General features: G+C 39.2%; 1 protein-coding gene across 2 annotated transcripts; it reads left to right on the top strand.

Annotated features, from left to right (window-relative positions):
* The first annotated feature begins 25,962 nt into the window (after positions 1–25,962).
* LOC124796345 (zinc finger protein on ecdysone puffs-like) lies at positions 25,963–66,218 on the top strand. 2 transcript variants are annotated; one of them, XM_047260488.1, is made up of 16 exons: positions 25,963–26,075; positions 44,057–44,344; positions 46,422–46,574; positions 47,675–47,883; positions 49,684–49,819; positions 49,897–49,977; positions 50,287–50,388; positions 51,054–51,200; positions 55,854–55,955; positions 56,109–56,196; positions 56,275–56,499; positions 56,586–56,722; positions 56,819–56,905; positions 59,024–59,203; positions 65,274–65,373; positions 65,455–66,218. In XM_047260488.1, the coding sequence occupies exons 2-16, from the start codon at positions 44,057–44,059 to the stop codon at positions 65,685–65,687; spliced, it is 2,268 nt and encodes a 755-aa protein (XP_047116444.1). In that variant the 5' UTR covers positions 25,963–26,075; the 3' UTR covers positions 65,688–66,218. The 2 variants fall into 2 exon arrangements, with proteins under 2 accessions (XP_047116444.1, XP_047116443.1); XM_047260487.1 differs by having other exon boundaries at positions 65,274–66,218.
* Positions 66,219–72,089: the final 5,871 nt, after the last annotated feature.

Raw genomic sequence — 72,089 nt, 5'->3', positions numbered from 1 at the left:
ACTGTTGCTCCTGGGGTATCGGCGAGGACCATTCGCAACCGTCTCCATGAAGCTGGGCTACGGTCCCGCACACCGTTAGGCCGTCTTCCGCTCACGCCCCAACATCGTGCAGCCCGCCTCCAGTGGTGTCGCGACAGGCGTGAATGGAGGGACGAATGGAGACGCGTCGTCTTCAGCGATGAGAGTCGCTTCTGCCTTGGTGCCAATGATGGTCGTATGCGTGTTTGGCGCCGTGCAGGTGAGCGCCACAATCAGGACTGCATACGACCGAGGCACACAGGGCCAACACCCGGCATCATGGTGTGGGGAGCGATCCTGGCCGTACACCACTGGTGATCGTCGAGGGGACACTGAATAGTGCACGGTACATCCAAACCGTCATCGAACCCATCGTTCTACCATTCCTAGACCGGCAAGGGAACTTGCTGTTCCAACAGGACAATGCACGTCCGCATGTATCCCGTGCCACCCAACGTGCTCTAGAAGGTGTAAGTCAACTACCCTGGCCAGCAAGATCTCCGGATCTGTCCCCCATTGAGCATGTTTGGGACTGGATGAAGCGTCGTCTCACGCGGTCTGCACGTCCAGCACGAACGCTGGTCCAACTGAGGCGCCAGGTGGAAATGGCATGGCAAGCCGTTCCACAGGACCACATCCAGCATCTCTACAATCGTCTCCATGGGAGAATAGCAGCCTGCATTGCTGCGAAAGGTGGATATACACAGTACTAGTGCCGACATTGTGCATGCTCTGTTGCCTGTGTCTATGTGCCTGTGGTTCTGTCAGTGTGATCATGTGATGTATCTGACCCCAGGAATGTGTCAATAAAGTTTCCCCTTCCTGGGACAATGAATTCACGGTGTTCTTATTTCAATTTCCAGGAGTGTAGTATGCTGGGTAAGTTTGGCACATTTTGACAAAGAGAGTTTGATACATTGGTAATTATTCCTCACATAATAATTTTCATAGTTTAAAAAATCAAAACTATTTTCTCGTTAACTTCTGCTGATACTGATCTTTTATTTTTTGGCATGTTCTCAAAAGGCTATGATAAAATGTGTAAACTGATAAGTCATATAAACACTCCAAGAATTTAGTTCTTTGTCATTAACTGTAAACTTCAAGAAGTTTCTTATATGGTAAACAGCACATTTGCCAGAAATGATGTTTATAGTTTCAACAACAGTTTAATGAATATCCAGATTGTAGAAGGAATGTGCTGAGTGACTAGAGGACTTTTCACGTACACCTCTTGTGGCTGCTTTCGTCCTGTGTCTAGCTTGACTCTCCAGATTTTGCTTTCAGCATTCCACATTATCTTTTGGTCAATGATTGACATACTGCAGATTGTCTATTTTTTCAAAACACACGACACTTGGTAATAATTCCTTTATTGTATGTGGCAAAAGCTTCATATACTCCAAAGAGTAAAGTAGAATATACTCTGTCTACAGGATGGGCAGTCAAATAGTTTCTGGAATTTCGAAGTAATTGTTTTATTACACCTCATATTACTTTGAATTAATTGCTCTGATTTAATTGATTATTCTTGATTACTGTGAAATTATTTGCATGACTTTTTGTTTATTTTGTTCATTTACAGGTCAGAATCTGTGGTGATCTGTTGGCACAATGTCACAATTTGGGTAAAGGGCAAACATCGAGTACATGCACAGTTTGGGGAAATCTGCTGCAGTCTTTGTTAGTCTTAAAAACAGTTTATGGGGACTCTGCTTTAAAGAAAACAGCTGTTCACTAGAATTGTAGGATGGGCAGGAATAGTTGGAAGACGAGTATCTCTGAGGAAGACCATCAACCTCCAGAAACACAGAAATGGTCGAGCAAGTGAAACAGTCAATTATATCAGACCGATGATTGAGCTGGAACCAGAATTGCAGATATCTCATGGACCCATTCACGCAATCCTGACAGATGATTTGAAGATCGAACTTATCAGAGAAAAGTTTGTCCCACAGATGCTGACACTGGATCAAATGGAAACTCGTTACTTGACTTTTTCCAAACGGTCTGAAAAAAGCACAGTAGACCCTAACATTTCTTAAGACAATCGTTACTGGAGATCAGATCTGGGTATCTGCATACAACCTGGAGCAAAAAACGCAATCAAAAGAATGGAATTCAACGTCCTCTACTTTACCAACAATACACATCATGTCAAATCCAAAACAAAAGTTATGTTCATTGTCTTTTCGACAATGAAGGTGTGGTTCACCATGAATTTATACAAGCAGGGCAAACTGTTAAAGGCTGTTGCTACATGCAGGTTTTGAAGCGACGGAGGGAGGCAATGTGAAGAAAATGTCCTCCAAAATGGCAAGGGGGATGGATATACATGATGACAATTCTCTCTCCCACACATCACTTGTTGTGGGGACATGGCTCGCAGAAACGAACTTTCCAGTCCTCTACTAGTCTCTCTACTTATCGGATTTAGCACCAGCGGATTTCTGGCTCTTCCACAAGATCAAAAAGCGTCTTAAACGTAAATGTTTTCACACCATAATAGACATCAAAATCAAAGAGACAGTAGTGGCATAAAGCGTCTTCTGGCATATTTTGCTTGTGCAGATTGTATACATTCAGGGGCAAGCACACATTCAGGGGTAAATTAACCTCCTCCCCCATCCATTAATATATTGTTCTGTTAAGTAGTTTTGTCCCTCTGATAGTTGATTTATGACCCCCCTGGGAATAATGTGTTCTGAGAAATCCCCACCACTGCTCCTCCTACTTCTCCTCCCTGCACCCCTCTGTTAAAAGGGGCACTTTTTGTCACCCCCTCTTCGGTTCTGAGCCACTTTTCCTCCTCCTGGGAAATACCCAACCCTCCTCACCCCTCTCCAACACCCCTCCTTCCCTATCTGGAAATTGGCGGGAAAAAGGCCCAGTCTGTGCTGAGCTGCTGGAGAGGAAATGTCAGTTGACATAATAATGTACTGTTCTATGATTGCATATTCTTTATTTAATCAATTTGCGGGAGACAGAGCTCCCACACTTAACTACAGCTCACATTTGCACCCCTAACCCCCACTTCCCATGATGTAATAACTGTAAGCACTGAGGGGTTGAATGAAGTGCGGTATATTAGCTGCTATTTTAGTGGCCTGTGCATATGTCTTTTGGCTGGGTCATAGAGTGCCGAGCAAGTACCTTGGAGGTTGGGGTGGGTGGGCTCCACTGGGTACCAGGCAAAGAGTCGAGTATGTGCATCTCGTGTGGTGAATACTTTTCAATAAATAATGGCGATGCAGCAGAATGAATTTTGCAAGTCATAGAGACTACTGGTCATGCTGGAGCTGTTTGCGAGTTTGAAATGGCCAGTCAATCCAAAATGCAAGAAACATCTTTATCCTATTCCACTAACTCAGGCAGAATGAACCATTGGTGCTCGCCCTTGAGTATGGGACAGAACTAAGGACGTTTGAAACGGGTTTTACTCCCCTTTCCTATTGCATATGTGTAGGTGTTTAGTTGGATGAAGGCCAATCAACCAGCACACTGGCTAGTTCACTATTCACCTATCCAGAGGGCGCCACGAGCGCCATCTCTGTGACTTGCCCCAGCAGCTGCAGGCAATAGCCGAATAGCCTGCACCTTTCTTTATACCTGCTGGCTGTGCAAGGCTAAGCTTGTGGCTTCTGGTCCCCAGAAGCCTTGTGTCCACTACTACCATTGGTCATGGCACACTGTGATACAAGCATGCATGGCATGGACATATTGTTCTAACTGCAATTCCAGCCCCAACTTAGACTCTCTAGGCGATGTTCTTTTCAAGGAATTATATTGAGAACCGACATTTGAAGCTGACTGCAGAAGGATTCCACTGGCGCCAATATACATTTTGCGTAAGGACCACGAAGGTAAGATACAATAAATTAACACTCATATGGTGGCATATAGATAGCCTTTTTTCCCTCATTCTACTTGCGAGTGAAACAGGAAAGGAACTGGCAAGTAGTGGTACAGGATACCCTCCACCACGCACTGTACGACGATTTGCGAAGTATGTATACAGATTTAGTCTACCTATTAAAATGTCAGTCTATCCATTTACAGGCACACAAACTCACAGAAGAATGTTGTCTCAACATTTATCAAGAAAATAAAAAACGAAACAGCTGCTTATCGTCCCCCAGTAAAAACTTTTGTATTAATCCTTAATTTGCTCACTGCAGTCATTTTTCGAGACGTATGTGAGAGGTTGTAACATGTTTACCTACAACACTTAGAAGAAGCGGTGTAGAGCTCACCTCTCAACTCACCTTCTGTCGGAGTATCGCTTACCTGCCATATTCTCACGAATCTTCCAGTCTTCGATATTTGAATTCACGAAATTTCGACGAGTAAGAGATATGCCCCGCCAAGTCACAGACCCCTTCTAGTTCTCTCGCAATCGCATCATGTTCCAACAGCACTGTTCCGTTAGCTAGAAGACTGTCTAGTCCTCTACCTGTCACTAACTAGGTAGAGAGCTACCTCGATGAGAAAAATATCATATTCACATTCAGGATAAAATTCACAAAAACGAAAGGATATTTGCAGAGCACACAGAAATTTAAAAGTGTAGCACTTACAAATCGTCGATATCGAATGATTGTCTGTAAATATTCCTCTGCACATGTCCTAATCTCCTTTGTCGGATTCCTATGATTAATGCGCTAGAAATACGACAGTGTAATGGTAGCAGAATCCTTGTTGACAGCATAGTGTTTCGTGAGAATTACATCACCTTTTTTCAAATTGAGCACACCTCCTTAATACGAATCTAACACTATCACAGAGCTTCCAATACGCTATCCTTTGAACCATTTACATTGGCTCAACAGCCTTACAGCTACACACATAATTCAGAGCTACTGCAAGAATAAGGGGATATTAAGGACTTAATCACAACATTGGTCATTTTTTATCCCCACATGCTTGCCTGCCCAAGGAACCTCCCTTTGTTCTTGTATAATGCAAGTTATTTATTTAGAAGCAACTATCACACATCGAGAGCCAATTAACCAACAAGTACGAGCCAGAGCAAATCAATGTCAATGTTTTCTCCATCAACAGCAGTCACCACATTACCTGTTACAGGTCAACCTGTAGCGCAACAGTCTCAAGGTGATATACCGACGGTATCTGCAGCCACTTGCCTCCTGCACTGTCTCATCTTAGTGGGCAGATCATACCCCCCTTAAAAATTCATGCAGATGAATTTGAGCCTGAGATATTCTTCTACGTTAGCTCATTGTTTTTTGTCAGTTCTTAGTGTTTGTGTTGCGTCCCTTAAGATTCCGGAAAATGAATCCGAATGCACTCTACTTCAGCTTGCTCTACAAGCTTACTGCTAGGCATTGTTTTTTTACGGCAGTTAACGCTTCCGATGACAGTGTATGGGATTTCTAGTCCCATTTATGTGTAACAGATTTAGTTATGTTCAGGTCGACTATCAACTCCACCATAGGACTTCCCACATGCTTGAAGACAGCTCCATTACCAACGAACATCCCACATTTTAAAACAAATCCGCTGCAAGAGACTGTACATGGTGGAGAGCACATCGCATCAGTATGATCCATTACTCACCTACCCTTATCTAACAAGTTGATCGAGTAAAAAATTGCCTATATATTTCCGTGTGTAGCCTAATCCACTCCTATGTTTCAGAGAGAAATAAGTCGTCTTTCCCAGAGATATTTTTCCTTCTTGTATTCAAGTGGATTATGGCAACCTGTACGATCCTAGCAGCATCCACACAATGCTTTGCAGATCAGTCACATACCACGAACAGATGTAGGCTCGCAGGATTGGTAGACAGTGACTATGTAGTATTATGGTGTCAAATCGATGTTATTGTTCACTGGTACGTATCTCTATCACAGAACATCGAAGTGTAGTATTAGATTCCGAGCCACAGAAATATTCAAACATAGCCAAATGTTGGGAAATTTACAGAATTAAGTTCCCAGTTAGACTGCGACCATGAAGCACTGTCGATCCAATCCCAATAAAAAGCTGACATTTTTGAAGCAGTCATTAAATGAGCTGAAAGAATTCCTTGGAAACTAAATCTAACGGTCGACAGACGTAATGGATCCTTTCATGAACAAGAGTTAGGATAGTGCATTGCTTGATGCGAATGGCCGCAGACGATTTAATACGATGCATAACTTTGGCGAAAGTTGGAACAATATTTTGATCATGATACCTCAGCAAAAACGACAATGCACGTTGCAGTCTTACACTACTGCTGTGAAGTTTATCCAGCGTCCAGACGTAACCATATATTTTCTCCCCATAGAAGTAAACAGTGTGAGCCCTGAGTTTCTCATCACATGTACAGTGTTCAAATAAATTACAGGAATTCCAGCGGGCGTCATAGTAGACAACTGCCGATATTTCAGCTCTTATACCTAGAAATGGTGGTTTTCGTTTAAATTCTGGAAAGAATCCTGCTCTCTCCAATGTCTTATCGATAACTTCTGACTTTGATCATCTCTGGTCTGTGTGATGGCACTTGTGTTTATAGTGTATGTGTGTTTGTGTGTGTGTTTGTTTGTGTGTGTGTGTGTGTGTGTGTGTGTGTGTGTGTGTGTTCTTTCTCGAGTTTTCCGCAAACCGAGATTTTAAATTCTCTTGCACAGCGTTTACTTGCTGCAGGTTTGCCTTGAAAGAGGCAGAATATGATTCTGTCAAAATGTCAGGCGTTGTTGACGTCACTCAACTGCATTCCTGTAAGTTGTTTGAACAATTTATTTTCAGCCACTGTATGTGCATTTTCATTGTATTTATCACTTCAACAGCAGAGTTTCGAGATTGTTCTTATTGAAGGAGAGCAGAATATAGCTACCGTCACACCAGAAAGTTTACCTGAAGGTCCTGAGAACCGCCTTGACATAGTGGAGCAAGTGCTGATACAAAGAATTTTCTGATGGTGGGTGGAATATACTACAAATACTATTTAGACAAATAGAAGATGAAAATCCCATTTGGTTTCAGATAAGGGACTGGTAAAAAACGAGCCAAACAACAAGTGCATAGCTCATTATATTCTCAACCAATACCGATATGTATTATTTTATGGGAGAAGAACTGATACAGAGGAATGGTTAGTGTGCATTGCTAAGCAAGCTGAAAATAAGTTGACTTGACATATGAACAGAAGGCTTGAGATAAAGAAGGCTCTATGTGCCAAAATCATAAATTTGAGGAAAATGAGTTTTAAGTATACTAGGTAATTAACAGTCATAAGTGCACTATTAATGTGTTTTATTTGAAATTTAAGCACAGTATGTACTTAGTTTCAAAACGAAGTTACAAACATTGTAATACAATAATACGAAAAACTGACTGAAATTGGAAATGCAATGAAAAGCTCTAAGTGCCATAGCTCAGTATTCAGCAAAAAGATAGTAAAAGTTCAGTCTGCTCTTGTAAAACTGTATGTGGTCACTATTTGTCAGGTACTGCATCATTTGAATCATACTTTTATGATTTTCTTCACAGATGTGACTCGTAACGTCGTTAAAAACCTTTTCTCAGAACAGGGATACCTTTCCAGGCCACAATTACATTTAAGCTTCTCCTGGTCTTAGTGAGGCTCGTGTTTGTCCAACCACAGCTGCTGCACGTTGGATATCTTCAGATTTGCTGAGTTTATATTACTATTTGCTGCTTTCTTGAAATATAAGGATTCAGATACGATAAATGACTTTGTCTTGAATGTTGTATCATCTCCTTCACTCCTTCTGGAGCAATACATTTGGTAATTCAAGAAGAAACATTCTGTCCAGCTACTGTGTAGGTTAGAGATCAAAAATAAGACTTATGTTCTGTGCTTGATGAGCTTTTTCAGGAACTTATGTATTCATTCCCTCCATTTTTCAGCTTTCGCCTTCTTCCTGCAACATTACTTTTTCCTTTAGTTTGTAGCTTCTTTCGACTCAGATTGTTGCAAAAATCAGCTGCCTCCGCCATTTTATCTAATGCTGAGGAGTAAACGCATGGAACACAGAGCCTTTCATATGTTAACAGTAATCGCTGTTAAACTGCGTACTGTCTCTTGATTGTATTTGGTGTTACTTTTCGTTTGTGGCCATTTTAGCCTTTTACATGTTATTGGACTTGGCATATAGATCCCATTTCACACAAAACATCAAAATTGCTTATTATGGTACTTAGAGCCTTTGTTATTACAAGTCTTCAATTATGCACAGGGACTCTTTAGTATAGGATGACAATTATTGAGCTATATGAAATCGTCATAACGGTTTGTGTTAGGACGTTCAAACTGCATGGTTAATCGAGGGGCATGATGGGAATTAGTATGCTCTGTATGGTTTGGGTTAGCAACGAAATCAGTAAGCAAAACTGGCGGATTTGGCTGACTGAGAGTCCGCATTTCGCGATCGAGAAGTCTCTTCATCCTCAACGGGTGACTGCATGGTGTGCAAAATCTCGCACAGAATAATTGGTGTGATATCCCTTGATGGCAAGGAGACTACCGAATGGTATGTGAAGGTTTTGGAAGATGATTTGATCATCATTATCCAAAGTGATCCTGATTTGGTTCATGCAAGACAGAGCTCAGGCCCATTGAAGCAGGAGAGTGATATCCTGAAGAAACACTTAGACCGTATTCTAATACTGCAATAACCCCAAAAGCATTGCTGAGCTGAAAACAGGAGGTCATCGACAACAATGATGTTCCAACACTTAAGCGAGTCATGCAGAATTTCGCTATTCGACTTTGCCACATCATCACCAATGACGGCAGGTGTATCAAATATATCAGAACCTCAATCCGAATATCTGTAGTGACGTTTACATATTGAATAAAGTGTGTGCATGCTGTAATTTGTAACTAAGTTACGTTTTTCTTCATATAGTTCAATAATTGTCACCCTGTATTGTTAAATGCACTATAACACTTAACAATAACTGCTACTTCCATAATGTGCTTACAAAGTGCAGAATGTCTTAAAATCTTGTTTACTGTGACAAAGAACAAGACAAGCAATAAATGTAGGAAAGGGGACTAAATTCTTATATCCCTACCCAACTACACTCATAAAAAAAAAGTTCTGCATCACCCCAGTTCCCAAATCTCCTCAAGATAGACGTTGACTGTGGATATTGTATCACAGACACAATCCCTTTGTCTGTTCAGAGATGTCACTCAACCCGCCTAAAGATGTAAACAACCATGCGTGAGCAGCGCCTATTAGATGGACGGGGTCCGACAGCCGATCAGTTCCAGTCATTCCACCAGGAAGGAGGTACACTGCTCGTGTTGTCTATAGTTCATCCATGCCTAGACGGTCAGTACCGCTGTTCGATCGCGTCCGCATTGTTACTTTGTGCCAGGAAGGGCTTTCAACAAGGGAAGTGTGCAGGTGTCGCGGAGTGAACAAGAACGATGTTGTTCGGACATGGAGAAAAGACAGAGAGACAGGAACTGTCGATGACATACCTCACTCAGGCCGCCAAAGGGCTACTACTGCAAAGGATGACAGCAACCTATGCATTATGGTTCGGAGGAACCCTGACAGCAACGCGACCATGTAGAATAATGCTTTTCATGCAGCCACAGGACGTCGTGTTACGACTGCAATAGACTGCATGATGCGCAGTTTCACTCCCGACGTCCATGGCGAGGTCCATCTTTGCAACCACGACACCATGCAGAGCGGTACAGATGGGCCCAGCAACATGGCGAATGGACCGCTCAGGATTGGTTCACATTCTCTTTACCGATGAGTGTCACATTTGCCTTCAACCAGACAATAGTTGGAGATGTGTTTGGAGGCAACTCGGTCAGTCTGAACGCCTTAGACACATTGTCCAGCGAGTGCAGCAAGGTGGAGGTTCCCTGCTGGTATGGGGTGGCATTATCTGGGTCCAATATACGCCGCTGGTGGTCATGGAAGGCGGCATAATGGCTGTTCGATACGTGAATGCCATCCTCCGACCAATAGGACATCCATATTGGCAGCATATTGGCGAGGCATTCGTCTTCATGGAATGCAATTCGTGCCCATACCGTGCACATCTTCTGAATGACTTCCTTCAGGATAATGACATCGCTCGACTAGAGTGGCCAGCATTGTCCCTATCGAATATGCCTGGGATACGTTGAAAATGGCTGTTTATGCACGACGTGACCCACCAACCACTCTGAGGGATTTACGCCGAATCGCTGTTGAGGAATGGGACAATCTGGACCAATAGTGCCTTGATGAAATTGTGGACAGTACGCTACGACAAAGACATGCATGCATCAATGCAAGACGACATGCTACTGGGTATTAGACGTACCAGTGTGTACACCAATCTGGACCACCACCTCTGAAGGTCTCGCTGTATGGTGGTACAACATGCAATGTGTGGTTTTCATGAGCAATAAAATGGGCAGAAATGATGTTTATGTTGATCTCTATTTCGATTTTCTATACTGGTTCTGGAACTCTTGGAACCAAGGTGATGCAAAACTTTTTTTGATGTGTGTATATAATTGCTCTGGACATCTATGATGCTTTAGCAAAAGAATAAGGAGGAGAGAAATATGTTTCTATGCGTCTGAAATTATGCACTACAATGAATGCAGTCAGTATTGTGATAATAAAACAGGGCAGAAGTGACCATTTCATGGATGTTGGGTAACCAGATGCTACTTTATTAGGAAATGAGGGTCAATATACCTTTGGTCGAAGGCGAATTTTCAGTCAGATTCAAATGTTAGAAAAAACCTTATTTCTAACTTTCATCTGAAACCAAATGCAGTGAAGACACTCTTAGGGAGATCTCATTACGTTAATGAGATTATACTGTTCTAAAAGGCAAGGAAGGTGATTTGGCTAATTGTGCCACTTTGAGAAAGTTACTACTCATTTGTTTCATTGATATATGGGCTAAAACACCACACAAATTAATGTTATGGCATGAGGAGTAGAAAGCATAAAAATGCCCTTTCTAAAATATACCTGTGATTAACTAGCACTCAAATAAAAAGTGAGAAATCCTGTCTTCACACTGATTAACGAGCATAGGAGATGAGAAGTATTTTGACAGAAATGATGTACGCAAGAATGACTATAAAGTTGGAGATCAAATTCTTCTATCGGATCACAGAAAGTCATCACTCATAGCGATGTATATAAGACAATGCGAAGTGTTGTATACAGGACCATATAACTGTTCACAAAGCGCATGCAGTAGCATATTTACTAAGTTATTTAACTTTGGAATGTATTACAAATACATATGTACTCTGCAAGCCACCTACAGAGCATGGCAGCGGTACTTTGTACTACTGCTAGCCATTGTCTTTCCTGTTACAGTGTTACAGACAATGTTCACAAAAAACCTTAGTATACACTGCTACATTCCACTAAGCGGTGCCAGACAAGTATAAATAGGTGTTATAACTTTCTATTATAGATGTTACTGAATTGCTTTACTAAGAAAATCCCATACTTGCCATTATTCCAGGCTCTGTGATCGAGTCAAGACAAGATGTTTCAGTGCTGTCCAGAAATGTATATACTGGGCTCTGCTGGAGTCCAGCTGATGGCTAGTGGGCAGTGCACTAACAGGGAGGCAATTTTGAGGCTGATTTTGATTATTAAAACGTGCTTTTAAATAAATGAAATGATGAAATTGCATTGTCTAACAGGAATATTAAAAAGTGGCATTCTTCTAGACATGTGCCTGTTGGTGTTTCAATGTACATAAGAATTCCTCAAAAGAAGTATAGTGGTATCTCTAGCAACAGAGATGCAAAATAGATAAGAGAAGATAATCTTCTTAGTAAAAATCTCTAACAGTGATCTTTATCTTCGATTACTGGCTTCTACAATCAATGTTAGCATCTCCATATCTCGACAGACAGGTAACTGTATATTTCTTAAAATAGCAGTAATAGTACTTTTTCTCATGAAGTGGCAGGTATGTGTCAGATTAGAAGACACATCAGCATGTCAGAATTAAAACAAGGATATATACAGTTATCGCCACTCACAATGAGCACATCATTGCAGCCAGGTCATCGCTAGAGAGCAAAATGATTCAAATCTCATCTGTCTATTAGAAAACAAAGGATGTCAGTGGGAAAGAGTTCTGTATTAATCTATTAGGCACCATCCATCTGTGTACTGAGTACAATTGGTATCCAAGAAGTTTCCATCTTAGGGCACTTACTCTTTCTTTTCTGTATCAATTATCTTTCATCAAAAACTTAAACAGATGCCAAATTTGTTTTGTTGACAGATGATACAAATATTGTAATAAATAGAAAGTAAAGTATATTTTGGTAAGACTGGTTAATGAAATTTACATAGACATTAATAATAGGTTCCTAGACAATTATTTCTCCCTAAACTTAGAAAAAGTGAGCTATATGCAATTCAGAAATATAAGAGTTCCCTCCCCCCTGCCTCCCAGTGTGCACCTAAAATATGATGATAGGCAGATAGAAGAGGCTGACAGTATTAAATTCTTCGGTTCAAAAATAAATTCAGCTAGGAGGAGTATACCATAGAACTGTTGAAGGGTCTAAACAAATCTTTATTTGTAATGTCGATGTTGTCAGACATAGGTGATACAAAAATTTTAAAAAAGCTAGCGCACTTCACTTACTTTCATTACTTAATGTCATACAGCACGATTTTTTGGGGTAACTCATCAAGCCACACTAAGGTTTTCTGACTCAAATATGTGTAATGTGAATTATGTGCATATGCTTGACATTACCAAGTTGCAGACGAACTAGATTAATGTATAAACAAAAGTATTGTTATTGTACAGCATTTTATATGCTGACCAGTTTCAGCAAACCACATTGTCATTATCTGATCTTTTGCAGGACAGTTCACTGAATCTTGATCAAATGCATATTATACCATGTCATATCATAGAATGATACTTTATGAACATGAGAACAATAGTATATCAGCAAGTTAAGCATAAAATAACTGTTACATTAAAGAGTCTACATATTGCACTGACTACACAAGCTCACATTCATACATTAGCAAAACGCTTGACTTGCTGATATACTATTATTTTCATCTTCATGAGGTATTGTAATACGATTTGACATCTTATAATAAGCATTTGATCAAGATTCAGTTAAGTGAACTGCATAAGATTTTATGATGGCAACTTAGTTTGCTGAAACCAGTCATCACAATAAATGCTGTGCAATAACAATCTTGGCTGTTTGAAGTTGTTCTTCTATTTATACATTATTTGTGGTGTGAACTCAAGAAAATTCTTCAGAGACCTGTTCAAGGAACTGGGGCCACTAACAACTTCTTCACAATATATTTATTTCTTAATGAGTTATGTCATAAATAATACACTTCTTTTTTCAAACTAACAGTTCAGTGCATGGAATCAATACTAGAAGTAACAATAATCTTCACAAAGATTTAAAATTATTTACTTTGATCCAGAAAGATACCATTAGTCAGGAACATATATTTTCAGAAACTTTCCAATAGCTATAAAAAGTTTAACTACACTATTAGTGCAGTTCAGTATAAGGGGAGCCTAAAGCGTCTATTGGCACTCAACTCATTCTACGGTTCTGACGAATTTCTTAGTAATACTGACTAATGTTTGTGTGTTATTAACAATATTAAACAATGTAAGTATATGTACATCTTTCATGCAATGGTGCAACAGCATAAGAATTACCATATGCATCTCAGTGTACTGAATATTTACATATTTTGTGATAGAGTTGTTTTCACCTTTTAAATAAAAATATGTTTAAGATTTATTCGCTTACTCCACATCCATGAGGAACATTTCAGCTGGGATCTATAGAAGGTACATCATCATTTTTTCTTGTAAATGTGTATCATGTATTCCTCATTTTCTGAAATATTCTATGTCGTTGAGGATCTCCTCACTGTGGATCTACGGGTTGAAATGTATATCTTATCTAATCTAATACAGGATATCCGTAAAATATATTTACAACTTAAGACTTTAAATTTTAAAACTGTACTAAATATTGACTAGTGGTTTTCAACATGTGATAAGATAACTCATAAATTTTTTTACCTTGAAGGTGACGCAATTTTAACGCAAAATTGAACTTCAAAACCTGATAAAATATGGACACCATAATACAAAGCTCAGTTTGTTGTCTGGCTCACACAGATAACGTCTGATAGCCAAGTACAACGAAATTTTCAAAGAGGGTATGGAAGGCAACCACAATTCTGACCAGCTATTTGGTTTTGGCTTAGGTCGTTTATGGAAACAGGTTATGTTCTCCACAAAAAGGTAGGAGGTCGCCCATCTATTTCATACGGCAATGTGGACAAGGTGAGGCAGACACTTGCAAGGAGTCCAACAAAATCGATATGTACAGTGGCCAGAGAGTTAGAAATGAGACAACAACAGTGCACACTGTCATGCATAAGAGGTTATGACTGTATCCCTACAATGTGTAGCTGCTTCAGGCATTAAAGTATATGGAAAAACCTCAGTGCAAACAGTTTGCAGTGGATATGCTTGGCAAGACTGATGAAAACAATGAATTTGTGGAAAAGATTTGCTTCTCTGGTAAGGCAACGCTTTACGTATCTGGCAAACTGAATCGTCATAACGTTCGTGTATAGTGTTCACAGCATCCTCATGATACCTGTGAAAGGGAAAGAGGCAGTCCAACAATAGTGGTATTTAGCTGGACATGTTACAAGAGTTTCCGGTGTCACAATTAGAAGGCCTGCAGCATGATGTCCTATTCCAGCAGGCTGGGGCACCAACCCACTGGTCCCTAAATGTCCATCCCTTTCTAAATGAAAAATATCCAGATAGGTGGATTGGACGAGATGATCCAGTTCGGTGGCCGCCATGATTCCTTGACCTCAGACCACTAGACTTCTGCCTATGAGGTTTAGTAAAGAGTATGTTTACTGAACCAGGGTTAGTGACCTACAGGACTTGAAATTATGCGTTCTATGTCATTGTGGAGATCATGAATCATATGTGGAGACAAATGGGATTCCGACTAGACATTGTCCATGCCACCAAGGGCGCTTACATTGATGTGTATGAATGAGGAAACAAAATTTGATGAGTTGTCTTATCCAACGTTAAAAACCATTTGTTAATATCCAGTATATTTTTAAAGGTGTCATTGCTTATGAATGAAGGTGTGGTCCCTATAAGAGCGATGAGACAACGAAATCGCGTGTAGACCGACATGGGCGGACATCCACAAGAAGGCATAGTGAGCATGTGCATAAGTCAACCAGTCAATCTTCACTGCATTCACTCATGCTGAAAACAGAGAAATAGCGGCTTCGAAAGAAGAACAACCAGTTTTGGTGGGTGTCGTGATGTTATCAGAAGTATACGAACAGCACTGCATGTCCATTGCAAGAGTCAAGGCATGGCACAAGCGATTCAAGGTAGGACGACTGTCGTTGGCCGATGATGCACGATTTGGAATATCACACGTTGTTACTGACACCACGAGCGTCGGAACTACAATGGACATGCAGCACTCTCCGAACACATGTGCCATTTTTCGATGAATTTCCGTTCCCTACACTTCTTCCGACATCAGGAAACACACTACGCGCCTTTGCTCTTTTCCTGACGTCCATTTCTCTGTTTTCAGCACTGCTGAGTGCAGTGGTCGAGAGACACAAGCACATACTCTCTGTCGCCGCTCAAGTGTGTCCCTCTAGAGGCGAGTTTGGGGCTGAGCGCTCTTAGAGGGACAACATCTTCTTCCGTAGGCAATAGTATTACGTTCCCTTCAGCAGTTTTCATTTTACAGCCTCCTGTTTGTGTCTTTTTGAATGGCTCGAATAATATCAGGAAAAAGGAAACTAGCGCTGAGGAAGATTGTTTGTAATAAATCAAGTGTTATAACGCATGTCCTTGGCAAAGTTTATACGATAAAGTATTTAGAAGGAAACAATAGGTAAAGTGCTGTCCAAACACCTTCAAAACACCAACATACAATTGACAGAAAAAATGTACATGCAAACAATTGTGACCGTCGTGTTACGAGATGAATGAACAGTTGGGGACACATTAAATACTGTACAGAAGAACCATTACAACATAAATGTATTTATTTACAATATATTCATATAATCATGTGTAACTTTCTATCCTTGAGTCTCTCTGCTTCCTCTTTCTCTATTCCAGTAGTCCTGGTTATCAATATTCATTATCACTCGGAGTAGCAAAGTCGTCGAACTAGGTTCGTAAAGTCTCACTGGCATCGTCTTGCGTTGGTAAGATCCCACTGCACTATTGTCTGTACGCTTAGTGTACTTGGAGAGTAGTCCGATGACAATCTGAAGATAAACTGAGGAAGTCTGACTCGGAGTTCTGAGTGCAGTGGCTTAAAAAGACGTGTGGACCAGTCGGAGTTGAAGCAGTGAATTGGTGTGAATACGGCGTCCTCTGGCGGCGTAGGTAGGGCGACCGTGCACCAGCTGATGAATCCTCTCTAACAGCAGCTCTTGGTGGCCGATTCAAATCTGTTTTCTGCAGAGAGGAGAGTGGCGCAGGACGCACCAAATTTGATCCACCAAGAAACCATCAATGACACATTCCTCCTTCTCCTCCCTCCCCCCCATCCCCCCCATAACTGCACACCATAGTGTGAGTGCAAGCGAAGACATGAGGCGGCGTCAGTGGCGTGTTGCGGCCAATGGAGTTCAATGTGATGAGAGAGCAAAAGGTGTCAATGACCCCATGTTCCGACATTTGCTTTGGAAAGAACCGATAACATCTGCCAACAAACCTGAAGTAGGACGTCCACACAACAGAAGAGAAGAGTGCAGCATTGACGCTGCTGTGGACGCCGAAGACTGTACAGCTGATGCAGTCTCGATGCCTGTGACTGACGTCGCTGTGAACAGCAGCAGACGCTGTGGTTCAGGAGGTAGCAGTGGCTGCGTATGTGGGCAAGGATCAACCTTCATGGCATGACGTTCCTTGCTCTCAAATGGCAAGGGCTGCTCAGGGGCAGCAGTCTAGGACGCAGGCAGCGTTTCTAAATCATGGAACTCTACGGTAGGTTCACAATAATCACGAAAACGTAGATGATGTTGGTGCTGTCAATAGTTGTCCTATTTGCCACGAATGGACAGTCATCTGCGTGATTCTCAATTGTGGCGCTTGTTAAAGACATGGTGGAAAATTTTGTCCTTTGTGCGGAACTTCATTATGAAGTTGGCACCTGAAGCAGGCTGTTGAGGGTGAAATAGATGCAGCAGAGTGGGATAGTGACGAACATGTAATAATTCCGCCGATGAAGCGACATGAAAAGGCAAAATGTGACAGATGCTGACAAACAACGGATAAACATTTTCCCACGAGTATGGGGCGCGAAGTTTGGGCATCTGAGCCTTGAAAATGCTGATGAAACATTCGGCTTCACCGATCGAGCGAGGAGAGAACGGTGCTTTTTAGATATGATAAATCCCATTTTGTCGCAGACTGTTGAAAATCCATTGAAGATAACTGTGATCCACTGGCCAAACTGATGGTTTATGGCAAGCCTTCTAAACAAGAGACAGAATTAAGTGCTTTTATAGTGGTAGCGCTAGTTGTCGAATTCATTGGAAAGACAAATGGATATCTACTGTATGCATCGAAAATAATTAGCCCCCATGTGTTCCATAAAGGACAGCAAATCGATGTAAATGCGTTGCCAAGGCCTATCAGGTCGACGTCTATTGAAACATTCCTGACACAGCACTGCCTGACATCTCAGCATGTGTGACAGTGGGCAGTCACCTGTTCAATCTACTTGTCAAGCCCGAGATGTGTACAATGCTACAGCACTAGCTACTTATTTCTAATGATTCCCCAATGTCCTCTACGTAATAATTTAAAAACATATTCGTGGAATGATGCAAGAAATGACTCACATTTGTTGATTAGAAGTATGCAATAAAATTACACCATTTTAAGAGAAAGGCTGCTGTGTTTCCCACAGTATTTGCAGATTAATATATCTGAAACTGATTTCGGATTATGAGGTCAAACTATCTGAATGAAACTCTTTAGGAATCGTAGTGACTGATCCTGTTCAGTAGCGTGTGCGAACCGCTGATAATAAACGGGAATGGGTTGCAGCATATGCAAATCAGATTGATCAATCTGAAGTCAAGGAAGTTCTGATGCGTCGAATTCTGGATCATTTCCCATAGGTAAGCGAGACTGAGTGTCTGCGTTTGCATGTTATGCTTTAGAGCGAGAGAGCATTTCGTACATATAATTTGAAAGTAGTAGCGACCATCGTTACAGCTTCTGTGCTGTATGATAAGGCACATCTTTTGTGAGATGGAAAAGAGCAGTCTACAGCTTGTGATCTGTCATGAGAAAAAATTTTCTACCATGCAGATATTGATTTCGTGACACCACAGACAATGGTTAAGACTTTCTTTTCTGGCAGACTGCTGTTGGCTTGGACCTTTTTAAATATCTAAGATGTGAAAGCTAATGGGGCTTTCAATGTTGTCAACTTTGTGAGATAAAACATCCCCTGTTCAATATGATGACACGTCAACTAAAAGCAGTACTGGTTTTTGGAGATCAAAATGAATAAGCCATGGATGACCAAGCAATGCATTTTTCAGCTTTTGTAATGATTGCTTGTACTATCCAGCCCTTTGAAATGGAACATCTTTACATTGGAGGCGAAGCATAAGAGCAACAACTTGCGCTGCATTCAGAGTAAATATGATATACACTGATAAGCCAAAACATTATGACCACTGCCCACTGCGATACTTGATGCTGCCTGGAGGTGTTGTGATCATGTCACATGGTGACAAAAGTATGTAAGCAGCGCAGATGTGGATGGAGGATCACCCTAGTGAAGATATAGGCTGCAAGTGAGGAAATCCATGGAGATAAGTGACTTTGACAAAGGGCAGATTATTATTATGCAGAACCTGGGACCACGAAAGCAGTGAAGATGGTCGAATATTAACATGTTGCTGTTGTGAGCATCTATGGAAAGAGGCAGAAGGAGAATGAAACTACCATTAGGCTCTAAATGGTAGGATGTCCACGACTCTTCGCAGAATGTGAGGTTCGGGGGCTTGTCTGCTCTTAAAATAGGATAGATGGTGATCTGTGAAGTATCTGCTCAAAGAGCTCAATGCTGGTGCATGCACAAGTGTTTTGGATCACACCATTCGTGATACATTGTTGAACAAGGAGCTCCACAGCAGATCATCCCTATTTGTTCACATGTTGGCCCAACGACGTCGTCAGTTTCGATTGCAGTGTGCAAGAGACCATCGGGATTCAACTGTCGACCAGTGGAAATGTGTCGGCTCTTCAGGTGAAACATGTTTCTGCTTCACTAGGTCGATGTTTGTCTCCAGAAACGCCGTCATCGAGGTGGATGGCGCCTCGAAACGCGCAGTGCGCCACGGACGCAGGTTGGTGGGAGCAGTATTGTGCTGTGAGAGACATTACCCTGCGCTTGCATGGGACTTACAGTAGTAATCAAAGAAACGCTGACAGTTGTGAACATTTGCATCCCTTTGTATTGAATGTCTTTCCCAACAGCGATGTCATTTTCCAGCAGTGTAGCTACAGTGGTTTGAGGAGCAGTATAGTGAACTCACATTGATGCTTGGTGACCAGATTCGCCTCATGTAAATCCTATGGAACCCATCTGGGTCGTTGTCGGGCTCCATCACTGAGAACGTAAATCAGTGTCCTGTTATATATGTGAATTACCTGCACGTAGATGTCTAATGCCACATACCTCCACAAACCTACCAAGAAATTGTTGGATCCCTGATACACATAATCAGTCATATATTCTGTTCCAAAGACGAACAAACAAGCAATTACGCAGGTGGCGACACTGTTGTGGCTGATCAGTGTAGTAGGTCAGTTTACCCAGAACTGCCTGTAGTTCTTATGTATTTTGAGGAGGAGGTAATCTCCAGATGGCCTCAAAGTGCTTAGTCGATGGACAGGTGCCTTGGGCTCAATGAGATATCCCAAATACTCAGTTTCAGTACTGGAAATTGAACACTTCCGCAAATTACCCTTAAGCCTGCGTCATTTACAGCTTTGAAAAGAGATTCTCAATTTCTGAGATGGTGTTTGTGTGTTTGTCTGGACATAATGATGTCATCCAAAAAATCTGAAGATTACCAAACTTTCGCCATCACTTGTTCAAGAAACCATTGAAATAACACAGGAGCAGATGCGCTTCCATTTGAACGCACCGGTACTGACACAAGCTGACACTTGTACTGATCACCACAAAATTTTTAATGCCTTCATCCACAGGAAGTTGAAGGTAGGCATGAGATAAATCAGTTTTAGAAAAGAATTGTCCACCTGCTAGGTGATCCATAGGCTCCTTTATTTGTTGAATAATCATTTGACTCTTACCTATTGTCTTACTGTAAATGTAAACTCTGTCCACAGGCCTTAGCAGACCCAGCAGTACGGACCATCCGCGGTGTCATCCTCAGCCCATAGGCGTCACCAGATGCGGATATGGAGGGGCATGTGGTCAGCACACTGCTCTCTCAGCTGTATGTCAGGTTCCGAGACCAGAGCCGCTATTCCTCAATCAAGTAGCTCCTCAGTTTGCCTCACAAGGGCTGAGTGGATACCACTTGCCAACAGCGCTCGACAGACTGGATGGTCATCCATGCAAGTGATAGCTGAGCCCAACAGTGCTTAACTTCGGTGATCTGGTGGGAACCAGTGTTACCACTTCAGCAGGGACGTTGACAACTATTGTTTTAAAGGTGGCCAAAAATCTAATATTCCCGTTGGTCATTTTTTTATGATGACTGAAGGAGATGTCCATTGACTATCAGAAATAGGTTTCAAGACACCAATTTGTTCTAAGCTGTTGAGTTCAGAGGCAACTTCATTGCGAATGGCTTGAGGCACTGGACGTGCATAGTAAAACTGTAGTTACGCATTCTCATTAAGTATAATGTGAGCGTGAAAATTCTTTGCTACCCCAATGTACCATCGAACCAGTGTCCATATTTTTCACTCAGTTGGTGTATGCTAGCAAGAGAAACTTGCATATGAATAACATGCACATTGTTCTGAATATCTAATCCAAAGAAATCAAATGCATCCATACCAAATATATTAAGATTTGTGTAAGGTTGAACAACTGTGAATGGCAAAGATACAGTCCAATTTTGATATTTTGATTTCAGAGTGCACATCCTGGCAGAGATGATTTCACCATTGTAGTCTGTGAGACACAGATGTGTCCCAGTTGCCCATAGTAGTTTTACTGAGCAGTGTGACTGAAGTATCAGAAATGATACAGAGTGACTGCAGATCTGTAATAATATGAATAGTTTGCAATTTTTTCCTGAATATACTGTCAGTTCCAACTTTTGGAAGTCTGCTTTTATCTGTTTTGTGAGAGACAGAGTCGTTTCATTTTTGTCCATGTAAGGAGAGCCGATTGCAACTAGCCAACATTTGCATTCTAGAGCGTCGCTTTGTGAGTCATGTCCTTATGTCTATCGTTTCTGTGTGTATTGCCAGGAGTAGCAGGTAAAGATTCAGAATGTGATATTATATTAATCTCGATTTGCTCAAATCTAGATGGAAGTGGAATAGAGGGTGTTCCGATTTGTGACAGTGTAAGCATTCCACTTGGTGCAAGAAACAGTGTTTGCGAGCTTGTGTGACATAAAACTTGACACTCGACTTTGCAGCTCATGAACTTGCAGTATAAGTGACCAGGCCCCTTATGCCCATCTATGTTGTGGTGTGTGGGTACTGTCAACACGAGCTGTGTAGGGTAGAGCATGCTTAGAACTAAGCTTGACCAGTGCTGCAACAACAGGCACTTGAAAGTCAATTTGCGCGAAATCTTGTACTTCCTGAACTTCGATTACTTTAAGTACTTCATTGTACAAGGACTGTGATGCTTCAGAATCTCAGCTTGTATTCTGCTGTCTGCAAGATTCTACATAATGACATCGTGAAGCATTTCCTCGTGAAAAGAAGCTCCACAAGTTCAGTTAAATTTACAGTTCCTAGTCATGTCCTTGGGTTCAGCAATCTATTCCTTGTAAAACTGATGATGTGTATGATTAACTTTGAAAATAGTGGCAGCTACATGAATCTGTACTTCTAAAATGTCATCAAGTTTTCTAACGACTTCCCCATATGGTAGGATTTGGAGCTCTACTTAGGGGAACAGCTTAGGATGCAGAAAAAAGAAAGAACGTTGTGCGTCTCCTGTGATTCTGTAGGCTGTAAAGGTTGTTCAAGCTGGCTGCAGTACTCTGTTAATTCCTTTTGTTTTTCATCAGAAAGAGAAGGGAGGAACTGCCACCTGGTCACCAGAATTCTGTGCTTCAATAGTAGTTTGTTGTCCTTGCTGCGCATATAGCAGTACAGTAATGCTCGAGAATAACTCTCGAATTTGTTGGCTCTGAATTAAATATAACTGCAGAGAGTGTTCAGTCTCCAGAAGTTGCCAATGCATACGAAATTTACATCACTTCAAGATTAGATATAAAGAATTCATAAACACTCTTATAATAATGAAAACCTAAAGAAAACCAGGCACTTTCCGCTGGTGGGTGTTTCTAGAAAAGAACAATTTCAACTCATTCCACCAACACTGAAAGAAATATTGGTTATTTTAGCATGCAGAGATGTTAAATCACCTTCCATAGATTTATGTAGTCACAGATCACAAACTCATCACTATAAATATCTGTTGTGTCCATTAGTGTAATAAGATGGATGAACACACTGGAACACATATAAAGCCCGGTCCACACGCAACGATCTGTCTGCGCAGACATCGGCGCAGATGTCTGTACATGCAAAAGATCGCTGCAAATGTGGCGTGTTCACACGACAGCCGGCCGAAGTGGCCGTGCGGTTAAAGGCGCTGCAGTCTGGAACCGCGAGACTGCTACAGTCGCAGGTTCGAATCCTGCCTCGGGCATGGATGTTTGTGATGTCCTTAGGATAGTTAGGTTTAACTAGTTCTAAGTTCTAGGGGACTAATGACCTCAGCAGTTGAGTCCCATAGTGCTCAGAGCCATTTGAGCCATTTTTTCACACGACACAAACCCCAATCTACTACTCGCCCGCCATCTGTCGGTGTAGAAAAGAAATATCAGTGGCAAGCGACTACGCTCCCCATAATCGTCAAAAATTTAATTCAGTTATTTTGAAATACAGAAATGGAGGAAGTTCTTTTGTGGTCTGTGTTCGCAACTTGTGTTGCAAAAAACATTCAGACCAACCGCAGGAAACAGAGAAAGCGGTAAAAATGGTGTATACAGTGGCTGCTAAAGCGAAAGCAGTTTTCTCACGTAAATTTACTGCGAGAGCTGCAGGGCGAACCTAACGACTGGCGAAATTATTTGCGGATGGATGTCGAAACTTATAATTATCTCTTAAAGCTTGTAATGCCTCAAAATGGTTCAAATGGCTCTGAGTACTATGGGACTCAACATCTTAGGTCATAAGTCCCCTAGAACTTAGAACTACTTAAACCTAACTAACCTAAGGACATCACACACACCCATGCCCGAGGCAGGATTCGAACCTGCGACCGTAGCAGTCCCGCGGTTCCGGACAGCAGCGCCAGAACCGCTAGACCACCGCGGCCGTGTAATGTCTCATACTATGAGAAAAAATACTTGTATGAGAAGGGCAATTTCTCCTCATGAACGGCTGGCGGTAACATTAAGATTCCTAGCAACATGAAGGAGCTACAAGGATTTGGAATTTTCAACTGCAATATCGAAACAAGCGTTGAGTGAAATAATACCCAACACATGTGAAGCTATTTACGCTGTCCTGAAGGATGAGTTCATGAAGGCAAGTCAAGTAAATTAAGTCTGCCAAGTTACAGATAATATTTTTGATGTTGTAGACGTGTTTGAAACACAGTAGGCCTATATTATTAGAGATTATATACCTACATGGCCAATGAACTATGGTTTACTTTGTTTCTGAGTAGGCATTTTCAGTTCACTACTGTGTAGAAGCAACCTGTTACAAACTTTTGTTACAGGATACAAAACTCCACTCTGAATTCTAGATAGAGTTCGCAACGATTTTTTTTTTTTTTTTTTTTTTTTTTACTATTGTTACTGTGTCTCTGTTTGCCGAGGCGTCAACTGCCCGCAATTTTTCAACTAGAACATTGTATGCTGCTGTCTGTTTGTGTCGGTCACTATATTCTTTACTTTTAATCTCACACAAACATGGGTGGTTTCTATATATTTCAATGAATTCGCTTACAAACTCTCGAGAACACTGACGAGTATCAGCCATTTTAATGCCCTGTGCGTACAAATACTGAGCAAACAGCTGTTTCGCGCCAGATTTGCGGCGATCTCCTGTCCACACGCTCCAACTTGTCTGCGCAGATGTGGTTTGAACCCACAGATTTGAGAGGTTTCGCTCAAACCTCCAACTCCAACTTCCAGGTTTGCACACACCTCAGGTTGGTGCAAATCTTCTGTACACACGCAACGATCTGTCTGCGCAGATGTCATGTGCGCAGACATTTGCGCAGACAGATCGTTGCGTGTGGACGGGCCTTAACACTGTATGAGAAGGATTAAAACATAACTGTATTTATTTACAATATATTCGATACAAGCATACATAACTTTGTTTCCTTGAGTCTCTCTGCAGTCTTATACTCTGTTCCACAGCCCCTGGTTACCAATATTCGCTAGCAGCTGGAATGGCAGTGATATCGAACTAAGTTCACAAAGTCTCACTGGCATGTGTTGTGTGCATAAGATATCACTGTACTATTGTCTGCAGTCTCTGTGTGATCAGAAAGTAGTCTAATAATAATAAAAAGATAATCCGAGGACAACCTGAGATGAAACTCTTGAGTGCAGCAGTTTAAAAAGACACGCAGAACAGTAACAATTGCAGTCAGTATGGTGGTGTGAATACGGTGTCCTTTGGTGTCATGTGTAGCACTACATGGCGGTGTGCTGCATGATCTATCTAACAATGGCTCATGACAGCCGATTTAAATGTTCCTTTTGCAAGGATGAGAGCAGCATGGGATACGCTGAGTGAGATCGACGAAGACACTATCCATACCATGAAAAACACATCAAACATTATTCACAAGCAACATATAGAGCTTTTTGCCACAGGGTTTTGATTCCATCTAAGTATCAAATAACGTCAAAGTAAAATGTTATTGATGCAAAGTGTAGGTTGTAGATATCTGACTTCTTTTGTGGAAAAACTCTCGTGGAGAAAATACTCAGATCGTCAAGGAACATATGCAATGTGTCACTAAAACAAAACAAACAATAAAATGAAGACTAAGAAAACAATTAAGCATGAGATCACTACTATAACGTAACAAAGTGAAGCAAGAGTAGATTAACTTCCGATGTTAGCAGACGATACCATTCCTCCTTCCCCCCTCCCTCACCGCACCGCTCTCGCAGACACACTAATATCAACGTCATAAACTTTCTCCCCGAGGAACCTACATTTTGAGGTCCCTTTTCCGTTCCGTTGACGGCTTGTGCGAATGCTACCACTTGAAATGCATTATGGAATGTTTTGACGTTCCGTTTCTTTACGTTCTGTCAAACATGAATCGACTAGAACCAAAGCCATCTCGTCTCACTAACTTCATTTCAAAATATTCCTTACGACAACTCTTCATGTCGCCCTTCTATTTTTGAAGGTGTATGTATATGCCACCATTTGAAACTGATTGTGGTATGTTTTTTACGTTCCTTTCCGTGACGACCAGAATATAGACCGAGTCGCATTCTGAGAAAGGTCTATGACGGTTATAAAATAAGTTTTACATTACTTTTTTTCAAACGTTATTTAAGAAGCATTTTGGTACTTCGTACGGTAGTAATCTAACAAAGATATTAAACCGTTCTTACGTCGAATTTTCCATTGATCTTTGCTTAAGTCCACGCCAGAGTGGTCAGTCTTCGTTTCCGCTGCCTTTGGAAAGGTCTTTAGCATCGCGTACCCGGCAGGTTGGCTTTGCGGTGCTGATACTGAAAAAGCGAGGAGGTATTTTAAAGGTAAAGATTGCAACTGAACCATTTTAAATTGTGATAATTTTTGTAATGAGTGTGAGGGAAATTTAAATTTCAACTAATTAGCCATGGAAAAGGCCAATTCCGTTGTATGAAAACAGGCGAGGCAATGACGCCACCAGAATGGCGGAGGTATTCATTGGATCTATAACGCAAAATTATGTTTGTTGTATTTTCTGTAAAAATAGTTTTAGGGAGGTTATCGGCGCTATTAAATGTATATCTAAAGTAGATTTTGATGAGTTTTTAGATTGAAATATAGTCTACTTTAACTTTTTACACTTTTGCCGCCATTTTTGTTCAGTAGCGCTATGATGTCGTGTCTCTTGCCGGAATTATCGACGAGATGTACTATTTCTCTCATTAAAAATTGTTTCGAAGGAATTTGTTACACTTGATTTCATGTACATTTTGATGGATTTCTGAGAGATTCAGTTGCAGTGGGAACTAATTTAGTTACCAGTTAACTATATCCTGCCAGTGGCCTATAAGTGTGGGAGTAAGATTTTTTGTTCTTACGATAGCCTTTTGTTGACCAAACTAACTACACAGAAAACGTATTTACTGCGAAGCTGATGTGGATTGGACATACAGGTTGCATTGTTAGGTCCCACAGCAAAAAAAAAAAATTGCCACTTCATCGTAACTACAATTCGTGCGTTGAGTTTGGGAAGCTTATTCATAGGGGATCGTGTCGGTGGTTTAGGATTATCGGTACAATACTGTGGAAATATAATAAATCAAAATTATGTGTAGGGCAGGAGTTGGGCGGTGGCCGTTATGAAGAATGTGTAGTTGGGAGTAGCCCCCACCCCCCCTCCTCCTCTTTCCATCGTTTAAAAGAGTAGATGAAATTTACCTCGTGTTCTGGTCAGACAAGTATATCGTCTGTGGCACATTTACAGTAGGACTATGGCTACAAATCAGCATTTCACATCTAATATGTGTTTGTGTGGAGGGGGGGGGGCGGCGGCGGCAGAGTGTTGATTTACACTAAATCACATTACTGGAAGTATATTTTTGTTTAAGGGCTTATAATATGACAATCATGCAATGCTTCATACTAGTCCATTGGTTTTAAATTGCAAGAACCCAGAGGAAATGTGTAATACAAGTTTACACACAATTTTTATAGTAACTTTCGTACCAAATGAAAACAGATGATTGGCTGGAAGATTGTTGGTGACTTAAGATGCATTTGAGTGGTGTAATGTGTATCTACCTTTATAATATTTGGCTTTAGATATTTACCACTTTATTGGAATTGGGCATGTAGGGTACTAAAGCTGTTAATGAATGCTAAATTTGGAATGCTGCTTGTGCCAGCAGCCGTCAAACGATTTGTTCCTAATACTTTCAATTAACTGACGGAATTGTTAAGTTCCATCCTTGATTTTGATGTAGGCTAAATTGACGTGTGCTGTGCAAAAATTTCTTGTATATTCTGCACAATAAAGCTGTAGTCTCTTCCAGACCACTTTTTCGGAGACGGAAAAGTAACAAAGAAATCTTAAAAGTTTGGCATGCCACGTATCCTAATCTAATGGAGCTAGCTGCTTTGGGGCATGGTAGTACAACTTTTTGTGCTCAGCACATGAACTATGCAAGTTAAGTTCCAAAAAGAATGCTTTTGGTGTAATCTCAGTTTCAGCTTCTCTGCTATATGGTGAGTGGTAACTTTTCATAATATTGTGAAATTTTTTTCTAATGTCTAAAACCGTTGCTTGTGGCAAACTGTATTGCCACCCTAGGGTCAACGAAAGTGTCAAGCTCCACCCATTGGTTTTGACCCATGACTTAAGGGTGTTGTGAGATGTGGCTTCATGACGGCGCAGAGTTAAGTTTGTGTGTGTTCATAGATGTCGTTTTGTTGCGGTTGGTGATGTGTTCAGGTTGGTGTACTGGGTTCATTTTGGTATTGCTGTTTGTCCTGCAAGGTATTGGTTTTGACTGTGTTGTGCCAGGAATTTTTCATTGAGTTTCTGTAGTGTCTAAGTTATTGTAGTGCTGTTTGCTGTATGTCTTAGGTTCGTTCGAGCAGTTACCAGAAAGCGCCAGACAACAGGCTGTATTGTGCATGCGCAGCTAAGATGACGTAGGCAGCCCGTGCTTCGTGCTTGCTCTGTTCATATGCTTTTCGTCGTATTTCTGGTGGAATTTTGTGCGTTGCGTGGTGGGGCATCACGTGACCATGTGCAGCGCTGCAGCATGTTGTTCAGCGGACATACTGAGTTGTACTTCGAGCAATTGTTTTATCATATCCCACACAGATAAAGGATGCAAATAAGGAAGCAGTTCTTGGCTAAATATCATTTCAAAATTAGAGACTCCACAGCTCTAAGTACCATAAAATTTTGCTAAGGGGTGACTTTGACAGATTTTTTTAAACTCGTTGTAGCATTTCCAACAGGTTTGCATCTACACAGCACTGCAAAAAGCTAGGATGGAATACAAATTTCTTGCAAAAAAAAAAGTTTCTTGTGTAGCTTACACCGGAATAAAGGAGAATAAATTTCAACATTCAAAATGTGAAAAAATTCACATGGTTGTCTGTGAGGCAAAGAAACTGTACAACTGACAGTTTATATTCTACTCTAGGAAGAAATATGAAGCCATCTGGCGAGTCAAAACGATAAAACACAGTATGTGGCCAGTCTAAAATTTAGCATAGAATGGCATTCTATAAATTTTAAGACGTAAGCACAAATTAAGAAATAACTTCAGGCCTAGAGGAAGTACTAGACAAGGGCTTTGTGATCGAAAAACACTGTTTCACAGAAGGCAGATTTGTGAAATTCTGCTACGGCTGTCATTATATTTGAAACAAAGTATTTAGTTCAAAACTATTGACCAAATTTGCCTACTTAGCTTCAAGTCAATGTTTATGTATGTTCGTACGTGCATTGCATTACGAGATCTTAGTGTCATAAAAGGAAAATAATATCAGAGACTACTCCAGCAGTATCAGAATTTCATAAACTATACTAAAATGCTTCATTCCACTCTAATTGCACATTTCTATGTCCAGACGCACTTGGAAGTACCTGATATTCAGCTTTTCATGTGGTTTTTGTGATACCAATTTTCTTGGAGGTCCAGTACTGTATTCTCATGCTTGGTGCTTTATTATGGTATAAAGTCATTCGTCCCAGAAAATGAAAATTTGCACTTTAAAATGAATGAGGTTGAAAGTAGCAGATAGTGCGGAATGAAACACTTAGTTTCAAATAAACTAACTGCATCAGTGGAAATAAATTAAGAGAAGCAAATTTCTCTGTAAAACAGACAGAAATAGCTTCATTAAGACATTAATGGTTGATCACTTATAACAAGGAAATCATATATCAGAAAATTGAAACTACGAACTTATTTTGGTCTTTCATGGTTATGAGAATGTATATTAATTCACCTGATGGTTCCCAGCCACAGAAATCTGTTTTAAATTCATTTGACGTGAGAGCTGTAAACAGACATGGAACACATACACAGGTCACGTCGGGAAGGACCCCCCAGTATAACTCAGCTTGCTCTGCGCATGCGCGAATCTGGCAGTTTGGGCGTGCCATTAAAATTTTTCCGTATAGCTTCTGGCTACTTGCTGCTACTGCTCATACAGCAAACAGCCACACTTCAAGGAGCCAGAAGCGGGAGGAAGGCACTGCTCGTATGCGAATTCAGCTATGCGCACGAGCCCGCTGGCAACTGCTCATGAACCTCTTGTGTTCATTTGGTTAATTTAATTTGTGGCTGCTTTCGTTAGGTGTGGATATGACGTATAAATTGAACAGCACTCGTTGGTGTGCGGAAATGGGGGCAATGCGTTGTCCCTTATAAAATTTTTGCAATTGTATATGTGTGTGGCTTTGTGAGATTGTAGCGGCTGACCTAGAGTGCAGCGCCAGAACTTTTTTGTGGTAAGTAGTCGTTCTTTTCAGTGTACCTATGTTTTGTGTGTTAAGGTGGTTTGTGGGGTATTTCTGTGTTTGGTTGGTGGTATCGGTGTTCTGCTATCGTGACTTGCTGTTGACCTATGTAGGTGAAGGGAAGTGTCAGATTCCAATGCACAGTTGTAGCTATGGGTGTTTTCATATTCAGCTGCCGTTGAGCTACATACGTCAAGGGAAGTGTTACATTCCAATTTTGCTTGTCTAGGCATTCGTTTTGTGGTACCAATAATTGTGGCGGTGATGTAATTTTTGGAGGCTTATAATGTGGTATCGACAGTCACAGTTGAGCTGTAGTGACTGATTCCATAAGATATTGTGTTTAGTGGAATTTTGTGTTAATTTATTTCGTCGTTTTGTGTCGTTTGGTATGGTATTCTGTGTTTGTGTTTAAATTTAGTTATTTCCCCACTCAAAAACCCCCAATTTCCTTTGCTTGTCCCGTTAGTTTGATTATGTATTTGGAGGAAGATGTGTTGGTTTATCTATTTTCATCTATGTTGTCATGTTTACATAGTGTCATTGGAGTCATAGTGAATGGTTGTTTCTGCCATGTTAGTGACGTCATTGGTCAAAGCAGATAGGTGGAATCGGATGCTTATAGTCCCGCCACCCTATTATTGATGCAGCTGGAACTGGAATGACTGCAATTTCTGTTCTGGAATCCAGGCCAATGAAATGATTGAGCAGATCCATGAGGATATATGAAACCATTTTCAGACACACATAAGCAATGTGCTGGAACATTCGCTACAAAGGATAATGTATCATTTGGTACTCCCTAGAACTGAAGTTGCTTCTCACAAATTGACACAAAATGGTGATGCTCTCTAGTACCAAAAACTGTACATCTGTCCTCAAAATGCTCTTCATAAATTTATGTATCTTCAGTTTTTTTTGTATATAAATTCAGTGCCGTGCACATTTGCTTTGGGCAATTCCATGTCAAATCAACAATTGCTACAACCTGACACTCAGATTTTTTGAAATTAAGTATGCATATGTTGTCGTTGTCTTCAGTCCTGAGACTGGTTTGATGCAGCTCTCCTTGCTACTCTATCCTGTGCAAGCTTCATCTCCCAGTACCTACTGCAGCCTACATCCTTCTGAATCTGCTTAGTGTATTCATCTCTTGGCCTCTCTCCACGATTTTTACCCTCCACGCTGCCCTCCAGTACTAAATTGGTGATCCCTTGATGCCTCAGAACCCTTCTTCTAGTCAAGTTGTGCCACAAACTCCTCTTCTTGTGAATTCTACTCAATACCACCTCATTAGTTATGTGATCTACCCATCTGATCTTCAGCATTCTTCTGTAGCACCACATTTTGAAAGCTTCTATTCTCTTCTTATCCAAACTAGTTATCATCCATGTTTCACTTCCATACATGGCTACGCTCCATACAAATACTTTCAGAAACGACTTCCTGACACTTAAATCTATAGTCAATGTTAACAAATTTCTCTTTTTCAGAAACGCTTTCCTTGCCATTGCCAGTCTACATTTTATATCCTCTCTACTTCGACCATCATAAGTTATTTTGCTCCCCAAATAACAAAACTCATTTACTAATTTGTCTCATTTCCTCAGCATCACCCGAATTAATTAGACTACATTCCATTATCTTGGTTTCTCTTTTGTTGATATTAATCTTACACCTTCCTTTCAAGACACTGTCCATTCTGTTCAACTGCTCTTCCAGGTTCTTTGCTGTCTCTGACAGAATTACAATGTCACTGGCGAACCTCAAAGTTTTTATTTCTTCTCCATGGATTTTAATACCTACTCCAAATTTTTCTTTTGATTCCTTCACTTCTTGCTCAATATACGGATTTAATAATATCAGGGAGAGGCTACAACCCTGTCTCACTCCCTTCCCAACCACTGCTTCCCTTTCATGCCCCTCGACTCTTATAACTGCCACCTGGTTTCTGTACAGATTGTAAATAGCCTTTCACTCCCTGTATTTTATCCCTGCCACCTTCAGAATTTGAGAGATTATACCAGTCAACATTATCAAAAGCTTTCTCTAAGTCTACAAATGCTAGAAACGTAGGTTTGCCTTTTCTTAATCTTTCTTCTACGATAAGTCGTAGGGTCAGTATTGCCTCACGTGTTCCAACATTTGTACAGAATCCAAATTGATCTTCCCTGAGGTCGGCTTCTACCAGTTTTTCCATTCGTCTGTAAAGAATTTGCGTTAGTATTTTGCAGCTGTGACTTATTAAACTGGTAGTTTGGTAATTTTCACATATGTCAACACTTGCTTTTGGACTGGCTCTCCCAAGGCTCAGTAGTTTTAATGGAATTTTGTCTACTCCCGGGGCCTTGTTTCGACTTAGGTCTTTCAGTGCTGTGTCAAACTCTACACGCAGTATCATGTCTCCCATTTCATCTTCATCTACATCCTCTTCCATTTCCATAATATTGTCCATCTGAGTTCTTGATATTCATACAAGTGGTTCTCTTTTCTCCAAAGGTCCCTCTAATTTCCCTGTAGGCAGTATCTATCTTACCCCTAGTGATATGCCTCTACATCCTTATATTTGTCCTCTAGCCATCCCTGCTTAGCCATTTTGCACTTCCCTGTCAATCTCATTTTTGAGACGTTTGTATTCCTTTTTTGTCGGCTTCATTTGCTGCATTTTTGTATTTTCTCCTTTCATCAATTAAATTCAGTATCTCTTCTGTTACCCAAGGATTTCTACTAGCCCTCGTCCTTTTACCTACTTGATCCTCTGCTGCCTTCACTATTTCATTCCTCAAAGCTACCCATTCTTCTTCTACTGTATTTCTTTCCCCCATTGCTGTAAATTGTTCCCTTATGCTGTCCCTGAAACTCCGTACAACCTCTGGTTTAGTCAGTTTATCCAGGTCCCATCTCCTTAAATTCCCACCTTTTTGCAGTTTCTTCAGTTTTAATCTACAGTTCATAACCAATAGATTGTGGTCAGTCCAAATCTGCCCCTGGAAATATCTTAAAATTCAAAACCTGGTTCCTAAATCTGTCTCACCATTAATGTAATCTATCTGAAACCTTCTAGTATCTACAGGGTTCTTCCATGTATACAACCTTCTTTCATGATTCTTGAACCAAGTGTTAGCTATGATGAAGTTATGCTCTGTGCAAAATTCTACCAGACGGCTTCCTCTTTCATTTCTTAGCCCCAATCCATGTTCACCTAAGTTTCCTTGCCTTCCTTTCCCACTGTTGAATTCGTCACTTATGACTACTAAATTTGTCTCCTTTCACTACCTGAATAATTTCTTTTATCTCATCATACATTTCATCAATTTCTTCATCTGCAGAGCTGGTTGGCATATAAGCTTGTACTACTGTGGTAGGCGTGGGCTTTGTGTCTATCTTGGCCACATACTACTGTAGTAGGTGTGGGCGTCGTGTCTATCTTGACCACAATAATGCGTTCACTATGCTGTTTGTAGTAGCTTACCCGCACTCTTATTTTTTTATTCGTTATTAAACCTACTCCTGCATTACCCCTACTTGATTTTGTATTTATAAGCATGTAGTCACCTGACCAAAAGTCTTGTTCCTCCTGCCACCGAACTTCACTAATTCCCACTATATCTAACCTTAACCTATCCCTTTCCCTTTTTAAATTTTCTAACCTACCTGCCCGATTAAGGGATCTGACATTCCCACGCCCAGATCCGTAGAACGCCAGTTTTCTTTCTCCTGATAACGACGTCCTCCTGAGTAGTTCCCTCGCGGAGATCCGAATGTGGGACTATTTTACCTCCGGAATATATTACCCAAGAGGACGCCATCATTTAATCATACAGTAAAGCTGCATGCCCTCGGGAAAAATTACGGCTGTAGTTTCCCCTTGCTTTCAGCCGTTCGCAGTACCACAACAGCAAGGCCGTTTTGGTTAGTGTTACAGTGCCAGATCAATCATCCAGATTGTTGCCCCTGCAACTACTGAAAAGGCTGCTGCCCCTCTTCAGGAACCACGTTTGTCTGGCCTCTCAACACGTACCCTTCCGTTTCGGTTTCACCTACGGTATGGCTATCTGTGTCGTTGAGGCACGCAAGCCTCGCCACCAACAGCAAGGTCCATGGTTCGTGAGGGGGAAGTATGCATATATTTATCATAAACCATGACACAAGTTAATTTTTTCACATTTTTCTGATGGAAAGTTACCGAGTAATGGTCCTTCAAAAATTGAAAAGATGACTAATTTTTTACTCGGGGAACAATGTTGTATTGTTTGAAACTCTTGTTCAAATTAAGCTAGAACAATAAAATTTACTTCATTGGAAAGCTCTTTTAAAGAGCTTTATATGATACCAATCATCATTAGTTTAATATATATATATATATATATAAACAAATTGTTAAAAAAGACCGAATATTGAAAGACTGTATTTTTATGATTTTCAAAATATATATGTGAAAGATACACTTTACATCTACATATTCTGCAATTTTCAACTTGGGATGAGCATGGGATCACTATCAAAAGCAATTTTACTTTAAGGGTGGTGCTTTAAAAATTAGTAAAAACTAATTTATTTTAGAAATTAGGCCTACTTCTCAACAGCTTCTGTTGTTGTAAAATGTGGAAATTAAAAATAACTATTTACAAATAGGCATCCTATTAGTGCACTTCTTCATACTTTGAACTAATCAGTCTGTTGCACATCAACATTTCTGCACTGGATAACTTATATGTTTGTCCCGCAGCAGTTTGAGGGTCCACGATTGCCACTACTTCCCTACTGCTTATGGAAAGTGTCTGGATGACTTGGAAATGTAAAAGATGGTGACGGTTGATGTGGATGTAAGAAACTGTGATTTCATCCTTCTACTGACTTTTTTTTAAAAAAAAAAAAAAAAATACACAGGTTAACCACCACAAGCAACATATCCTTTTGTCTTTGAATGGTATTGTATCACTGTCGGAAACTGTCACCAGTTCAATTTTACTATCATCAGAGTTTGAATACACTTTTGTCCTTGCTAAAAGGAATAAAAGTGTGAAGTTTTGTGTCCCTACAATTTTGCAGCATTTCTCAAATCTCTCCATAAGTTTCATTTCTTCATTTTTGTGATCTTCTTTAGTAGCATAGAAGTTCGTTACTTCTATGTTATCCTTGGCAAACATATAAAGTTGTTTTGGTGTCATTATTTGATCACTGTATGGCCGTTGCAGACTTGCTAGAGCTGCAAGTCGTTTGACGGTGGCTGAAAAATGCCATTCCTTCATGATGGCACGTTTTTATAATGAGTTGCTGCTCCATCAGAAATAATATATTTTTCTTGGTTTTCTAGTGAATTTGACAGTCAGGAAGTCCATCAATTACGATTGGAACAAATGCACAGCAACGGTGTCATGTGTTAGGCATTCTGATATGATTACAAGACATGTGCTAGAGTTTGTTCCCATCCTTGTAATAAGCAACAATGGGATGAATCATTGCTTGCATGTTTGTCCAGTGATAGCCTTGAACTTCGTCCTGGATGACAAAGGAGTAATTCTCAGAAAAGTCACAGCTTGCTAAGATCTTGCCTTAAAGTTCATTTCTCAGTCTCTTTTGGAATGTTGATTGTTGACTAGCAACAAATGAATGTCGTGTAAGCGATTTTATAAAAAAAAAAATCAATGAAGTTGTCAGATGATTTTGTGATTGTTTCTAGAAATGTGTGATCAACGGAAACCATTGCTGATAAGTTATGTTGTTGTTGTTGTTGTTGTTGTTGTTGTTGTGGTCTTCAGTCCTGAGACTGGTTTGATGCAGCTCTCCATGCTACTCTATCCTGTGCAAGCTTCATCTCCCAGTATCTACTGCAGCCTACATCCTTCTGAATCTGCTTAGTGTATTGATCTCTTGGTCTCCCTCTACGATTTTTACCCTACACACTGCCCTCCAATGCTAAATATGTGATCCCTTGATGCCTCAAAACATGTCCTACCAACCGATCCCTTCTTCTGGTCAAGTTGTGCCACAAACTTCTCTTCTCCCCAATCCTGTTCAATACCTCCTCATTAGTTACGTGATCTACCCACCTTATCTTCAGCATTCTTCTGTAGCACCACATTTCGAAAGCTTCTATTCTCTTCTTGTCCAAACTATTTATCGTCCATGTTTCACTTCCATACATGGCTACACTCCATACAAATACTTTCAGAAACGACTTCCTGACACTTAAATCTATACTCGATGTTAACAAATTTCTCTTCAGAAACAATTTCCTTGCCATTGCCAGTCTACATTTTATATCCTCTCTACTTCGACCATCATCAGTTATTTTACTTCCTAAATAGCAAAACTCCTTTACTACTTTAAGTGTCTCATTTCCTAATCTAATTCCCTCAGCATCACCCGACTTAATTTGACTACATTCCATTATTCTCGTTTTGCTTTTGTTGATGTTCATCTTATATCCTCCTTTCAAGACGCTGTCCATTCCGTTCAGCTGCTCTTCCAAGTCCTTTGCTGTCTCTGACAGAATTACAATGTCATCGGCGAACCTCAAAAGTTTTTACTACTTCTCCATGAATTTTGATACGTACTCCGAATTTTTCTTTTGTTTCCTTTACTGCTTGCTCAATATACAGATTGAATAACATCGGGGAGAGGCTACAACCCTGTCTCACTCCTTTCCCAACCACTGCTTCCCTTTCATGCCCCTCGACTCTTATAACTGCCATCTGGTTTCTGTACAAATTGTAAATAGCCTTTTGCTCCCTGTATTTTACCCCTACCACCTTCAGAATTTGAAAGAGAGTATTCCAGTTAACATTGTCAAAAGCTTTCTCTAAGTCTACAAATGCTAGAAACGTAGGTTTGCCTTTTCTTAATCTTTCTTCTAAGATAAGTCGTAAGGTTAGTATTGCCTTGCATGTTCCAACATTTCTACGGAATCCAAACTGATCTTCCCCGAGGTCCGCTTCTACCAGTTTTTCCATTCGTCTGTAAAGAATTCGCGTTAGTATTTTGCAGCTGTGATTTATTAAACTGATAGTTCGGTAATTTTCACATCTCTCAACACCTGCTTTCTTTGGGATTGGAATTATTATATTATTCTTGAAGTCTGAGGGTATTTCGCCTGTCTCATACATCTTGCTCACCAGATGGTAGAGTTTTGTCATGACTGGCTCTCCCAAGGCCATCAGTAGTTCTAATGGAATGTTGTCTACTCCCAGGGCCTTGTTTCGACTCAGGTCTTTCAGTGCTCTGTCAAACTCTTCACGCAGTAGCATATCTCCCATTTCATCTTCATCCTCTTCCATTTCCATAATATTGTCCTCAAGTACATCGCCCTTGTATAAACCCCCTCTATACTCCTTCCACCTTTCTGCCTTCCCTTCTTTGCTTAGAACTGGGTTGCCATCTGAGCTCTTGATATTCATACAAGTGGTTCTCTTCTCTCCAAAGGTCTCTTTAATTTTCCTGTAGGCAGTATCTATCTTACCCCTAGTGAGACAAGCCGCTACATCCTTACATTTGTCCTCTAGCCATCCCTGTCTTCAAAGTTTGCGTAAATTACTTTCAAATTACTTAAAACTAGCCTTTTTTGTACTTGTAGTTTTTCTCCGTTATCTCTCACAAGTACAAATTCTTTTTTCCCATGCTTATCTCATCAGAATAATAAAAGTTTCTAACAATCAGCAGTAGTTTGATCAAGAGTCTTTCCAGGTTTTGGGTTTGGTGAAGACAAAATTCCCTTGTCCTTCACCAAATATTTTACTCTTCGAGCCATGTAATTTGTTACGTTAAATTCATCTTAAGCTTCTTAACACTCCAGCTTTTAGGTAAAATGGTAAGAATTTCCATCTGTTTACTTCGAGATGTACACGCACGAAATTTATCTTCTAGCTGACTGATCATATCAGATTGTGCATGATCATGTCCCTCTTCTTTTTTGGAAGAAAGCAATAATACCTTTGTTTCAATTGTTGAAGTTAATTCAATTAGTTTTTCCTTAGGATATTTTGCTTCACACAGTCATTTCTCCTTAGTTGGCGATTCACCAACGGACTGCAAAGAAGCATTCAACTTTTCTAAGGCCTCACTTGCTGCAGTGTCTTGTACGTCACTATCACATAAAACCTTTTCATGTTCTTGCTTCACCACAGAATACAGTAGATCATCGTTTTCTGTGCTAGATGTACCACAAATTTCTACTCGTGCAATTTTTTTACAGCAGTTGTCACACCCTTTTTGATTTAAAGTTAAGAAAGGTTTTCTTGCTATCATCCATTGTGAAACAGGCTGTAAGTTTTTCTTGTGGTTATTGTGGCCCTTTTCATTACATTGATTACAGCACAAAGATGAAATTTTAGGCATTTTATATTTCTCAAGTTAGCAAACTGATTAAAAAATGTTTTTGAAGTTGAATGCCCCAGCTTTCTATATTCAGTACTACACAATATTACTTCTTTAGTCTTTCACTTCCTGTAAAAAAAATATTTCATTATGTTAATAGTATGAAAACATTAACTGGTTGTAGGCATACAAACTTACATACTCTTATGAGGTTTGTACAAAAGTACCTTTAAGCTAGATTCAAAACACATTTCAGAGTTACACTTAATTTCACTACAGCTGCCTCACAACAAAAGAATGTGTGGGTCACTTTCAACCATAGGTGAAAATTGCTGACAATATTAACCATAGATAAAATACTGAATAGATTGCAGATAGTGACACCAAAGAATCATTTTATATATAATCTTTAATGGGAGATAGCTTCCTTTCTTCTTTTTTCCTTGTGGTTTTATAGCTATTAATAAATAGTTAGCACTAAAGTTTAAAAAGCAGTTACTCATTTCAAAAGTAAAATTTGTGGACTATGTAACAAAATCTAACAGTGTAATATTTTCATGTGTAGCAAAATAATAGACATTCACCTACCTGACTGTGATTTTGGAGAATCGTGGTAAACATAAAATTGCTTTTGATAGTGATCCCATGCTCATCCCAAGTTGAAACTTTCAGGATATGTAGATGTAAAAGTGTATCTTTCACGTATATTTTTTAGAGAATTTTAAAAATTCGATAAATTCAACAATGTTGTTCATAAAAACTGTGTGTGTAAAAACTAATATTAAACTAATGATGTTTGGTATGATATAAAAGCTCTTTAAAAGAGCTTCCCAATGAAGTAAATTTTATTGTTCTAGCTTAATTAGAACACGAGTTGTAAAGAAAACATTGTTCTGAGAGTAAAAAATTTGTCATTTTTCAATTTTTTGAAAGTCCATTACTTGGTAACTTTTTATCAGAAAAATGTGAAAAAATAGAATTGCATTCTGCAGCAATGCCAGAACTTGTGCATGGTTACTCCAACTCACTGAGATCTGATTCTCCAACTGCTGCAGTTTTATTAATAATTGCACCTTCAACTTGATGCATTTTTTGCTTTGCATGTCCTTTTGTACCCCTTGCACAAATTTGAAGTTTTAATGGTGATATTGCAACAGCTATTAAGCTTGCATTTAAATTGTGAGAAACATTAGTTTTGCCATCTTCGTCTGAGGTGAAACATCCATTTGTAAATATTTAATTCTATCAAATTCTTTTCTACAGGATGGGCACATTTTTGGGCTCGTTTAATATCAAATGTGGTTTTCCTGTTTAGCTGGTAAGCTGTTTCCAATGTGCTTGAGTGCAAAAAATTTCGAGCAGTATGATTTTTTCTTGCCAAGAGGGTTGCAGGTTGATCTTAACAAAAATTTGTCTTTTTAGGAGTAAAGCTTCATGATGGAAACACACTAGTGTTTTCGGTGGTGTGTAAACCAGTGTTGTGTAAGCAATTATTGTTCCTTGACAGCTTTCAGTCCTTTTAGGGCACTGTCATTAAATGGCACGGGGATTCCACATTTCTAATAAGTAAATACACATGTTAGGCTCTAATTTGTGAAATAGCCAGACAATAGTTTGACAAGACTATGTCCATAATGCCCTTTCCTTACCACTTATGGCTTGTGAAACTATGGGACAGATTTGTTGAGACATGATGTGTTGCTCACTTTGAACTGAGATTATGCCAAAAGCATTGCCTTCTGAACTTAACTTTCCTTGTTTATGTGCTGAGAACATAATGTATCACTATGCACAGAAGCATAGATTAGGATAAGTGGCATACCAAACTTTGATTTCTTTGTTACTTTTCAGTCTCCTAAAATGGGGTAGTTACATAAATGGCTCTAGTAACTCAACCAAGTTATAGGTGAACTGAATCTCTGCAGTTCATGCAGATCCCTCAGGTACAGACTAAATTTCATCAAAGTGGACATATGCTGAAGGTGTTTGTGGCTTTCCTGTTGTACAACGTTGCTTGTAATGATTCATGCCATGAATTGGGGCAAGGTGATGTAATGAACCAGGGACCATGTGTAGCAAGCCAGTGAGATCTCATTCGTAAATAAAGTTACATGGAATATTGCTCTATTAAGTCAGACTTTAAACATGTCAGTAGAATGTTGAGGAAAATTGGAAATAGGTACATAAGTAGGTTATTGCAGTGATGAACGTCGGGTTATGCTATACATCAGTCCACACGATGTTTCTTTCGTTGTGCGCAATTGCAGATGTGAGGGAATGAAAGGGCGTGCACACAAATTTGTGGAATGTACGCATGTGTGTTCTCGTGTCCACATGCTTCCTCATTGCACAAGCAGTCTATGAATCCACTTTTTTGCTTGGAAGCTTGCATTGGGTTTGTTGTGATGAAGAGGTGACAGAAAGAGAAAACAGGAAAGCGACCAATCAAAGAAGCATTATAACCAACGGAGTCACTATAAATACAAAATGAAATTTTGTCTGCAAACTTCGAGTCAGAGATTTTTGATTTTTCTCCTTGGGAAACTAGTGATAAGCCTGCTAATAAAATTTTGTTAGCGAGTAACTGGCAACTTCTATACTTTTGGAAGTATTTATTCCCCTTTTCAAAAGGGATTTTAAATTCTGTTAGATTTGTAGCTTATAATGTTCATTATTTCATTGTTTTATACCTGTAAGAAATGCTCAAGCTTGTCGTTATTAGTGTAATTTGTTCCTATACAATATTGCAGTTTGTCGATTAGCATTACACTGAAGAGCTAAAGGAACTGGTACACCCACCTAATATCTTGTAGCACCCTCACGAGCACGCAGAAGTGCCACAATATGACGTGTCATGGACTGACTAATGTCGTAGTGCTAGAGGAAATTGACACCATGAATCCTGCAGGGATGTTCATAAATCCACAATAGTATGAGGGGGTGGAGATCTTTTTTGAACAGCACGTTGCAAGGCATCCCAGATATGCTCAAGTGGAAATGTTTGTCCTGGAGCCAGTCTGTAGCAATTTTGGGTGTGTGGGGTGTTGCATTGTCCTGCTGAAATTTCACAAGTCCATCGGAATGCACAATGGATATGGATGAATGCAGGTGATCAGACAGAATGCTTAAGTATGTATTGCCTGTCAGTCATATATAGACAAATCAAGGGTCCCTTATCATTTCCACTGTACATTGTCCACACCATTACAGAGCCTCCACCAGCTTGAACAGTCCCCTGCTGACATGCAGTGTCCATGGATTCATGAGGTTGTCTACATACCTATACTCATCCCTCCGATTGATGCAGTTCAAAATAACTCATCTGGCCAGGCAGCATGTTTTCACTCGTCAACAGTAAAGTGTCAGAGTTGACGGAACGAGGTGAGGCACAAGGCATTCATCAAGGGTACACGAGTGGGCCTTTGGCTCCGAAAGTCAGTATCGGTTTCGTTGAACGATTTGCACACGGACACTTGTTGATGGGTCAGCATTTAAATCTGCAGCACTTCTGTCACATTGAATGATTCTCTTCAGTCATCATAAGTCCCGTTCATGTGGGATCTTTTTCCAGCTGCAGCAATGTTGGAGATCTGATGTTTCAACAGATTTCTGATATTCATGGTACACTCATGAAATGGTCATATGGGAAAATCCCTACTTCATTGGTATCTCTGAGATGCTGTGTCCCACTGCTTGTGCGCCGACTATAACACCACATTCAGTCTCATTTAAATCTTGATAGCCTGCCGATGACACAACAGCGATTGATCTAATAACTGCACCAGACACTTGTCTTATATAGGTGTTGCCGACTGCAGTGCTATGTTCTGCCTGTTTACATCTCTCTGTATTTGAATATGCATGCCTATACCAGTTTCTTTGGCACTTCAGTGTATAAGTACTGTTCTTACATAATTGTGGCTTGTTCCATATCCATGCAATTCGCCTGCATACTAGATCAATGGGACACGAACAAGTAAATAAATAAAAATAAGTGATTATTCCTGAAACAGAGAACAACTTGAAGGTTATTAGTTGTTGTGAAGGTTAATTTACTTTCACTTTGTCATTTAATCATGAAATATGATATGAAGATTAACATCCTCAGAATCAACAAATTTGATAGTTTGAGATGCCAGAATCTGTTGGAATGGGAGTTTTGTTAAGCATCATAAGTGTGCTTCATTTCTGTTTTTGATTGGTTGTTGAGGAACTACACATACATCATGACTTCTTTTGTTCAGATGTCAGGCTCCTCAGTTACCTGAATATTTGACCGGTTTCTGTATACACTTTTCATAAATATTTGGCTTATTGTACTGTTTACTTACTTTGGAACTTACGGTATCTTATTCTTTACAGAAATATGATCAGAGACTTTTATGTAATATGTGACACTCAGGGCAACACATGTAGAATTATGCAAAGAATCTTCAGAAGTGGCATTCCATATTACTCTTTTGCCTGTAATCACCTGCTGCTTCCTTTGGAGTCAACAGAATTATTGCATGTAAATCGCTTTTCAGCATAACCCCAACACACTACACAATTAAATTTATATTGGCCCCAGCTGCCTGTTGTCTGCAAAAAGGTGCAGAGATTCCCACCAAAGGTGGCTAGCAGTGCCCTTTATGCACAGCCTCTATTTCCAGGAAATTATGCATGCACAAATGTGGATGCATAGTTGCTGTCGGAAAATTATGCACATGCACAAAGTTGAAAACAAAGGTGTTGTGTGGATGCACCTTTATTACTGTGGCAGTCGTATTTTCATGTTGAGATTTGTAGGCTTTGCCAACTCACAAGGAATTTTTCATGTGCTAATCTAGTATCTGTGTGCAAGACAGGTCAGTCAGCAGAGTTTTCTTTCATTCTTGTGTGTTGGATTTGCAGCTGACAACCAAATTTAGGGTAGAGGAGAATTTGATACTAGTTGTTGGATTTGGTCAGTGACACAATGTTGATAGCTGCTGTGTCGTGACCAGTGACACAATGTTAGTTGCTGCTGTGACCTCATCTTTCGGTTTGTACTTTCAGTTTGGTTGTTAAATGGTGAAAACATTGAATGTGAAAGAAAAAAGCCAGATTTTGATAGCTTGTTCTGTAGCTTAGCTTGTTGGAAAAATAATTGCCACCAATCACCAGATTGGCTGCATCTGATGCATATGAATTGCCAAGGTCAGCATGCAGTGGAGGAGCTGCACTATAACCCACTTTCCAAATTGTTGATCTGTTTCAATGTTTAACAAAAACAGAAAATGGAAAAAGAGAATTTAAACTACTCTTTTTAAAAAGCTTATTTGTGAATGGTGTTATAGTCTCCATCAACAATCCTTAGTTGGATAGCATAGTTACACATGATCCACCATAGATAAAGTAATGAAAGATGCTATTTTGAAAACAGTTCTGGCCTGCTAGGACAAAATTCTCTTCTTAAAATGCTTTATAGTAAGATCGTTAACACTGCTGGTTAAAGTTCAGTGTTTAGAAAAAGTCCTAAAGGTTACCTCAAAGGAGACGCAAGTTTAACAGTGGAAGGTTCCATTTCGAACTGTTCAGTGCTGTGCACGTTCATTGTAGTTACTTGGCAATCTCTCTCTCTTTCTTAAAAATCATTATCAACACAGAAATGTTTCGCAATTAGCCTGAAATGATTCTTATTTTACATGTACTATGTCAGTCTGTTTAGCATACATATGAACAAAAGCAATGGTTTTGTAATTCCAGATGTCGCAGAATCGTAACTATCGCCGGAATGATAGGCAGTCTTACCAGATGAATGCCCCAGGTGGTGGCTTTGGTGGTAACCGACCATCCCAAATGAATGTAAATCCATGGGAAGGTGGTCTTGTACCTGGGAACCCAAGGGGAGGTGGTGGCTTAGCAGGACTGTTGCCAACTCCAACACAACAATCGAGCCTTGTTTCACAGTTATCTTCAACAGAAGCTCAGCTTGCTATTGCTAGCAATCTGCTCACAACACTTCTTAGACCACAGCAACCAGCACAACCACAGGTATGATATGTATTATTAGTGCCCAGAATTTTATGAATAACCTCAGGTTAACTTCATGTATTCACAAACTTTTCTCTGTAGTTACTGTGCCTAGTAGTGTACGTGAATATTTTTTACAAAATGGAAAAGTTCTTAGTTAGCAGAATTGTTAAGTATTGAGATTGAAATAAATGACAAGTGTTGTGGTAAATGTTGGTATTAGTGATAACATGATTCTTTGCCTCGAAAAATATAAGCACCTAATGTTAGTGAGAAAATTAGAGATGAAAAGGCTTGCACAGAATAGACTAATTTCAGTTTCAAAGAGGCCTGTGAACTTGACTTCCTCCAATGCTGATAAGTGTAATACTTCAAAATTTGATACTAATGTTTCAGTTGTAGTGCGTCATAACATCTAGCAACCTTAAGCACAAGCTTAATTGAGGAGTCAAGACGAAATATAATACAAAGAATATTCAGAAAGTAGTCAGTCCTCAGCATCAATACTCATATGATACAAAACTGATGGCGTTACAAAACTATCAGATACTGCCACTGGTGATGAGAATATTGGTGCAATGACACTGATTGCACCCCCCCCCCTCCCCCAATAGAAATAATGAACAACTTCATAATGGAATGAGAGTTGTACTTAAATGGAACAAAAATCTGTTGTAATCTAAGTGGACACTTCTTTATAGTGTACCCAAAAGTGGATAATATGTATAATGTACAGTGTACACATGTAATGACTGGTGGGGGAAGGGAAAGGATGTGGGGGGGAGGGGTGTCATTATATATGCTATGTAGAAGTTGGACTATTGACAAGTTAATTCTTGTGACCTATTTGGCATTGGTGTGTCTCGTCAAGAATGGAGTGGAGAGCTACATCAGACTAGTATCAGGACAGAAGACCTAAACAGAATTGATTCACAGAAAAGTCTGTTCAGATCATGTAATCCTTTTGTATAGGTATTAAGATTAGTGGCATTAAATCAGCTTTTTGTGGACTGATGACCTACTTTTTACTAGTAGTTGTGTATAAATGTTAAACCTAAAGTATATACATTTGTATGATCAAGTTATCAGACTAACTTATGACATTCAGCCCACTATGTGGGAAATAAATATCCTCGCTACCAGTGTTTCTTAAGGTCTTGATGGAGGCATAGTGTAAAAGTAGTAATACTCTCTCTATATTATTTTGTCAGGCTTGCAGTTCAGTCTTCAGGGAAGGAATGTCCGATGAAAAGGCAGTTCATTCTTTTGGTTTGTGAGTAACTTGTAGAGTTCAATAAGTAGAGGACAGTAAGTGTTTGTCCACAATTTCACAAAAGCATTTTAAGTGGAAAGTTGGAACATACATGAGATTTTGGGAAAACCTGAATTCATCAATTCATGTCTAGAGAATTGCAAGCAACAGGATATAGATTCAAATATCAGTGCAATGTTGTAAAGTGGTTGGGAGGTGTTCCCATTGGGTTCTGTTTCTGTTGTCTCTTATTGTATTCGTCTGTAAAAAGTTCAGATAGTGAATAACGATACCCTCTATGGTGGAAGTTATTGGGAGAACCATGTGTAGTAATAGAACAGTGTGCAGTCAGCTCCAGATCCCTGGGATCTGGGTTGAGGTGGTGCTTGGTTCCTTCAGGTGCTACAAATTTGAAACAAATAAATCTTTGGATTGTTTAGAAATGACTATAGGCCTCTGGCTTGTAGCTAAGTTGAAGGCCTGAACCAGAAGCTCTGGCAACACTAATAACTTTTTTGTGACACACAATTTTGTGATCTTCAGTCCTAAATAGGTTGGGGTGCACTTCCCATAACAGAAGAGCTGGTTGTTGGTGTGGAATGCATGCAGGTGTTTTTTGGAATAGGTGATTTTTCCATCCAATCACAATAAACATTGTAACAGATAGTACCAAGATACTCTGGGGATGCCCCAAATAGATGAGAATTTCCCATTAAATACTAAGCATGCTATTCTCATGTGAGGTTTTTGGGAATTGATTGTACAGTTCAAATTTTACTTTTTAGTGTTTCAAGCAGATAATGAAGGAATTTACATTTTGTGATTGCATTTTTTTCTACGTACTAGGTTCCTCCATTGTTAAGTCTTGGCACTTTGGGTCAACTTGGTAATATAGGCCAAGGCTTCAGGCAGCAACAGCAATTTGGTTCAGCTCCAGGTAGATTTCAGGACAACAGAAGACGACGGCTTGATTCTCGCAGGACTGAACCGTACAATAAGGTATGTCAACTGTGGTATAGAAGTATATCCTGTCAAGCTATTGATATACAAACAAGTTCTACAGCTATGGAAGTACGGCAGCTGGGGGGTGGCAGGTTTTTAATAATGTCACAACTATTAACTTACTGATATTAAACAAGTTGCCCTCCTTTTTAATTGGATTTTAGGCTCGAGTTACTTAAGGAAGCTGAAGCTTGTCACTCTAGCAGCCTCTTTGCTGGAACTTTGCATTCAGTGGCTTCATTGTAGTTAAGACATTTCATCTCGTTCATAAGATGGAGTATGCATGAGCATTTTTCTCATTTGCTCATTACCACTCAGAAATAACTCACATACTTCATTGGCAGTGGCCAGTGCCGTGATGTTGAATGTGACTTGAGGTCACTTCTGATCGGTTTCTAGATCTGTCCGTTGGGAGAATGTTGGCTATGAAGCAGGCATTCTCGGTAATAGTGCCTGCTTACGAACATCTGGATTTCTGGCCTCGAGATTACCAGCTGTGTACTGTTAACAGCCTTATATGAACATTAAACTAAGATGTTCCTTAACATTTTCATTTTTTGCATTTTTTGAAGCATTGATATTACAAATTCTTAATTCCTTATCTTCATTTTATTACACTTATGCCATGTGTATACACTGTTTCAGTGTTCTAATGTAAACAACTTCTATATGTTAATGCCTGTTTTCCTCATGTTTATGATTTAATACTACTGAATACTTCACAGTAAAAGCATCAGTTAAATACTTCAGCTTGAGTTGCTGTTAGCACAGCACACCCAAGACATGCTGTCATAAAATTTGTATGTTTGCAATCATGTACTTGCATTGCAAAATAACCTTTTTTTTACTTATATGTCAACTTTCTAGTTTCACATTTACATGTTATGTCACTCTGTGAAGGCTTCAATGAATTGTTTCCCTATACACACACAACCAACCACCTTGAAATTTGGCCATTTTAATTGCTTTGAAACTGTTCCCAGTTATTGATCCAGAAATATCCGGATCATCCTTTTTACTCAATTTGGCCAAAGAATTGTGGTTGTTGCTGATGTTGTTGCTAATTGTGATTACAACCCGTCCTTGCGACGTGGCAGAACGCACAGGGCCGTCGCTCCACCCCTTCGAAGGGTGGCCCCGAGCGCAAGCCGGGAGCTCAAGGGTTTCGCAGTCCTGTAAGGAAGTCCCGGCCAGGTGCGGGCAGCAAGCTTGGGGGTAAAGCTGATGACAAAGAGCATAAGGATAAAGAGGAGGAGGATAAGACAAATGGAGATGTGCAAAAAGCAGATGAAGAGGATGGGAAAAGGTAAGCAGAACTTACTGCTTCATCACTGTTCTATCTTACTGTTGTAAGTTTGTACCGTTCACTTCTGAATTCTCAGCATCTTGCTGGGATACCTTTCAATGGCAGCTTGCCATTCTTTCTGCAACATAATCTATTGCATCTTGGCTTCCCACTTTCTGTTAGTATCTTTGTGTTCCTGTAGAAGTAAATATCTGGTGGAATGCACACTTGTCTTCATACTTCTATTGACCTTAAGTATTATTGTGTGCAGACGTATGTATTATTTTTATTAAGTAACAGTTGCAAAAGAAATTGACAGCACTTGTTTCTGTTCAAGAGAGAAGAGTTCAACAACAAAACTCAGTAGTAATGCAGGCTTTGAAAGAAATTACTTTTTTAAATCATAATTTTTCAATTTTAATTTTAAGTGTTACTAAATTAAGTATAATAAGCACATAGTGTCTTACACTTGTTTCTGGTTAGCAGCAGTGTGCTAAATGATGTATGCTTGCCTCCATTAATCATTCTGCAGATTCCTGAATTAGTGTTGGTTTAAAGTAATTTATGTCCAGCAGCTGCTGATTTCTGGAAAGCTTCAGAAAAATTTTCTGTAAATAACTTCTGAAAGCCGTTTGACTTTTTTTCCATTTCATGATAATCTTGCAAATTTGAATTTGCTTATTTTTTAGTTGGTTTTTGAATTAGTAATGTGGAAACACACTTCCATGACAGTAATGTATGTTAACCAATTTAATGTTATTGTTCAAAACATTAATTGGAAAAAATGTGGCCCATTATAATAGAAAGTTCCTGGCATCATCAGATTATATAACTGAACAGTAAAAGGGAAAAGTGTCTAAAAGACATGTTAACATGTTAAGAATCAAATATTTCATGAAGCTACCCTTTTGCATTGCTCTCTGTTTGACTTAGTTACAAGAGTTTCTCAACTACCACTTTTTGCCCCTTATTGGTATATACTTGTTTCTACTTAAAATTTATCTAAGAACGTTGCATAAGTAAGCCTGTAGATATGTGATGACTTTTAATTATGGCAGTTTGTATTGTTCAAACATTATCTAGACTATTTTGTAGTCTTGCGATCTGGAGGACAGTGAATCTTTGTTACATAAGATTGGGATAGACGTAACTGAGCAGCTTCTCACTAAAGTTATTGTGTTGCAGTTCTTACTGTTAACATTGGGAAGCTTACAGGCAGGGATTGAGCTGCTAGTAAAGTAGATAAAGGGCTTTACAAATGTGGGGTCTGTTACGTCAGTCAACTGTTCCTTATTGCACATAAGAAATGAATTGAGGATGATGCAGTTGATGCATAGTCATATTAAATCGTGTATGCTATTTTTACAGTGAACTGCAATAACTTTTCTACTAAGTTGTCATGTAATTGCATTGAAATAACTGTGCAGAGATTTGTGGTGAAATTGAAGAAAGTGCTATAATTGTAAATAATTTTGCTTTAATGTCAAATTGTCACTTAAATGAAAAATAAAGCTGGAAACTAGAAATCAAACTGTTTGGTGTTAAACAGGTTACTTCTAAACTTATGAGAACTTATTGCTCTTATGCAAAGTTGTGGAAGTTAATAAATTTTTCTTGATAGTGTTACAAATATTTCAACTAAAGCTTTTAATGTCATTCTGTTGGTCAGTGTTGCCATTTTAATGTTCCATATTGATTCCCAAGTTTTGATCAGTGACACTTCATTTCAGTGCTCATAAAAAATTTAACACTGTAAAATCATCATTAATTTTAAATTTTAGTGGAGGGTAGTAGCATAACAGTAACTGATTTCATTAACAGGGAGGAAGGTGAAGGAGGTGATGATAAGAAGAGAGATTGGAAAGAGGAAAGGAAACCAGAAGATGGAGAAATTGTGGAAGAAGAAGACAAAGGTGATGGTGAAACTGAAGAGGAACGAGAAGATGATGATGATGAGGTATATAAAATTAGTGCTCATTTTTATTATTAATTTCTTATGAATGTGAATTAATTATGTTTCCTTTTTATTAACAGGAAAAAGGAAATAGATACAGTGGTATACCAAATGCTCTCTTCTTCTGTCATGTCTGCAAAAAGCATATGTGGGATGGTAATGTAAGTACTTATTAGTCCTAATTCACTTGCAGTTGGGGTGAAAGATAAAATCTTACTTACTGTGGTCATATGACACACTGTTGAATTTTTACATTTCTAGTTAGTTTAATGCCATACACAGATTGTCTGTTGTGATCATTCTTAAGTGTGTATTTGCACTTGTGCTTAAATTTGTTGAGACTGATATAGGTACACCAAGTTTTCAGACTGTATATAACAAATTATTTTAAGATATTTACTGAAAACAACATAAGCTTTCAAACTATATTTATAATTTTTTGAGGTTACTAATAATTAATTTTGTTTCAGTCCTTTGAAAGCCACTTGAAGGGCAGGACACACCAACTGATGATGGATAAGTTAGAGGAAAGCAATAAAATAAAGGTGGAGTTAATGAGACATAAATTAAAAGTGAGTACTATAATTAAACTTTGTGCAAACATTTCTCATAAAGGTAACACTGTAAACTGCAGTACAGACGTGGATGCCAAGTCTTTTTGGTTGGTTCCATTTTCTTTGGATCACAGTACTGATCTGAAATGCTGAAATGAAGTAATTTATATCGTGTAGAAGTGTGTCCCTCATTTAGCATGAATGGGTTACCAGTGTCTTTGTTCTATAATTCATTTTAAATTAGTTCACTATGTTGGCAACAGTATTTACTTAGAATCTGTTTCTGTTGTGCTGAATTATATAGTGGATTTACTGTTGTATTACATGATTGTTATAAGTATTCCTAGGTGTTCGAACATATGCCTTAAAGACTGTCATGGTTGGATTCTAATTGCACTTGTGCAGTGGGTGGTTTCTCTAGTTAGCTGAACTGCATGAAAATGAGGGTGCCGAGCAATGAAAATAGTGTTAAAGCATTGTTCTGAAATGTCCCTTCTCACTCACAATTCCACTTAATGTAATTCTGTACTCCCTCTGTAAATGTTACGCTGCTGCTTCATTTCATATGTGTAAATTGTCTTAAGTGTTGCCATTGTAAGAGCTAAGTGTGATTTTGAAAATGTTGTAGGTCTTTGATGTAACGAAATCTGATTGTGCCTTTTAACAAGTCAATTGTTCCACAGGTTGCTGAACAACAACGTGAAATAGAAATGGAACGCATGAAACGACAGGGAAAGAAAGTTCACATGAAAACTAGAGAATATTGTACAATGTGTGATCTACATTTCTATGGTCACCTAATGGTTCATCGCCGCAATGAGAGACATCAGGTTTGTGGATATCTAAAAATGTATGCGAAACATTAGGTCAGCTTCTACATCCATGCAGTATCTTAGTTGTTTTTAGCATTTTCATTGGTTGGAGATCTTGAAGCTTCACTGAACCAATAAAAATTTCTCTTAAAAGCATTTACTTGGCCATGATAAAGTTCTAATGAGAAATGAATGTCCCAAAGTTTGGAAGTAATCATTCTTCTGCGACACAAATATTAATAACTGCTGCAGTTGTGAAGATAGATTATTGAAGTGTTGACTCTACCTATGAAGTGAGACATGACACTCAAGTGTCCTGGGTTTGGCAGTAGTGCTCATCTTGAGTTAGAAGAATGCAATGCAAAAATTATTTTATTAAATCCTTGATGCCAACTGTGGTGAAATTCTTTACACACTGTCTGTGATGTCTCTTCTCATATTTTGATGAATCTCTAACTCTTTGTGTATTGGGAAAAGAATAGAATCACACTTAATTCACAACTTTTCGAAATAATAAAGTGACATTGGTGGTGATTGGGCAGATTTAGTTTCTTATAGAAACTACATTGAAGCACAGGGATTGAAACATCAAATATTTTGTGAATCAAATAAAACTGAATATTACTGACACCTTTACTTCTGGTTGTCTTTCGGTGATTGCTATAGAATTTGCCTGCTGAAAGTAAGTGCTGACCACAATTTCCATCTTATGATTTATTAGTTGTCTTTGTTATGCCCTGCAGACATGTGCAAAACAGATGTGGCAATCTTCTATTGGGCTTGAGATTTGAACATTGGAAATTGATTGGTAGGAGAGGAAAAATATCCTTATTTTGCTAAATCTGGTGATCAGTAGACAATCATGACAGGTCACTTGTCTATTAGCAGTTGTCTTGAAATTTTTGCCTTTGTGTATTACCAGTAGATGTTGTGCTCTTCAGCCAGAAAACAGTTTGATGTGTGCAAGCATCATCTCTGAATAACTACTGCAACCTACATCCTCCACAGTCTGTTTACTGTATCCATCTCTTGGTCTCTCTGATTTTTACTACCCAAACTTCCCTAGAGTACTAAATTGCAGTTTCCTTGGTATATCTGAATGTCTTGTCAACTGATCCATTCTTTTGGTCAAGCTATGACACAATTTTTTTCTATCCATCTAATCTTAAACATTCTTGTGTAGCACCACATTTCAAAAACTCCTTTTTGTCTAAACTGGTTGTCTCCCATCCTTCACTTCCATATGTGACTACACTCAAGACAAATATCTACAGGAAAGATTTCCTAAACAAACATCTGTTATTTGGAACTGCTTTCCTTGCAGTTGCCAATCTACATATTATATCCTCTCTGCTTGAGCCATCATAAGTTCCTTTGCTGCTCAAATAGCAAAACTAAATCTACTACTTCGTGTTGTTTCCTAATCAAGTTCCCATTGTGTCATATAATGTTTTGCTTTTGTTGTCTTATTTCCTACTTTCAAGACATAATTCCTACTCCAAATTTTTCTTTGGTTCCCTTCACTGCTCGTTCAGAATACAGACTGAAGGATGCTGGTATAGGCCATAACTCTCTCTCTCTCTCTCTCACTCTTGTCAACCACTGCTTCCCTTTCATGTTCCTCAACTCTTATAACTGTCGACCCCTTTCTTTCTTTCTTTCTTTCTTTCTTTTCTTTTTTTTTTTACGTTGTGAAGAGGACTTTGCTACCTGTATTTTACCCCTACCAACTTTAGAATTTGAGGGTATTCCAGTCAGCATAGTCAAAAGCTTTCTCTAAGTCCACAAACGTAAGTTTCTTTCCTTAACTTCTCCTGTGTCATAGGGTCAGTATTGCCTTGTGTGCCCACATTCCCTGGAATCCAAACTGATGTTCCCTGAGGTCAGCTTCTACTAGTTTCTCCATTCTTCTTTAAAGAATTAGTTAGTATTTTGCAGCCATGACTTCCTAAGCCCATAGTTGAGCAATATTCCCAACTTTCAGTAACTGCTTTCTTTGGAAGTGGAATTCACTACATTCTTCTTGGAGTGAGGGTATTTTGTCTCTCATACAGTTTACATGCCAAACGGAAGGGTTTTGTCATGGCTGGCTCTCCCAAGACTTATCAGTAATTGTGATGGAGTATCACCATCCCCCCCGCCACCGCCAGTGCTTAGATTCTTCAGGGCACTGTCAAATTCTTCTCGCAATATTTCATTTTAGTCTACACCACTTCACTTCCTATAATATTGCCTTCAACTTCATCTCTTTTGTATAGACCCCCTTATAGCCCTTAAACTTTTCAGCTCTCCCTTCTTTGCTTAGAACTGGTTTTCCATCTGAGCTCTTCATATTGATACAATTGCTTCTCTAATCTCCAAAGTCCTCTTTAATTTTCCTGGAGGTGGTCTCTATCATTGCCCTAATGAAATATCTTTCTACATCATTAATTTTGTCCTCTTGGCCATTCCGGCTTAGCCATTTGGCATTTCCTATCACTCATTTTTTAAACGTTTGTATTTCCTTTCACCTGCTTCATTTGCTGCATTTTTAAATTTCTCCTTTCATCAATTCAGTATCACTTGCGTTATCAAAGGATTTCTACTAGGCCTTGTCTTTTTACCTATTTGATCCTGTGGTCGCCATTACTAAATCATCTTTCAAAGCTATCCATTCATCTTCTGTTCCGTTGCTTTCCCCTGTTTGTCACCTCTGAATCTCTCAACTTCTGGTTCTTTCAGATTAGCCAGGTCCCATCTCCTTAATTTGCTACATTTTTGCAGTTCATAAATAATATATTGTGGTCAGTCCTCATCTGCTCCTGGAAATGACCTAAAATTTAAAATCTGATACCTAAATCTCTGCCTAATCATTATATAACCTATCTGAAACCTTCCAGGTCTCTTCCACACATACGACCTTTGGATTATTAGTATTGGCGATGATCAGATTATGGTCTCTCTTGTATACCTTCCTGCAGTTCACATTCACCTATTTTCTTTCTCTTCCCTTTCCTACTGTCAGATTTCATTCCCCCCATCACAATTAAGTTTTCATCTCCCTTTACTTTGAGTAATTTCTTGCACCTCATCATACATTTCTACAACCTCTTCATCTGTGGAGCTAATAGGCATGTGAACTTGTGCTGCTATGGTAGGCATGGGCTTTGTGTCTTGATAATGTGTTAACTACTCTCTTCATAAGAGCTTACCTGTGTTCCTGTTTCCTTATTCATTATTAAACCCATTCTTGCGTGACCCTTATTTGACTTCATATTTATAACCGTGTTCACCTGGCCAGAAGTCCTGTGCCTCCTGCCACTTAACTTCAGTAATCCTTGCTATATCTAAATTTAGATACTGCTTTTAAAATGTAATATAGGTGCATCATCATCAGTATACGTCTAGCTCTGCTCTGCTTTTCAAAATTCGTCACACAGTTCACTAAAATCTGCCTGTACTGCAGAACTGTCATCATGACAAATCCTGATGTGCCATACTTCTGGTGTCTGTGGCAGCATACAGGAGAATAGTCTTAAACAGCAACTGATATAGACCCACAGCCAGTACTTGTTAAATTGTTCAACATTGCAAGCACCAACAAACATGCACAAAAAATGTATTCCCATGACTTTTTTGAGGAATGAAATTGACTTAAGCATGATGGCTTTTCTACATTTAGCTCTCACAGGATGAATTACATGTCTGTTTGCAGGTGACACATGTAGTTATCAGGAAGAAACACATCAACATTCATGTTTCTGCCTGGTGCGTCGGCAACAAAACTTCCTAAGAAACTTAGTCAAGTTTAGCATTGCATGTTAAAATCATGTATGTGCTATTGTGTGTGTTTTGAAAATTCTGATGTAGACTCTCATCTGTTTGTCTTGTGGCTATGCAGCCTCCATACTGTCAGGCCTATGTAATATCATACTTCGCTTTGATAAAATGATTAATCTGTCTGTAATGTATTTCTAAATTTTGTGATTTAATGGTGGCACCACTATCAAAACACAGCAGGATTGTCATTGCTTTTATGTTTTCTGTGCTTTGTGACATTTTCCCACGCACACAGTCTATTTTTGATGGAAGTCAGTTATAATACACCAATTTCATAATCATTGAAGATGTCTGGGCTCATTTGTCAAGACAAAATACTCTTCAGTCCTTTAACTTTGCATGTCCATTGCCTCATGTTCTACCCTTAACTATTGGTTAGAGAAGTTATAACTTTTGTTGTTCAGTGATGTGGTCAGCTGTTTGATGTACTGAAATTTTCATTGGCTTCACTCACTAAATACCTCACTGTAGGAATGCATCCATTTGTTTCCAGTTCAGGAAACATATCATAAATACTTAAAAGTGAAAAACTGCCACATTGTGCATGACATTTAAATTTATGTCTGTGCTACTCCTAGCAATATATTTTGTAGACAGTCTCCACATATGCCACTAATGTACCTACAAAATTATATTGTATGACACACAGACTGAAGTACAAATGACTTTAGTCAAAACCAGTAGCCATCTATAGAGCAATGAAGAGGTCTTGTCATAGATATTTACAAAGTACAGTTCCATCATAAATGCATGAAGATAATTGAAGTAATAAAATACACAAGTTGTGGGCAATAAGGACTGCATATACATTGAGAGACTTTATCTGGTGCTAATTGTGTTTTCTTATTACAGCAACTTAAAAAATTTCTCCATCCACGATGTCATCTGTGCAAAAAGGAGTTCCCTACCAGGATTGAATGGGACCATCACCGATTGACGCCACTACATCTCAAGGTAAAGATTTTAATGTCATCTTAAAGCTTGTCGCACACACTGTGTTTATAGTCAGAACCAAAACACCAAAGTTGTAATTTCTGTTGAGATAAACTGAAATTTAATGACAGTTTTATCATTAACTGTGGCACTAATTGTTGATTACATTTACAGAAATCTGCAGAAGCTCGTAAGCATCGTAAAGATGGCTCAGATGATGACTTTTTGCCAGAGGAGCTTGACTCTGACACTGGTAGCTTAGGTAACTTGAGATAAACATATGTGATGTACTAATTCAGAGTTGTGTGGATATTTAGTAATTGGGTTTTAATTATTCCAGATGATGATTTCAAGAGGAAAGATATTAAGGTTAGAACTCGTGAAGAGGAGGAAGAGGATATAAAAGAGGTTGATAAGAATAAGGAAGAAGGTGATAAGGATGAAAAGGGAGAGGGAAAACAAAAAGAGGGTGCAGAAGATCCCACACCAATTGATGAATTATCAGAATTGTCTTTCAGCAATCTGCGGACACGAATACCAAAATATAATCCTGATGTTCCAATTGGTAAGGATTCAATTAAATGCTGAATACAGGGAAAATTCTGTATTTAAAACAAATAGTAATTCATGCAATACATTTAATTTTTGTAGGTCAGAGTGCACTCAAGAAACTAACAGGAATAAAATGCCGTGCTTGCTATCGTTTCTTCTTGAATGACGATGATGCAAAAATTCATTGCCGCACATTGACTCATTACAATAATTATGTTACTATGTTGAAAACAAAGGTAAGCAAAGATGCATTTTTATTGTTGAATCATATTTTATGGCTATTTGCTGCTTGCTTAGTTATTTTCAGTGTTTTGACATATTGATATTTACAGGCAAGAGTAGTTGAAGCCAGAGAGAGGAGAGAGGCTATGGCAGAAGAAGCAAAGAAGAAGGCAGAAGCTAAGGAAAAAGCAGAAAAGGTGGGTTGGTAGATGGATATTTCAAACTGAGATTGTTTGTCTAGCAGTCAGTCAACATGATGAATTCTGTTGTGACTTGACATAAAAATCTCAACTTCTGAATAAGGTGGTGGTTTCTAAGTAGTGGAATAAAGATAGTGATACGAGCAGTCCAGTCTGTGGCCAGAGACAGTGGTCATGTGTGTATAAGTTGTGCTTGTGTGAATGTCCTGTTTGTCTAATTTAGAAAATTGGACTTATCAGGTGAAAAGCTCAACATGTGGCAGTCTTTGAGACTTTTCTCTTATATACGGTGAGAAGCAATCTTCGCTTTTCCTGATATGTTGATAATCAGTGAATAGACAAGGTATGGAGTGGCAGACACATGATCCATTAACGATTTTCCAGTTGTGCACTTGTGGTGGAAGTGCTTTACACCATTGTGTAAATACTCCTTCCAGATCTTGTTTCACAGGAGCAGCTGACAGTATCGTGGGCTGCTCTGTACCTTTTTGTCTAAAAGTTCCTTTTCATGCAGTTTTCTTGATTGTTTATTCCAGCCCCTTTACATGTGCAAACCCCTAATCAAGGGAAGGGTGGTACAGAAATTTTGAATGAGGAGAAGAAGCAGCAGCAGCACAGATTCTTCAGATGAAGAGATTGTGAAAAGTAACTTTAGAATGTCAGACCAGTCAGTGATGGAAAATTAGATGGCCGAAAATTTGTATAGTTGCAAATTTGTTTACAATGGTTGGAGTGTGTGTCATGAACAACATAAAAATCCTGACTAAGTGCAGGGGGGTGAGGTGGAATGGAATCTAAGGTCACATTGTCTTAAATTATGTGAAAAATGCAGCTTCCAGTGAAGTGAAGTGTTTGTTAGTACAAAATTGAATTCCCTACAAGGTAAGTTTTAATTTTTTTCTCTGGGACTAATATTTTCTTCATTGCATGTTCACAAAGTCATATCAGCCCTTTCTCAGTGTGCCCTATGAAGGCAGTATGCAGGCACTACATAGTGAAAATCAGTCACTGATAATGTAATTCAAGAAACACACACAAACAGAATCTATGTAAATCTCTGAATGCTGCTAGAGAAATTCCTTAGCCATCCTGTATGCCAGCTGTAGAGTTCTTATGGGGAAGATAATTTCAACAATTAATTTAATACCATAATTGTACCATTTTTAATAATCTATGTGACTTTTCCACCCTCTGCAATACAGAAAGTTAGCCCTAGAAACAACGAATGTGACTTTTTGTAGGGAATTCAATGTGGTTTTGATTTTGCGCTGGGAAGTGTTTTTGCTAAAAGCTGTGGGTTGAGTTACTTGAGGAAGATAGTGATCTTTTAATGCCACATTTCCCCATGCTTGCACCCCACTGGTATATTTGTGTGGCACTCCCCATACCACTGTACCAAAATTTTAAACACTAATTTTTTCTGTTATTTGGCTTTTGTCTTTGTTGGCTTGGCTGTAAAGGTGGATGAGAGGAATGCCATAAATCAAAAACATTTATACTTTCAAAACTGTAATGAAAATATTTACTTTGGTACCCTATAAATGCCCAAAATGTAACGGCAGTTCCTTGTAGTAAGAAAAATTTTGACAATCATGGCAAGTATGCACAGTGTATGAACAGACTGAGGTAGCAAGTGTGCTAAATGACTGACTGCTGCGAGATTTAAATTTCTTGTTTACTGTGGTTGTCCTCTCGCCACACCTGCATACTCGCTGGTAGGACATATGCTCAGTGTGTGGAATGTTCACAGGTATAAAAGGTATCCCAAGCAACTTTGCATCAGTCCCATTGCTGTGTCTAGTAACTTGACCTGTTGAAATACTGGGTGTGTCTGCCACAATGTTCTGGTTGAATGAGTAAGACCTTCCCCTCCATAATATATGCCAGGAAAAGTCAAAGAATTTCAAAATTCTGTTCAGCAAAAGTTATCTTTGCACTGAGTTGACAGGTGTTGGTATTGATTTAGTTTGGTGAATGAAAAGAAAAGGGTTAGCTGGCTTCAGTGAATGTAAGTTCCATCAAAGGCTTGTTAAAAATTTTCAGCAACTAATTTTAGTTGTGCATTTTGTCATGTGCGAGATGAATTCTTTGCTTATTCACATAATTCATTTACAGCAAGGCAAACGTACAAATGATGATGAGACTACAACCTATGAAGAAGGGAATGTGAAGCGCCGTAAAGTGATTAAAGAAGAGGAAGATGGTGAGGCTGGAAAGGGGGATGGACAAGAAGAGGAAAAAGATGGTGAAAATGAGGAAGAATCAATGGATACTTCTGAAGCTGATGAAAAGAAGGTAACAATTTAGTGAAAAACAGTTCTAATTAACCTGATAATAAGATTAACACTCAGAATGCCCGCGAAAGGCAAAGCTCCAGAGTTCGAGTCTTGGTCAGGCACACAGTTTTAATCTACCAGGAAGTTTCAAGATTTACACGGACGATTTGTGAGCTACTTAACGTGATATTATACGTACAGTGGGACTAGGCCCTAGGAAGTCAGATGACTTAAGGTCAGCACAGGTCGCCAACATGTGCTACGAAACGGTGAAGGTGGTGATTCTTTTCTAAAACTTAGAATCCTCAGGGAATTAGATTTTACTTGAAAAATCAGGGACTTTCAGGAAGTTCATAAAATCTCAGGAAAATCTGCATTTTGACCCTAACATTGAAATTGAATTTTGAGTTTCATAAATAACAAATTAATATTATTTCATGAATTGTCAGTGCTTAAAAACTAGTTAAATTACGGTTTATGGCCAGGATGTAGCTCAGATGAGAGTAAAGGCATTATTGTGGAGGGAATTTTTTCCAAATTTGGGTAGCCATCCTGGTTATTATGCACAAAAGCATTGCACTGTGAATGCAATTTTAATTTCATTGAGCTGTTTCCCGTGTGAGAGGGGCAAGGCTTATTTCCCTACACCTGTTGTGCTGCTTCAAACTATACATTACTGTGTACTTACGTTCCCAGCATCCCTTGCAAAATGGCTAAAGTACATTACATCTAAAGCTCATTGCTTTTTATTGCTACTATATTATCACTAAAGCTTTGTGTTTACAAAGGAATGAGCACTCGTACAATGAAGCTTATAAATCAGCGAATCCTCTACAAAATATTGCTCTATGTGGTTAGTTTAGAGTATAATTTATAGCAAAGAAATACGTGAAGGTCTGACAAAGAAGTCTTTGATAAACTTAGGCCAACTGGTTTTGTAAGTATTAAAAGAAAGGGTGGTAACCATGTTGACAGTACTTTAATGCCAAGTTTAGACAGGAACATGCTCATTGTCACTTTTTTGATAATGTGAAATATTTCAGTTCAGTGCTGAACTATGGAATTGACACATTTTTAAATTAGAATAGAACTTAAAAGTATGCTTGCATCACTTACATGCCATTGACAATTTGAAGTTTTGTTGTGTGTAGTGGCACTCATTATTTTGTAACAAATTAAAACACACCATTCAACTTTTTGCCTATGGTCAAATGGTATTTGAGATATTACAGAAGATAAATGCTGTTCTCAAGTAATTGGATTAAAAACACGGGTTTTCTGTAGTCACATAATACTGCTTTCATAGTGTCTGAAAGAAATCTTTAGATAATTATTATAAAAACTGATTAACTGTTCCCATTACTCCTGTTAAGTGTACTAATGCTCTTGGCCTGGTTGGGAAAAGCTTACATGATGTGTGACCAGAAAATTGACACATTTTCTTAGCTGAATTTAAATTAACTACAGTGGTCATGACATTTGGGTTTGTATTGGTGGTGTATTCTTGATGGAAGCTAAACCTTTGCTCTCAAATGTTAACTGACCTTTTGACAAACTAATCTGGTCACTTGTACCTACAGCCATATTTTGAGAGTTGTAGAATGAAGACACTGTTTGGTCCATGGTCCACTATGTACAATAAACAAGCAGTGGTGGTGGTTAGACCAAATACCCAGTCAATCCAGACTTTTGTGGCCCAGTAACAGTAATTTTCATTGTTAATGTTAAACAATCATACAGTCTGACTGTTCCTTTGTTCTACAGATACAATACACATATCTAGTTTTAAACTGGTGAATTGAGGTATACCCTAAAATTTTCTTAAGACACTGATCAGCTGGAACATTATTACCACCAACCTGGTATCGATATAAACCTGTCCGGGCGATAGCACCACCTGGTGAGGAATGACTGCTAATGAGAAACATGCAGGGTGTGTATAATATCAGTGAGAGTGCTGTTCTTGTTTAGAATGGGGAAGGCATGCAAACTGATTTTGATAGAGTGCAGATTGTGATGGTCCAGAGGTTCGGCATGAGCATTTTGGAAACGGTACGACCTGTTTTGTGTTTGAGGAGTGCTGTGGTGTGTGTCAACACGTGGCGAAAGAGGTGAAACTACATCTAGATGTAGTGGGGTTGGGTTGCTGCCATTCATTACAGGTGTTAGACTCGTAAGCTGGGCAAACTGGTAAAAATAGGTCAGGTGGCAAACAGTGGCAGAACAAACATCAGATTTAAAAGCTGGACAGATTAAGTGTCTGAACACAGCAGCCAACCCATATGCATGTACCAATGTTAATACCTCGACAATGGCAGCAATGACAGAAATGGGCATGTGACCATTGGCACAGCGTTGGATGGACTGATGAATCCCGAAACGTTCTCCATCACACCAGTGGGAAGCACAAATCTGTCTGAGAGGAACAGCTCCTTGACACCTATACATTGGGGCAGACAAACTAGTGGCAGCACCATTATGCTCTGGGGAACATTAAAGAGTGCATCCATGGGTCCAGAGCAGCTCATGGAAGACACCATGATGGGCAAGGAGTATTGTATGTTGGTCTGCAGACCGTGTACATCCCCTTAGTGTCGTGTGCAGCGACATTTTTCAAAAAGATAATGCACCATGTCATAAGGCCAGGTGTGTGATGGAGTGGTTTGAGGAACACTGATGAGTTCCATTTGCGCTGAACCCCTAACCGAATTGAAAACATTTGGGATGCGGTTGAATGTGTCGTCAAAGCTCATTGCCGCCCCATCCTCCCTGGAATTTCTGAGAATTAGGTGACTCGCGTGTACAGGAGTGGTGCCACCTCCATCAAGCAACCTACCAAGGCTGCATTGCTTCAGTGTACTGGCTATTATGTAGGTGTTATAATGTTCTAGCTGGTCAGTATGTACCAATAATGAGGAGATTGAAGAAATGTATGACGAGATAAAAGAAATTAATGGGACAAAAATTTAGTAGTCATGGGGGACTGCAATTAGATAGTTGGAAAAGTAGTAGGTGAATATGGACTGGGGTAAGGAATGGAAGAGGAAGCTGCCTGGTAGAATTTTGCACAGTGTAACTTAATAATAGCTAACACTTGGTTTAAGAATCATGAAAGGAGGCTGAGTACATGGAAGAGGCCTAGACACTGAAAAATTTTGGTTAGATTATATAATGGTAAGACAGATTTAGGAGCCAAGTTTTAAATTGGAAGACATTTCCAGGGAGATGCAGTCTGTGACCACCTCAGTTTATTGGTTATGAACTGAAGATTAAAACTGAAGAAACTGCAAAAAGGTAGGAAATCAAGAGGTTGAGACCTGGGTAAATTAAAAGAACCAGAGGCTGTAGAGGGTTTCAGAGTATTAAGTAATGATTGACAAGAACGGGAAAGAAATACAGAAGAAGAATGGGTAGCTTTGAGAGATGAAATGGTGTAGACAGCAGAGGATCAATAGGTAAAAAGAATAGGGCAAGTAGAAATCCATGGGTAACAGAAGAGATATTGAATTTAATTGATGAAAGGAGAAAATGTAAAAAAAGCAGTAAATAAAGTAGGTGAAAAGGAATACAAATGTCTCAAAAATGAAATCAACAGGGAGTGCAAAATGGCTAAGCAGGGATAGCTAGAGGACAAATGTAAGGATGTAGAAGCATGTATCACTAGGGGTAAGATATTGCCTACAGGGAAATTAGAGAACTTTGGAGAAATGAGAACCACCTGTATGAATATCAAGAGCTCAGATGGAAAACCTGTCCTAATCAAAGAAGGGGAAGCAAAAACATGGAAGGAGTATATAGTGGGTCTATACAAAGATAGAAATTGAAACAAGGCCTCAGGAGTAGACTACATTCCATCAGAACTATTGGTAGCCGTAAGAGAGCCAGCCATGACAAAACTACTGTCTGAGCTAGATTTGAGAGACAGGCAAAACACTTATTTCAAGAAGAATATAATTATTTTATTCCCAAAGAAAGCAGGTGTTGGCAGATTTGAAAATTACTGAAATAACAGTTTAATAAGTCACAACTGCAAAATGTTAACACAAATTCTTTACAGATGAATGGAAAAACTGGTAGAACCCAACCTTGAGGAAGATAAGTTTGGATTCTGTAGAAATGTTGGAACACACAAGGCAATACTGACCCTAAGACTTAGAAGATATATAAAGGAAAGGCAAACCTAGCTTTTGACAATGTTGACTCGAATACTCTTTCATAATCTGAAGGTGGCAGGGGTAAGATACAAGGTGTGAAAGGCTATTTAAAATTTGTACAGAAACCAGATGGCAGTTAAGAGTTGAGGGGCATGAAAGGGGTGCAGTGGTTGAGAAGGGAGTGAGACAGGGTTGTAGGAATTAAAAGCCATAGAGAAGAAAAACAACAACATAGCAGAATGAGAATAGTGGAATGTAGTCAAATCAGGTGATGCTGAGGGAATTAGATTAGGAAATGACAGCTGCAGCAGTAGATGAGTTTTGCTATCTAGGAAGCAAAATAACTGACGAGTCGAAGTTGGGAGGATATAAAGTGTAGACTGGCTATGGCAAGGAAAGTGTTTCTGAACAGGAATTTGTTGAGATTGAGTATAGATTTAAGTGTAACAAAGTCTTTTCTGAAAGTATTTGTGTGGAGTATAGCAATGTATGGAAGTGAAACATGGACAATAACTAGTTTGGACAAGAATAGAATATAAGCTTTCAAAATGAAAGATTGGGTGGGTAGATCACGTAACTAATGAGGTAGGTAGGACATGTTTGGAGGCATGAAGAGATCATCAATTTAGCATTGGAGGGAGGTGTGGACAGTAAAAATCGTAGAGGGAGACAGAGATGAAAGACAGATGAATACACTAAGCAGATTCACAAGGATGTAGGTTGCAGTAGTTATTTGGAGATGGAGGCTTGCACAGGATAGGGTAGCATGGAGAGCTGCATGAAACCAGTCTCTGGACTGAAGACCACAACAATAACTGCTTAAATAACGACATTCATTTGCAAGATCTTTCTGATTGACGTTGTGCTTAGGATAGTGGCATTCTAATAATATATATTTTTTGTTTGCAATATTTCATGGTACTCTCAAGGGGAGGGAGCTCAAACTGTTAATAGAAGCAGATAGTTGCCCCTTCAAAGTCTATAGAATGTCTCGTGTAAATATACCATAGGAAAAGAAGTAACTCTAAATATTTGTGACATATTTGAGCAATAACAATAGTCAGGGGCATAATGGAAGTGGTCAGGTGCACACTGTAAATTCTCCCCTTTGGGTAAGATTCCCACTGCTATTGTCATTTTATTATTATTCCTCACACTGTTTGTACCTGTTCTAATGCTCACCACTTGCTCATAAGCCTTGTGCATCCTGAAATATTCCCCATGTTCTGAAGTTGATGAATGCAATTGTTATTTTTAGAGCCACCTTGTTCAACTTCTTTCCTCCAGATTTGAAGATGAATCGTGATTCCCGATCTCGGGAAAAGATCATGGGAACTTCATTTCAGAATGAGCATAAGTGTAATTGTTGCCCGTTTCAGATGAGCATAAGCATAATTGTTGCAACTATGTACCAGACGAGGACACCAAAGTACAAGGGAAATACTCATTAGGCTTGAAATTGCTGTCGTTCCATCTGTACTTCAAGAAGGAACCTGTTACATATAGAAGACTGCATGCAGTTCATATGTGGTGGGGGAGGTGGCAGAGAGAGAGAACATTCAAATTTTATAAGAAACATCGTGACAAAATAATAAACAGTTTGTGAGGAGTAACATAAAATGGAAAATCACTATAGGAGCTGGTATCGAACCAAAGGTGGCAGATCGACAGTGTGCATGCTTGACCACTGTGCTACAGAACTGACTAGTTCGTTGCCTCTCATCTGTTCACAATGTTGTTAAATCTTAAATGGGTCGTCTCTCTTCCTCTGGCCTACTAGATGAGATACTGTAGGAATTTGGAAAAGGGATTACCTTGCTTCTATTCATAGTTTGAGAAAAGATGGTCAGTCTTGTCCTGTGCCCCCTCCCCTTTGTCATTTTATTGGAAATGATTACTTCATGTGTTAATGTTAACTTCTGAAAACTCTTCCAGTTGTTACCAGGAGAGGAGAAGTATGATCCTCTAGAAGCAGATGCGGAGGGATCCCCTGAAGGTGGAGAGGAAGATGATGAGGGTGCTGAAGGAGCTGAAGGTAAAGTTAAGCAAGAAAATGAAGAAGATAATATTTGGGCTGAAGTAGACCATGATATTGGTACGCTTCTTGATACTGTAGAAGGAGAAGCTGAAGGAGAAAGCGGAGCAGAGGTTACAGAAGATGATTCAGCTGCTTCATCAAAGGCTGAAGGAGCAGGTGCAAAGGGAAAGCCTGGTACAAGAAAAGCAGCTGCAGGTGGGTCACCAGCAGCTGCTACACCTACAGGTGGTACAGCTGGGTCACCTGCTGCAGGAACACGTGGCAGTGGGGCTGCCATAAGAGGTGGACGTGGTCGTAAGCGCACCAAATAAGACTGAATTCCTCACTAATACAGACAAATGTGTTTGCTTGACTGCACCATCTTTTCAAAGACGGCAATATTTACCTTCAACACACAGTTACTTATTAGACTAATGATTTTTTCATGATATATGTATGTTTAAGTATTTGTGATGTGTGGGCCATTCCTTCTGCCTTAGACATGTGAAAACATGACCATTAGGTAGAGTTGTAATGCTGTTACTTCACTGGGGCCTTCCGTATATACATTTCCCAGTTGTCAGTAGTGTGTAGCTTGTTTCTTGATGCATAAACCAGAATCAATTTTAGAATTAATGTAACTCTTGAGCTTCTGACTAAATTTGTGAATGTAGTAATCAGTTTGTAAGGCTGTGTTGTAAATTTTCTTTCTGGCTTTTATCGCTTTGTATTCCATAAACAATGCCCTTTTTATTTGCCATATTGAAGAAAGAGTGTGGCATTTGTGTAAGTGTCGTTCCTTCAGTTTTCTATTGTAATGTTAATGTAGGCTATTAAATAAAAGACTACATCTGTGACCATAATTTTTTGTAAAACTGTATACCTTCAGTCTTCCTACTAAAGAAGTGCTGCTTTTGAGAACTGTCACACAAAACAGATTAATGTTCCTCCTACAGACGTGCTGCGTCTGTGAACTGACACAAAACTGAGATTGTTGAGAATTCTGGTTGTAGTTTGGTTGGTGCTGTACAGTATAAGAGTAAGGATCTTGTGAGCTGTAGCACATGAGTAGCTGCACGTTGGAAGCTGACGTGAGCTTCCTTGTTGTGCATTATTCTGATAATTCATAGAGTGTAGGGTTGAATGTGCAGAGTTCAGTGTGCAGCTGAACACTAGGAAACTACGAGACTTACTTTTATGGTACACTTGCCTACATGCATTTACAGCCCAGTCCATTGACAGTTATGACAGTTACGACCTGTATCTGGCCCGCAAAGCACACAGTTTACAAAATAGAGGAGTGTAAAATTCTTGTGTTAGTGAAATTTCCTTCCTTGTTACATGCTAATCATGTTGTGTCCGTAGTATACATAAATAAAAGTTTAAATATCCATGAACATCTTAAAAGGCAAAGTGGATGTCCAGTCGATAAGGAAATGAGTGTACAAATGTTGCATTACAAACAGTGTGATTCAGATTTACAGTAGTTTTTTCGTACAATGAAAATTACCTAGTCATTTTTACTAAACTACTGTTCCTATTCAGTAGCAGAATCTTAAAACATGAAATACAGAAGTTGTGATAAAAGTAAAAGATATCTCACTGCAAGTAGTGCGCGTTGTTTTGTATGTGAAGCCGTTTGAAAATTCATTCGTTAGAAAGAGCATGTATATATTTAAAGATCATATTGCAATAATAAAATATCGGAACCTGTCAAAATGTGAGTCGAGAAAAACATTGGTTCCAGTGAGATGGGAATTGGCAACACATACCTCCTTACAATTCTGCACTTACTCGTTACACTAAACTGCGAATGAGTTAAGACTGTACTTGCCACCTCCTGAAAGCTGTAATTGTAGATATTAACTGAAAATTAATCGTAACGACTTCTAGAGAGACTGTCAACAGCATTTGAGCTAAATTTTAGCTAGTGTGGTGTGTCACAGCTACTGAGGAGATAATACCATGACAGGTGGTGGCCTTCCATCTCATTGGTTTACAGTCATACACAAGTGTACAGCTAGGGGATGTGTGTTTTGGTAGGCTAGGAAGTTCTCTTCTAGATGGCACAAACACATTGCCATCGCTGTGTGCTGTGTGGGGCACATGGCTGTACTGTGGATTTGCTTACACACACACTTGTGATACGCAATCTTACTGATCTGTCTTCCCTGACCCCAACACATGCATGCTCCCATACCTCATGGATGCCTTTTCCACATTTACGTGCATTTTAATGTATTTGTATGTGTTTTCATGTGTCTATGTATTTGTCCCTTATTCTTTAAATGCTGCCTTAACCTTGGAATCCCCTCTCCCCAGTGGCCTAACCACCCCTCCATTCCGATCCCTCTTTTCACAGTGACTTTCACCTTTTCAGATTCCACCAGTATCGAGCCCTTACAAACCTGGTTGTGCAAAAACACACCCCCGTGGTACAGGCATCTCAGAAGCACTGCAATATATTGCTACTGTGCAATACTTGCTTCATATATCACATCACTGAAATTGAATCCCATGCTCGGCAGCACCTGGGGAGCATTCCAGGCACAACCTAAGTCAGTAATCCAACCTTCGTGTGAGGGCACCACTGTTCAACCCCTGACCTACCCATCGTGTTTATCCTCGTCCACCTCTCGTACTAATCAAATGCTGCCTAGCTGACCTTTTCAACTGTTGTTAAGCTTTCCACCAAAACCTGCAGCCCCACTGAAGTTTAAGTTCTATCCAAAGGCCTCACCATTAGCCCTAAACCAAAATTAAATTGTTGGGGCTTGTCAAATAGACTCCTTGTCCCAATCCCTGCAATGGAAATGCCTCTTTGCCCCAATCACTCCAACCTAATCCTAATGTTGAATCCTGCCACACAGTTTATACCACCATACTTCCCCTTCCCGCCTAACCACACACTGGTCACCTTCCAAGAATTCCTTACTTTCACTTCATCATCCCCAGGTTCCTTACTCAGAACATTGACCTTTCAGCAGAAGTCGTACACAACCACACAGCAAATCCTGATATGCATTCAAAGGTTCCACCACTGTGACTGAATCACAATTACTGCCTGGTGGAAGGTCTCTGCCAGTTATCTGACTCCTCCATCTATAAACTCTGACAGTGTGAGCCCATCCCATACATCCAACATAACTTCAAATCCTTGCTTAAAGCCTTGCCTCTGACATAATTTCATAGATGACTGCCACCATGTTTGTGAGTGTAGAAACTGATCAGTTTTCAATAAACTAAAAATACAGATCACCATTGTAATTGAGACTAGTTCACCTTATCCCTCTGAAAATAAAGTTAACATGTTGTGGGTAGTCTTACAATGTTGTCACTTGACAGGTGCATGTGAAGGTTGCAGAGAAGAAAGTGACATTAGTAACTACCATTTTGAGGCGCTATAAAAATGAGTGTGGGCTCAGTTTATTCTAATGCCATTAATGTCAAAATTTTGAAAATGAAGTACCAACGAGCCACTTCATTCCACATGCCAAAGGCTATGCAAAAAACCACGTTTGCTCTTGATCCTGGAATTTTTATTCACTCTGATGACAAAGCAAATGTAAGTAAAGAATGAAAATTTCAATGAATGTGATTTGGGAATTACTTTCTTGGCTCTAGTCTATATTTGCATGGTTTGGACTGCATGCAATCCTCATTGCGTCATGTAAGTGTCTGGACAATCACTTAAAATATTTATTTTTTTGTGTAGTTCAGTTCTGAAAAAGAAGCTACAGGAAGGAAATAGGGTTAAAATAAACTGTGCACTGTATCACAAGTTTATTGCTAAGCATGGATCTCCAAAATTCAGTGTACTTCAGCTTTTCGTGGTGTATAAATTAAGCTTCGAACTGTGGGTAACATTGGAGTTCAGTTACTTCATTTATCAGATGTGTTTTACGAAGCTTGAGATTGCAGAATAATTTGAGATCACTGTGTTCAACATGCTAAGGGTTCTCTAAAAGAGTATGTACAGTCTCAAATATTTCCGATATTTGCAAGTTATTTTATTTACTCCAGTCAATCTCTCAAATAGGACACCATGTCTTGGTAAGTAATTTTGCCAAAGTGATCTGGACTGTAACAGCAGTTGCAAAATTAGACAATTCTTTTCCTCAAGAAACAAATTATACAACTGTTTTTTGGCTTCAAATGCAAATATTTTACTAGCAACTTGTGCAGTTATCATACTTAGTTCCCAATGAAGTTTGTTGACTTTTTGTGTGATACTGACTGCGAAGCTGCAAGTGCCACCATTCAGCATAATTTTCTCGACTTTGATTTCCTTTGGTTAGCCATCTAATAGCAGTATGAAGGACATCACCATAATAAGCCTGCAAATTTTTCAGAGCTTCAAATTTTCAGTCAATTAAATTGCACAAAAGAAATTTGTTTTTGTGATCTTCAATTTATTATTTGAAATCTGGCATGTCATGCCATCAATGTAGTGTAAATTTGATAAATTTAATTCATTCTTGGTGTTAACAATAAACTGTTTACACACTCACTGATTGACACCTGTCTGTTCACACTGATATAAAATTACTCAAAGGTAAGCAATTCGTTTGACAATTTTTGTCTTGGTTGTAATTGCTAATAATTCTTTTACTGTCCCCTCATTTGTACAGTAATGAACAAGTAATGAAAACTGAATTGCAATGTTATTTATGCATTGGAATTAAATGAAAGACTAAATTTTTTGCATAGTTTTATTAGTTACTCCAGGCATCCATATATTTTGATATATCTCCTATGTGGCAAAAACAGGTAGTCCAAAAGTGTAAGCTTATTTATTTCAGCCAATAATTGTTTGCTGTTTGAGAAATGTTGAAACAAGGTTTGCGTTATCACACGATGCATCAGTGGAAGTTTTTTCCCCACCCTCCGAGAAAATTACATACCTCATATGAAGCCTTCATAACAGCCTCATTTTGCCCAACTGCTACTGACATAAAATTTATTTTGAAGATAAATTGTTGGTTTTAGATGCACAATTATTTTCCTTTCTTTGATTTGACTATGAAGAAAAATCGGCTTCAAATGGGCTATGCTTATTGTATAGTGGTGAAAGAAACTGTATCTTTTGAGTCACACAAATGGGTCCAGGCATATGAAGCAAATAGCAGTACCTTGTTTTGGTCTACTTATAAAGCAAAGTTATTCTTCCCATTTTTCTTGGAAATCTATTCTTTTCACTGGTTTTCCTTTTGGCCACTATTTTTGATGGTACACCAGACTTTATATGTTCTAATAAAGAAATTACAAAGCAAACACATACAGTTATACACAGTGTGAAGACTGCTCAGGTGCATCGAAGCTTATTGCATGACTGACACTGACAGACATCACAAAGTTGAGGGGGCAGGCGACACACTGCTTTCCCATTCTTCACATTTCCTGGTGTCTTTTGGATTCCAACTCGGGTTGTATCAGTGAGAGCACTTTTGCAAAGCTAGGAGCTACCCTCTCATATGAAAAACTGGGAAAGATACCTTGCAAGACTTCTACATAAAACTAATAGATTCTGAGAAACAGCTATGCAATAAACGAAGTTGGAGTTTGGACTCCAAGAATCGGACTAAATATTTCAGGTGGGCAGTTAATCAAAACACCAGCTTCCTATACACAGCATTACCAGCAAACAGTTGCTGACTGCTGCTTACCCTTGATGTCAGCACAGCTTGGAATTCAACTTCAACACAACACAAGCTCGGTACAATAGGCTGTGGGGTAGTAGTACTGGACCAAGTGACACATCAGGCAATCGCCATCGACAGTTGCACTGAATGTTCATTTGGCACATTTAAACAAGGCAAATAACAAAACCATCAACACATTTTTAAAATTACTGTTAAGGTCAGAGCAAGTTACTTCAAAATTTAAACACTCATAAACCACGGCACTTATGGCCTATTACATATTTAGTGAAATGAGTCAAAAATTATTTACTCAAAAACTGTGATCAACCTGAAGAACAATTTACTAAAATTATCAAGGAAGTGTAGTCTTTCGTTACTACAGTGACTGGTATTACCAAAGTAATTCAGAGTGCAGGCAACAACAAATCAGATACCATGGCACACGATCACGTTACTTAACACTTTCAGCGCAGGCGTGCAACTCTCCAGTGTGGGCCAGTAACACACTGAAACGGCAGGTACCGCTTGGAGCAGATGCTCCTAAGCACACCTGAGCTACAGGCTGACATCAAGACCTTGTAGGATCATGTCCTATACTGACTGCATGTGATGACATCTTAGATGCATTACTTCAAATAAACGTTGACTGTATTGTGGTCATGTCTTCAAGTCTGACACCTATAGAGGTGACAGACGTCATTCAAATGTTCGTGATTTGTTGATAATGTAACCAAAAATACAACTCAAACAAGCAACAAATCCACTGCATTCAGGAAAAATTTGGATTCCAAAATGCAAATTCTTAAGAAGGAAAAGGAAGCTGGGTTCATTTGAAATTATATTTACTTCAAATGCGCATTTTTAAGATTGGCTCTGATAGAGGTCGTCAATTTAGTAGCATGTTTGTTCCTGCTATGAGAGAATTAGCTGTCTACATTCATCACAGACGCCCGGATGTGTAGAAATTAGTAAGTGACCCTACGTGAGGCTTTAACACAAAAGAAAACCTCCTTGTCTGAGTACTTGTGGAAAAAAGTCCTAACCTTCCACGTCATAAAAAGAAACCATGCAATGTCAAAAGGAATAAAAGTT

This window comes from Schistocerca piceifrons, chromosome 4 (assembly GCF_021461385.2).
Source record: "Schistocerca piceifrons isolate TAMUIC-IGC-003096 chromosome 4, iqSchPice1.1, whole genome shotgun sequence".
NCBI lineage: Eukaryota > Metazoa > Arthropoda > Insecta > Orthoptera > Acrididae > Schistocerca > Schistocerca piceifrons.
This window is presented reverse-complemented; position numbering and strand designations above follow the sequence as displayed.

Coding starts and splice junctions, on each gene's coding strand:
- LOC124796345 (XM_047260487.1), top strand. CDS start 44,057: ATGTCGCAGAATCGTAACTATCGCCGGAATGATAGGCAGTCTTACCAG. Junction 49,820..49,896: donor GAGAAGATGATGATGATGAG/GTATATAAAATT, acceptor TTTTATTAACAG/GAAAAAGGAAATAGATACAG. Junction 49,978..50,286: donor AGCATATGTGGGATGGTAAT/GTAAGTACTTAT, acceptor ATTTTGTTTCAG/TCCTTTGAAAGCCACTTGAA.